This window comes from Dipodomys merriami, unplaced genomic scaffold (assembly GCF_024711535.1).
Source record: "Dipodomys merriami isolate MVZ:Mamm:240054 unplaced genomic scaffold, mDipMer1.0.p SCAF_7, whole genome shotgun sequence".
NCBI classification, from domain to species: Eukaryota; Metazoa; Chordata; class Mammalia; order Rodentia; family Heteromyidae; genus Dipodomys; species Dipodomys merriami.
In genome coordinates this window covers 70,959,430-71,030,967 of record NW_027206290.1, presented here as the reverse complement: position 1 = coordinate 71,030,967, position 71,538 = coordinate 70,959,430, and the positions used below count along the sequence as shown (strand labels likewise).

The window sequence follows — 71,538 nt, the reverse complement described above, 5'->3', positions numbered from 1 at the left end:
GCCTGGGCGCTGTCCCTCAGCTCTTCAGCTCAAAGCTAGCACCATACCACTTGAGCCACAGCACCACTTCTGGTTTTCTGAATGGTTTATTGGAGATCAGAGTCTCACGGACTTTCCTGCCCTGACTGGCTTTGAATAGTGATCCTCAGATCTCAGCCTCCTGAGTAGCTAGGATTACTGGTGTGAGCCACCAGCACCCAGCTCTGTTAAAGGTTTTAAACCTTCTCATATAATGAGTAATTTATCATGGAAGCAGCATCTTGGCAGCTATGCTAGGTAAAGAGAAAAAAGTATTAGCATCTTTCTTTCAACTGGTCATTTTTTTTCTCTCTTTTCAGCCTAAGCAGGCTAGAGCCAGTATCCATAATTAATAAATGCATGTTTTATTGAATGTATAAAGACCAAAGATTTGTAATTTTAATAATCTAGATTCTTATTTTAAATTCTCCAACATTATTATTTATTGATTGGCTTGAGGTTGTTCTCTGGCAATTGCCAAGCTGTCAGTTCCTGGAGAGGAAAATGGAAGTGGTGAATTAGAGAAATGAACAAAGACAGCAACTTCCTTCCCCCAGACTATACTGTGAAACTTCCACAAAATAAATACTCTTGGCTGGGAAGGTGGCTCAGTGGTAGAGCGCTTGCCTTGCATGCATGAGGCCCTGGGTTCGATTCCTCAGCACCACATAAGCAGAAAAAAAAGGAAGTGGCGCTGTGGCTCAAGTGGTAGAGCGCTAGCCTTGAGCTGAAGAGCTGAGGGACAGGGCCCAGGCCCAGAGCTGAAGCCCCATGACTGACAAAAAAAAAAAAAAAGAAGAAGAAGCTGGAGCTTCCCAGGCCCTGAGTTGCCCCAGTACTGGTACCAAACAATTAAAAAAAAAAAAATCCAAGGCTTGGTCCCCAAGTTGTCACTATTGGAAAGTGATGAAGCCCTTTAAGAGGTAGCATCTTGTGGGAGATTTTGGATCAGTGGGGGCATGTTCTTAAAAGGAATAATGAGGCTCAGCCTCTTCCTCTTATTCACTTAGGAGATAGGTGAATGGGCCTCCTCTCAAACATACTTCTACCTGCTGCCCCAGGCCCAAAGCCAAAGGGCCAACTCAATGATTGAAGCTTCCAAAATGTAACCAAAATAAACCATGCCTTTTTGTAATTGGTTTATCTCAGGCATTTGCTATAATAAACAGAAAGCTGACTAAGGCAAGGACTTCAAAGCTTTTCTCTGGAATTAAGAAGATTTAAGTCTCAGGTCACAACTTAGTAGCCATGTATAATAGTTTGAATGTGAAATGCCTCCTCCATTTATGGTTAGAATGCTTTATCCCTGGCTTGTAGCACTTCTTTGGGAGATTCTGTAAGCTTCAGAAGATGAAAGCTAGGTGGAGAGATATTCTTTCTCCCTATCTGCCTCTCTTTCTCCCTTTATCTCCTTCTTCCTTCCTATCTCTGTCTCTGTCTGTCTGTCTGTCTGTCTGTCTGTCTGTCTGTCTGTCTGTCTCTCTCTCTCTCTCTCTCTCTCTCTCTTTCTCTCTCTCACTCTCTCTCTCTCTCTCTCTGCTTCCTGGCTGCCATAACATGAACTGCTCTTCTCAGCTCCCACCCCACCTTCCTTGACGAACTGACACCTCTGAAACCAAAATAATTCTTCTCTTAAGCTGTTTGGCAGGTATTTGATCACAGTGATGAGAAAGTCTAACAAATGCACTGGGCGCTCAGGGACAGCCTACATTCCCTCTCTAAGCCTCAGTTTCTCATCTGTAAAATGGGATAGTCAAGGTTGTCATGAAAATTACCACAGATATTGGTGCACACGGCCTCTGCAGCAGGTCTTGCCTGGCCTTAGGGGCTAAGGGGCTCTGCAAGTTGTGGGGGAGGGTGTTGACTCAGGGCTCCTTGGGAACATTCAATGCCTGGGTCTGATCTGAGACAAAAGTATAGCCCAGCTCCCTCCCATCTGCCCTGTGCCCTGATTTTCTCTAGAGCTGGGAGAAAATGACCCTTTGGGGGACAACCCTAATCATTCCCAGCTTTCACACTCAACCTGGACGAAGCAGCCCCAGTTTCCTGTCCTCCATCCCCAGTCTTCCAGAGACGACCCAAGGGATATGTGATGTAAGATCATCAGAAAAGGCACTCAACCTCCCTCGCCCAGGAACTGGGAATTAGAGCAAACAAGAGAGTCTCTGGAGGACTCTTCAGAGGGGATGAGTGTGGTCAGACACCTTCCTAATCAAACTCATCCCTGCTCCACTTGCAATTTGAATGCACTTGAGTACTCTCTCAAACTAAATTATTACTTGTTTTTTGTACAAACTATGACAATATTAGACTCACAAATATATTGGCATTTTTTAAAAAAAGGGATGTCATTCTATCAAACTAGATGCACAACTAGTAATCACTTTTTTAAAGTTTCAATCTGAGTCTGGGAATGTGGCTTAGTGGTAGAGTGCTTGGCCTAGCATGCATAAAACCCTGGTTTCAATTCCTCTATATCACATACACAGAAAAAGCCACAAGTGGCACTGTGGCTAAAGTGTAGAGTGCTAGCCTTTAGCAAAAGAAGCTCAGGAACAGTCCTAGGCCCTGAGTTCAAGTGCCACAACAACAACAACAAAAAGTTCAAGAATTACTGCTACATACAAGGATGGATTTCATTGTCATAGTAGATAAAAGAAGAAGCCATGCTGGGTGCCAGTGGCACCTGTAATTCTAGATACTCAGGAGGCTGAGATCTAAGAATTGCAGTTCAAAGCCAGCCTGGGCAGGAAAAGTCTAAGAGAGACTTATTTCCAATTAACCACAAAAAGCTGGATATGGAGTGGTGGCTCAAGTGGAAGAGTGCTAGCCTTGAGCAAAAGATCTCAAGAAAAGTGCCCAGGCTCCAAGTTCAAGCTACAGAATCAGCATGAGAGAGAAGGAAGGGAGGAGAGAGAGAGAGGGAGAGGGAGAGGGAGAGGGAGGCCAGACTCCAAAACCTAGATGTTAGGTGATTCCATCTACATAAAGCTCAAGAAAAGACAAAAACAATCTACAGTGATAGAAGTCAGGAAAATGGCATCTTTGAAGGGTATTGATGGAGGGAAACTTTTAGGGGGCTGGAAATGTCCAGTGTCTTGAATTGGGTGGATGTCTCATGGGTATAGAAAAGCCAAGATTCTCTGGGCCATACATTTATAGTTTATACACTTTATTGTCTGCAACTTATACTCTGCAATTATTTTAAAAGTTGGATTATAGCCAGGCACTGGTGGCTTCATACCTGTAATCCTAGCTACTCAAGAGATTGAGATATGATGATTATTGTATGATTCAAAATCAGTCTAGGCAGGAAAGGTTGTGAGTCTCTTACCTCCAATTAGCCACCACACACACACACACACATACACACACACACACACACACACACACACACACACACACACACACACACACACAGAAAACCAGAAGTGGCAATATGGCTCTGGTGGTAGAACACCAGCCTTGAGCAAAAAAGTGAAGATACAACACCTCAGTTCAAGTCCCAGAAAGAGATGAATTATTAAAGCTGGGATTGGTGGTACATACATCTATAAATAGTCCCAGCTGAGGGAGGAAGATTGCTTGAGCCTACGAGTTAGAGACCAGCTTGGGCAACACAGCAAATGTCTGTCCCATAAAAATGTGTTTTGGTTTTTTTTTTGAATTTTTTTTTTTTTTGGTTCCGGTCGTGGGGCTTGAACTCTGGGCCTGGGCGCTGTCCCTCAGCTCTTCAGCTCAAGGCTAGCACTCTACCACTTGAGCCACAGCGCCACTTCCGGCTTTTTTCTTTTTGCTTATGTGGTGCTGAGGAATCGAACCCAGGGCCTCAGGCATGCAAGGCAAGCGCTCTACCACTGAGCCACCTTCCCAGCCCAAAAATGTTTTTTTTTTTTAAGTGTTTTGGATTATTGGTTCTTTGTGGTCATCCTTGGCTCTTACTACAATTTATAGTGTAACACGGCACTTGACAAGTGGCTCTATCATAAGCCATTCATGTGGGGCAAGCAGCAGATGCAAAGGAAGCTTAAGCCCTTGTTTTCTGCTTGCAAGGAGCTGGCTCTGACTCTGGACCTAAAACAAGGCTTGTAGTTCTGAGGGCTCTACTCCTTCCCCAAAGGAGAGACAAGCCTCCAAAGAGAAATTGACAGCACCGTTCTTTCCCAAGCAGCTCTGCTCTGCATCCTAGCAAGACTGAAAGCGCCTCATACTGTCTACAGTAACAGGTCCAATTTTTCTCCTTGCAATTCTGGGAGAGCTGACAAATGTTTGGGAGCTCAGGATGCAAACGACAAGATAGAGCACTAAGAACTTGGGGCCTTAAAACAGTTTTAAGGCACCCAAGTAATGAGGGCTCTGCTCCTTCCCCAAAGGAGAGACAAGCCTGGAAAGAGAAGAGACTTCCAAGGTCAACTGTTCTTGATGCCCTTGAGATCCCACATCCACCCCCCCCCCATCCTCCCCCAAGAGAGACAAGGCCAGTTGTGGGCCATGGGACACCTAGACCAATTGGAAGAAAGCCAAAGGGTAAGAAGGGGCTGGGAACAGGCAAAGCCTTGGTTAAGAGCCTCCCTGGGCATGGGGCCCTGTGGGATCTGAAATGGGAGTGGGGCAGCTCCACAGGCCAGAGTCAGATGGAAGGAGAGTTAGAAGTTCATCTGCCGAGATTGGACAGCAGGGAGGCTGAGAGAACACAGGATGCTCCCTCCCATCAGAACCACACGCCAGGCGGTGAGGAGCACCACCACAGATGGAAGATGTACAGCCAGCCCAGGTGGACAGCAGACATTCAGTACCCGCCCAAGATTACACAGCAAGTCCGCTACTCAGCAAGACCAAGACCGCACACCATCCTGTGATACTCCAGTTCCTCATAGCCCCAATTTTCAACTTAAAAAAAACCAAAAGCTTAATTCTGGTATCTTAGGACAATGTGTGAATCATTTTGAAAGTGGGAGAAAAGCTCCATCCCCTACCACCCTCTTTTCAAACAGATTTTTGGCTGGTTGGGAAACAACAACAACAACAAAGATGATCATTAGTTTTCAATTCAGGAGAGGGTTATGGAACGTGAACCGTTTGGGTAATCGACTCTGGTACCATGAAGTAGCAATTAATTTGGTTTTTCCTTAAAATGCTTTACTTAATTAAGGGAGGTGTTGATTTATATATGCTCATCCCTTAGGGATAGTTTGTAACACAGAAGAAAATTTTAGCTGTCTCCCTCATGTGTTTTTTTTTTTTTTTTGGTGGAATAATTTCATTACATGTAGATACACTTTTGCAACAGTGATTGTGTCAGATCCCAAAGTTATGAGCTCATAAACACCGGGCAAGGTGGGGAGGGGTGGTAGATGCATGATAATGGGAAATGTTCTCATAATCAAAAGGATATTTCAAGCTGTGGCAATGCAGGCCAAGAGGGAGAGGGAAACCAGTTTGTTCTAAGAATCAGAGGATGCTGAAATTAACCAGCACCTGCACACCGAAATCCTTCCTAGTCCCCTGGTTCTTGGGTCTCAGCAGTCAGAGGGCAGAAGGCAGGAGAACCTGGATGTTTATCACAGCTCATTTTGAACTGATAGAAGCTTCAGCAAGCTTTTTGGTATCTTCACTGATTAGTTATGGTGGTTCTGGGGACCACCAGGACCCTTGCCTGGCACATGCTGCAGTACAGTGCTACATCCCCAGCCCAACAAACATCTAATATCTACAATGTATCAGACACCGTGCAATGAACCCATTGGAAGTATAACAGGCTCTTTTCCTCCCTGGACACAGGTGGCCTACACCTATAATCTTAGCTACTTAGGAGGCTGAGATCAGAGGATTGCTATTCAAAGCTAGCCCACCAAGAAAGTTTGTGAGACTCTGATCTCCACTTAACTACCGAAGAATTTGGAAGTGGAGCTGTGGCTCAAGTAGTAGAGCGCTAGCCTTGAGCAAGAAAACATTACTCAGGTCCTGAGTTCAAGCCTTAGGACAGGCACACACACACAAAAGAGTATATAATCTAGTGAGAGAAAAATACCATCAACAAAAATAACTTATTAATAAATGTGTGCCATGTGTGATTTAGCAATTCCATTCCCAAGCATAGAATGATTGGACACAGATGGCCCGCAGCTCATTTCCCTGCTGCAGGTATCTTGTGGGAAGAGGGCTCACACCAATGACAGGAGAACAGGCTCTTCATTCTTCCAGAAAAGTCAGATATGTTGGCGGATGAGAACCCGTGCCCACAGGGACCCACAGGGGAAGCTGTCATTTATATTGAAATTATCTCCAGCCCTTTGGGATGACGGTTTTGAGATTACAGTTCCTCTGATATCTATAAAATGCTAACGATCGTAAATGTTTTAGGCTTAATGTGATCTTTTGGGCAAAATAAAGCCCCCGCAGCTCTGCTTTGGAACATTAAATGCAGGACTAGGGAAGTGGGCAGGATTGTGAGTGCAGAGCTGGGTGTCACAGTGAGATGAAATGTCAGTTTGTCTGCTTCACCCCTGGCCTCTGGAGAGGGGCGTCCTGGGACCCATGACACCTCTCACAGCCACTGCTAAAGTTGATTGGACCAGAGATGGCCACTTGACTAAAGCCAGCAAATTCATTGGTTCATTAACAACCAATAAGATACTGCTAGGGGTTTTTGTTAAGGCCCTAAGTGTTTGGAGTGGCTCACACCTATAATCCTAGCTACTCAGGAGGCTGAGATCTGAGGATCAAAGCCATCCTGGGCAGGAAAGTTGGTGAGACTTTTTCACCAATTAGCCACCGGAAAACACAGGAAGTGGCTTTGTGGCTCAAAGTAGAAGAGTGGGAGCTTGAGAGAAAAAGTTCAGGGACAGTGCCCAGGCCCTGCATTCAAGCCCCATGACTAACCAAAATGAATGAATGAATAAATAAATCCTAGATAGTCACAATACTAAGTCTATATTCACTGCATTTTCTCAGGGACTCTGAGATCCTGTGAATGACTGAACCACAAAGGAGCAAGCACATCGATTTCCAGGGCCCTTCACAAAGGCAGAGCTGGCATTTGTCCCCAAACCCCAATGAGTTGTGTTCCAAAACCTCACAGACACTTTAGGACACCCTTCTTTTTTTTTTTTTTTTTTTTTTTTTTTTTTTTTTTTGGTCCAGTCGTGGGGCCTGAACTCTGGGCCTGGGCGCTGTCCCTCAGCTCTTCAGCTCAAGGCTAGCGCTCCACCACTTGAGCCACAGCGCCACTTCCGGCTTTTTTCTTTTTGCTTATGTGGTGCTGAGGAATTGAACCCAGGGCCTCAGGCATGCAAGGCAAGCGCTCTACCACTGAGCCACCTTCCCAGCCCCAGGACACCCTTCTTGGTTAGAAATCTGTCCCATTCGGCAAGAAAGCAAAACAAAGAACACAATCAAATTCATCCCAAAGGAAACCAGATGTGAAGATGGTTTGAATATCCAAAATGTTTCCAGTAAAAATTTTAGATTTTGCCAATTTACAAAAACCTGATTTAATGGGGCTGGGAAGGTGGCTCAGTGGTAGAGCGCTTTCCTTGCATGCATGAGGCCCTGGATTCCATTCCTCAGCACCACAAAAGCAGAAAAAGCTGAAGGGCGCTGTGACTCAAGTGGTAGAGCGCTAGCCTTGAGCTGAAGAGCTGAGGGACAGTGCCCAGGCCCAGAGTTCAGGCCCCACGACTGACAAAACACACACACACACACACACACACACACACACACACACAAACAGATTTACAAACTGACATTTAACCTTTCCTGACCCCAAATTCAGTCTGATGATCTAACTGGCTGGGTATTGGAAACATCACAATACAAGGCAGGCCAGGTGCCAGGGGCTTGTGCCTGTAATCCTAGCAACTCAGGAGGCTGAGAGCTGAGGATGCTGATTCTGAAGCCAGTCTGGGCAGGAGAGCCCCCATGAAACTCTTACCTTCAATTAACCACCAAAAGTAAGTGGAAGTGTGGCTCAAATGGTAGAGTGCTAGAAGGACAGTACCCAGGGCCTGAATTCAAGCCCAAGTACTGACACCAAAAAAGTACTGGCACCTGTAAAGGGAATAGGTGTCATTTCGTTGAAATCAATTCTAAATTCTAAAGCCCAAGGATAGAGCAGCCAAACATTCTGGGTTCTAATTCTGAGTCAAACTGGCTGTGTGTCTTCAAGCAAAGTTAGTTTGCCTCTTTGAGTCTCAGTTTCCTCTTCTATAAAATGATGATGATGATGATGGATCACATTCTCAGGATTGCTATGAAACATGTGTAAAAGAATCTAGCATAGGGCTAGGAATATGGCTTAATAGTAGAGGGCTTGCCTAACATGCATGAAGCTCTGGGTCTGATTCCTCAGTACCACGTAAAAAGAAAAAGCCAGAAGTGGCACTGTGGCTCAAGTGGTAGAGCGCTATCCTTGAGCAAAAGCAGCTCAGGGACAGTGCCCAGGCCCTGAGTTCAAGTTCCAGAACTGGCCAAAAAAAAAGAATCTAGCATACATTGGGCATGGTGATGCACATCTGTAGTCAGGAGACAGGAGTATGGAAAGTTTAAGGCCAGTCTGGCCTAGGCAGTGAGAACCTCTCAGAAAGAAAAGAGAAAAGGAGAAAAGAAAGGAGGGAAAGGAAGACAGAGAAAGACAGAAAGAGAAAAGGTAGAAAAAGAGAGAGGGGGGGAGGGAAGGAGGAAGATGGGGGAGGGAAGAAAAGAAAGAGAACCTAGCATAGGCTTTCTTTTTTCTTTTTGGGGGGGTCTGGTCATAGGGCCTGAACTCGGGGCCTGGGCGCTGTCCCTCAGCTCTTCAGCTCAAGGCTAGCACTCTACGACTTGAGCCACAGCGCCACTTCCGGCTTTTTTCTTTTTTTTTTGCTTATGTGGTGCTGAGGAATCGAACCCAGGGCCTCATGCATGCAAGGCAAGCGTTCTACCACTGAGCCACCTTCCCAGCCCATAGCTTTCAATTTTTTAAATCCTTTGTTCCTGTTCTAGTCCCGGACTTCCTAGGGATGTGAACTAGTGCAGTCTGTTCCATGGTGATGAGGCAGGAGGGAGTCCCTCATACTATTTCAAATCATTTTACATGTAATTGGCTTACTATTTTGGTAAAGGAACAAAAAGACCCACTGCATTTTCCCCTCAAAATATACAAAAATAAACTCCAAATGGAATGTAGTTAAACATAGCAGACACTTAAAGCTTGGAAGAAAATGGAAACAAATATTCACCAAGTGAGGAATTCCCTGACTCAGTAGCATCAGAGCAGCTCACGCCCGTAAATCTAGCTACTCAGGAGGCTAAAATATGAGGATCATGGTTCAAAGTTAGCCCAGTCAGGAAAGTCCTTGTGTGACTCATCTCCAATAAACTGTCCAAAAGTCATGAGCTGGGAAGGTGGCTCAATGGTAGAGTGCTTGCCTTGCATGCATGAGGTCCTGGGTTCAATTCCTCTGTACCACATAAGCAGAAAAAGCCACAAGTGGCGCTGTGGCTCAAGTGGTAGAGCACTAGCCTTGAGCTGAAGAGCTGAGGAACAATACCCAGGCCCAGTGTTCAGGCCCCATGATCAGCCGAAAAAAAAAAGTCAGACATGGAGTGTGGATCAAGTGGTAGAGCACCAGCTGTGAGCAGAAAAAGCTGAAGCACAAGCTCAAGCCCTAGCACACACACACACACACAAAAGAAAGTCAGGGAGGGGTTTTTTGTAAAGGGAACACAGAGGTCAACTAATTGAAACCAGCTTTGAGCAAAAACGCTTAGGGACAATGCCCAGGCCCTGAGTTCAAGCACGCATACACAAACACACACATACACACACACACACACACACACACACACACACACACACACACACACACACACACACACACACACACACACACACACACACACACACACACACACACACAACTTTATAGAGGATGTGTGGAGAGATGACCAAATGATTTGTGACTGGTTCCAGGATTTCCTCCAAGACCCTAAGGTTTTTCTCCCAGCTCACAAAAATAGCTGGCTCCATAAGATATCTGCTCTCTGCCAACAACTAATTAATGATCACTTACTACGCTTGATGGCTGCTGTCCCTGGTGGGGACAGTGGGCCTGCAGAGCAATGCAAGTGTTTGCGTTTCCCTGTTTCTAAGGGGATGGGGATGTGGTAGGCTGGTTGATATGCCAAGGCATAAACAAGCCCAGCGGCATACACCTGGCCTCCACCCTGCCCCAGCTGAATTGAAGAAATTCCCTTTATTTTTCTAGAGAGGCAATACACATCTCTGAGTATCTGTTATTATTGATCTCCCTGGGTTTCTTTATGGCCAGAAATAAGGAATCCGATTTGATTAGAGCTTGATTTGGCCTCTAAGGCAAGACCCATCAATACAACAACTAAGAGTCAGGCAGGCTCCAATTTGGTTAGAGTTGATCTGGCACACTCAGGATGGCAGCAAGGCCCACCCTCACCTCTCAGCTGCCTCTGTCCTTTCTCTGCTGACTCCCTGACTCTGATGGGAGGCAATAAACAAACCCAAGGCTCTCTCTGCCAAGCTGTGTACATCTCTCACGTGATGGTCCCATGAGTCTGCCTCTCAGGCAGTGTTTGTTGGTCCAACCAATTTGAATTCAAATCTTAACTCTAACCTGCTGTGGGGCCTTGGGCAAATCATTGAAGGCCCAGAGCCTCTGTTTCTTTTCTGTAAATGAGTGAATTGAGATCTCTTCAAATTGTAATGGAAGAAACCCTGCTTCAAGAGCTCCTCAAAGCCTACCCCTTCCAACAGCCTCTCCAGGGACCTTCAGGGGGCTTCATTTCTTGCCCAGGGACCTTCCTGCCCACGAAGGAGCTTTCCTGCCTTTGTCTTCACCAAGCAAATCTCAGATTAGGAACCACTTCCTCCAGGAGCTTTTCTATTTTCTTCCTCCCTCCCTTCCTTCCTTTTACCCCACCCCCCAGACAGGCTCTCACTAGTGTGAGAAATGGCTCCTGGATGTTGGGATGTCACATAGAAGACGCCAGCTTGAAAGAAACTCAGCAAGTCAAAGTTTACTTCTGAAGATGGCAAGCCACCAGCCAAAAATCTGGCAAGCAAGCACACAGGGCGGGCCCTCCGCTCCCTTTTTAATCCCTAGAGCAGCAGGCCCCGCCCCTCTGCTCTGATGGGAGGAGCTCAGCTTCCGGAAGGTTGAAGAGGGTAGGATGTATTTACATAAAGTGACCATTAAACCACTTTGAGACAAGATTAAGTCTTAATTAGTCACATCCTCCTCTACTTTCTTGAATAATTGGAGTTGTCTTAATTACTCACACCCTTTGCTGTTTTCTCACAGAGTGGGATAATCAACAAGAGCTAAGCCAGTAGGCTCAATATCATTCTCATGAGATTGACAGAAAGGAAGCCACCTACTTCAGTAGAAAAGGCAGCTTTTCTCACACTATTCAGTTCAAAAATCCTCCTGCCTCAGCCTCCGAATGCTGGAATTACAGGCACACACCATCATAGCCAGCCTCCTCTAAGCTGTCATGGTCCTGGCTCTGGACCCCTGTTCTGTCACAACCCTCATCTCTCTCTACTAGTCTCTCCCATGAAACAGGGAGCCTGGGCCGGATTACAAATCACTTCTGTCCTACATCCTCAGTGTCTACTATGGGACAAGGCCCGCCCGCTGTAGTGCTCAGTAAATAAATAGCCTGCAGTAATGAAGGGCTGTGTTGGTTTCTGTCCCTGCAGAACAAATCACCCCAAAACTGACCAGTGTCCAACAATTGCCCTGTTAGGCCTACAGATGTCATGGTTCAGCATTTTAGCCCAGACCCAGTGGCAGTGGCCAGCTTGGGCTCCTTGATGTCTGCAGCCTGGGCTGGAAAGACTTAGTGGCTGGGAAGTGGAGGTGTCTCCTGTTGACTGGCTTCGGGCTGAACCCTCAGCCAGGCAATTCAACCGGAGCACTTACAAGGGGCCTGGAGATCTCAGGGTCATTGCTTGTCTGTCTCTGACCTGATAGTTCAGAATCTACAGGGCTAAGTGCCTGGCTTAGTGTTAAAAGTGGTTAAGAGTGCCTGCCTAGCAAGCATAGGTCCTAAGTTCAAACCCTAGCTCCACTGTGGGAGGAGAGAACAATGGTTTTGAGTCTAGAATACTCCAGCCAGCCGCATGGATGTGGCCTCTGAAGTCAGGCACCTCACTTCCATTGTCCGCAAGGCATGCATGGATGTGATCTAAAGCAGGCCCAGTTTCCCTTGCAGCTTCATGTTTCAGACATAAAGCTGGATGGAGCACCCTGCCTACCTTTCATGAGAGAAGGTCAGATTACCTGCAACCTGGTGACTTTTCCCAGATCTGTCAGACAGCTGATATCAGGGCAGCCAAGCAGCCTGAGTGCTAAGGAAGAGCAGGTGCCTCTCAGGAGACATGGGCACGGGACTCGCACAATGGGGCAGACACCAGGTGCCACACAACTAATAAGAAATCAGCTCTCATTCTTAACAAATTGCTATAATTGCATGTGGGCTGGGAGGGGAGCCTGGATCCCTGGGAGCCCTGGGGACTTTGTTTCTCCTCACAGGTCTGATGATACAGGCTGCACTGGGCAAGCGAATGGTCAGGGAAAACCTATCTCATGTTGCTGGCCCAGGAAGGAAGAGGGCAGCAGCCACTGTGGAAAGGATCATGTCTACAATTAGCTACATGCATGTGAAAAGATGGAGCTTGCTTACATCCGCCTCACCTCTGGATGGATACATGAAGAAGAAATGGGCTGGGGATGTATCTTAGTGGTAGAGTGCTTGCTTAGCATGCATGAAGCCCTGGGTTTGATTCCTTAGTATCACATAAACAGAAAAAGCCAGAAGTGGTGCTGTGGCTCACAGTAGTAGAGTGCTAGCCTTGAGCAAAAAGCAGCTCAGGGACAGTGCCCAGGCCCTGAGTTCAAGCTCCAGGACTGGCAAATTAAAAAAAGAAAAAAAAAAGTTAAGAAACACAGTAGGTGATGGGACCTGGGTAGATAAGATATGGCATCACTTTGTGCCTTTTGATTTTGAGGTTTTGTTGCTGATTACTTTTTGAAGTGCTGAGGACTGAACTTGGGGCCTTGCACTTGCTCGGCAAGCACTCTACCCCTGAGCCAGAATACTGTCTCGGAAGACTATGGGGCACCTACCACATGTGGCTATGAGAACCATGACAGCCAGGAAACCCGGCAAGAGTCTCACAGGGATGACACTCTATCACTTAGTGGCATGATGCAACCGGCCTGGGGATTTCTAGGTGACCAGATGTCACTTTCATAAATCTTAAAATAGGTGAGCCCTGATAAGAATAGCTTCAACCCCCTTTATGAAAGAAACCAAGGCTAACGGACCCAGACTGAATGCAGGTGTATAAGATTGGGGTCAGGAGTTCTCCAGCTCTGACTGGCCCTCCAGGTCAGTCAATCATCAGGCCCCATGGCCATCTGGCCCATCCCATTAGCAGCTGGATCCCTTAAAGAAACATCACCTAAAAAACAACTTGGGGGCCGGGGGGCTGGGAAGATGACTCAGTGGTAGAGCGCTTGCCTTGCAATAATGAGGCCCCTGGGTTCAATTCCTCAGCACCACATAAACAGAAAAAGCCGGAAGTGGCGCTGTGGCTCAAGTGGTAGAGCGCTAGCCTTGAGCTGAAGAGCTGAGGGACAGTACCAGGCCCAGAGTTCAAGCCCCATGACCAGAAAAAACAAACAAACAAAAAAACAACAAAAAAACTTGGGCATCAGACATGCTCTACAACTCATCACTGACCTGACTATTACCAAAGAGAGAGGTAACACCTGTAATCTCCAACAGGAAAGCTGCTTGGTTTTGTGGTAGTGAGGTTTGAACCTGGGGCCTTGAACCTGATAGGTAAGCATTCTATCACTGGGAGTCATGCTTCCAGTCTTTTTTTTTTTTTTTTTTTTGCCAGTCCTGGGGCATGAACTCTGGACCTGGGCGCTGTCCCTGAGCTTCTTTTGCTCAAGGCTGGCACTCTACTACTTGAGCCACAGCGCCACTTCTGGTCTTTTGTTTGTGTGTACTGAGGAATTGAATACAGGGCTTCAACATACTAGGCAAGCGCTCTACTACTAGGTCACATTCCTAGCCCTTCCCATTCTTTTTTTTTTTTTTTTTTTTTTTGGGGGGTGTCTACCACTTGAACCACAGCGCCACTTCTGGCTTTTTTCTTTTTGCTTATGTGGTGCCAAGGAATCGAACCCAGGGCCTCATGCATGCAAGGCAAGCGCTCTACCACTGAGCCACCTTCCCAGCCCTTCCCATTCTTTTTTTTTTTTTTTTTTTTAAATTGTATTTTATTTTATTTGAGAACATACTGTACAAAGGGGCTACAATTACATGGGCAGGATAATGGATACATTTCTTACCAAGCATTGCAGCCTCCTCCTTTGTTTACCCTTCACTTCCCTTCCCCGCCTCCCCCCTCCCCCCACCTTCCCATTCTTTTTATTAATAATGATACTAGAGTCTGTTCTGGGCCTTGCTCTGGCTAGGCAGGCACTCCTCCACTGAGCCACACCACCAGCTCTTGTTTTTTTATTTTTCTTTTTGTTTTTTGTTTTTGTCAGTCATGGGGCTTGAACTCTGGGCCCGAGCGCTCTCCCTCAGCTCTTCAGCTCAAAGCTAGCGCTCTACCACTTGAGCTACAGCGCCACTTCCAGTTTTTCTGGTGGTTTATTGGAGATAAGAGTGTCATAGTTTTTCCTGCCTGGGCTGGCTTTGAACCACAATCCTCAGATCTCAGCTTCCTGAGTAGCTAGGATTATAGGCATTAGCCACTGGCACTCGCCTCCAGCTCTTGTATTGTGCAGGGTTTTTTAGGTCAGAGTCTCACTTCCTGCCCAAGCTTGTGCCTGGACCTCAGTCTACCTACTTTTCAGTTCCCATCTTTAGCTGAGAGGACAAATATGTGCCACTTTACCCACCTCTTCCCTTGTGATAGAGTCTCACAGCCTGACCTGAGACGGCCATCCTCCTGATCTCAGCCTCCGATGTAGGTAGGATGATCAGTACCCAGCTGTATTTCTTTTTTCTTTTCTTTCTTTTTTTTTTTTGGTCATTCATGGGGCTTGAACTCTGGGCCTGAGCTCTTCAGCTCAAGGAGATCCCTCTACCACTTGAGCCACAGCACCACTCCCAGTTTTCTGGTGGTTTATTGGAAAGTAGAGTCTCATGGGCTTTCCTGCTCTGGCTGGCTTTGAACCTCAATCCTCAGATCTCAGCCTCCTGAGTAGCTAGGATTACAGGTGTGAGCTACCAGCTCCCGGCAGTATTTTGTTTTTAAAAACACATTCTCACTTACTTTGCCTCAGCTGGAACTGGGCTCTCAACCTTCTTGCCCTTGACTTCTGAGTAGCTGGGATTACAGGTGAAAACTACAACACCTGGCTAGAACCGTTTATTATGTGGGCAGTAGGGAGCCATGGGACAATCTAGAAGTAAGTGGCAGGATGAGATTTGTGAGTAGGCAAATGTGACCATCCTATAAAGTGCTTAGCCACTGACTGGGGCTGACACAATGGCTGGGTGAGGGCTGGGGAAGTCTGGAGAATGGAAACAATCAGAGGGCAGAGCTGAATGAGTGGTGACAGGAACAGCCACATCAGCCAGTTCCTTTATCCTCAGCAGAGATGGGGTGGGTGGCATTGAGCCCTGGCCCAGCCAGGCTGACCCCTGAGCAGCCCTGTTCCTCTCCCATGACCAGTCATTCACCCTTCCACATGCAGCCCTCTAATTACCAGGAGAGAAAATGTCGCAGGCCGCCCTCTTGCCCTGCTGACAAAGACCTGTCTGAGCAAGAGTAGCAGGAGCGGGACAGAGAGGTCCTGTTCGGCTTTCCTGGCCTTGCCACTGCTGTGGGCTTTGGGAAGCCAGCCAAGCCCTGGGCATGCTGAGGCTTCCTGGCCAATCCGTCACCTAAGGCCACTGCACTATGACAAGAGCAAACCCAGCAGATGAGAAGCAGGCCAGGGTCCCCAAGTCAGTCCTCATGTCGAAACAGGTTGAGCAGAAAGGCTCAGGAGAAAACATGGGGCTTGGTGCAGCTGAACCTGGGCTTCGGGCTCTCTCATACCTGGGAAGAGTGTTCCTGATGGATGAGGTCCATCTGTATTGCCAAGAATGCCTGACTTCACCTGAAGTCAGCTGACTGTGGACATTAACATCAGCTGCACAATACCTCCCTGCAGCCCCTGCACTAGTGTTGGGTGAAGCTGCGGTGCCAGCCCCAGTAGACCAGCACCCCACAGCCCCTCTCCCCTTTCACAGGAAGGTCCTTGCAGGGTTGCTTCTCCTAGGCAGGTAAGTTGCAACCAGCTTTCCCCTGCGTGCATGCCTCCCCAACACTGCTACTTGGGATCCCAGCACCACCCACCTCTCCACCACTCACCTTCCTCATTTCATAGATCCTTGTGGCTACCCTGGACCAAGGAGATACCCCTCCTTTAATCAACAGCCCCGCAGGGTTACTCAGGAGGCTGAGGGATAGGGAGGGGAAAGGATTTACTCAAAGTCTGTCAGGTAAGCTGAGGATTTGTGATTCTAATTCAAGTCTATGTGATGCCAAAGGTCAAGGCAGAAACTTTTTCTTTTTCTCTGTGTGTGTGTGCGCGCGCACGCGCGCGCCACGCAAGAGAGAGAGAGAGAATGTGTCATGGGACTTGGACTCAGGGACTGGGTTCTATCCCTGAGCTTTCCCCCCCCCCTCCCCCTCAAGGCTAGCACTATACCACTAGAGCCACAGCTCCACTTTTAGCCTTTGTTGGGATAAGAGTCTATGGTGGGGGGTGGGGGGTGGAGTATAGTTGTGGAGGTGGGAGGGAAGGGATGATAAAGGAAAAACAAAAGAGGAGGCAACAATGCTTGATAAGAAATGTACTCATTACTTGCTCATGCAACTGTAACTCCTCTGTACAGTATTTTCACGATAAAGACTTATTTAAAAATGAAAGGAAATAAAGATATTAAACAGAAAAAAAAGAGTCTTAGGGACTTTCTTGACTGGGTTGGCTTCAAACTGTGATCCTCAGATCTCAGCCTCCTGAGTAACTAGGATTACAAACATTAGCTACTGGCACCTGGCTCAATAGAAACTTCTTGAAGCCCCCATATCTCTCACAAACAGTTTTTCTAGAAAGTAAATGAGATTTGGGGTTTGTTATGAGTTAGGCCAGGCTCCAGCACTCTGCTGTTCAGAAAGGTCAGGCCTGGTGTCATCAGAAAGTCAGAACCTAGACCTTACCCTTTGTCCTGAAAGAGAAGAGTTCAGTCAGGCTCTGGTGGCTCACCCTTGAAATCCTAGCTCCTCAGGAGGCTGAGATTTTTTTTTTTTTTTTTTAATTGTGGGGCTTGAACTCTGGGCCTGGGCGCTGTCCCTGAGCTCTTCAGTTCAAGGCGAGCGCTCACCACTTGAGCCACAGCACCACTTCCGGTTTCCTGGTGGTTAATTGGAGATATGAGTCTCATGGACTTTCCTGCCTGAGCTGGCTTTGAACTATTTGTCCTCAGATCTCAGCTCCTGAGTAGCTAAGATTACAGGTGTTAGCCACCAGCAACTGTCTAGGAGGCTGAGATTTGAGGATTGCAGTTAGGCAAGAAAGTCCCTAAGACTCTTATCTCCAATTAACCACCAAAAAAGCCAGAAGTAGAGCTGTGGCTCTTCTACTAGAGTGCTAGCTAGCCTTAAGCAAAATCTCAGGGACAGCGCCCAGGTCCTGAGTTCAAGCCCCAGGAGCAGCACACACACATAATATAGTCTCTTATCTCCAATTAATCACCATAAAAATGGAAGTAGAGAAGTGACTCAAGTGGGCTGAGTGTCAGCCTTGAGCAGGGAGGCTAAGTAAGAGCATGAGTCCCTAAATTCAAGCCCAAGGGGGCTGAGAAGGTAGCTCAGTGGTAGAGCGCTTGCCTTGCATGCCTGAGGCCCTGGGTTCGATTCCTCAGTACCACATAAGCAAAAAGAAAAAAGCCAGAAGTGGCGCTGTGGCTCAAGTGGTAGAGCGCTAGCCTTGAGCTCTGAGGGACAGCGCCCAGTCCCAGAGTTCAGGCCCCACGACTGGAACCTCCCCCCCCCCAAAAAAAAGCCCCTAAATTCAAGCCCAAGGACTGGCACCAAAAAAAAAGAAAAGAAAAATTCAGTTGAAAGTGGTGTACGGTACTTCAGTAGGCTGAAAGCTCATTATTTCCAAGGTGAGAATGACAATGACTTATACAGTTTTAATGAAGTATATAAGGGGTTTAGAGCAGGAAGTCCCTGCCCAGGGCCAATCTATGGGGCAGAGTCACTGACTGAATTACATTTCATCTCTAGGTAGGTTTTCTGGACTGGATAGGTAAGATCTGTTGGTTTAGGAACGGTTGACCCAGGTTAGGCTGGAACAAAGCCTATCATTAACCCTTTAGGGTTGGGGTACTCACAAAGCCATCTGTGACATTTCATGATCTCAGTAGGCCACCAAGGCTAGTTGGAAAGCTTGATGATGTTTTCCCTCAAGTCCAAGTTAGGTTTGTTTCATTATTTGGCTCCTAGCAAGATGCTGTCTAGGCGTGGCTATGGGAAGTAAAGTGACACTTCCTGTCTTTCCTCCACAGCTTCCGGGACCCCCAGCTAGCTGCCTGCCACAGCTCTGAGGTGAGAGCCGCCCCATCATCTATCTAATGAAAAAAGAAAGAAAACCAAAAGAAGGGAAACTTTCTTTTATTAGGCCTCTCTAATGGTGGAAAATAGTTGCAGGCATAAAAAGACATTCAGCTAGCAACTTCCCAGGCGTCAAAAATTAACAGCCACTACATTTTATTCCAAGGAATTAATGGCAATTTTTACATGGTGGTGTAAAATGCAGGGGACAGAATGAAGGACATGATTCTTCTGGCACCTGCTCTGAGTAGCAGTCACAGCTCACAAGAGCCAAAAGTGGTATGGGGGTCTGGAGGAGAGTGATGGGGGCAGGGAGGGGAAGATTAGGATGAGTTCCAAAGCCTCCACTGGACACAACAGGTCCCTGAGCTGACACTTTTCTCTGTCCCTCCTGCCCCTTCCCATGGTGATAACTACTTCTACTGATTCGGCCTCAGTTTTCCCATCTGTAACATGGCCACAGAGCCCTGGGATTGCCCTGTTAGGAGAGTCCCATAGGTAAAGAGAGAGAGAAATTAAAAGTAGCAAAGTGCCGGGCACCAATGGCTCACACCTGGAATCCTAGCTACTCAGGAGGCTGAGATCTGAGGATCACAGTTCAAAGACAGCCCAAGCAAGAAAGGCCTTGAGCTCTCCTATAGAAAGTTTGGATTCTGAGTAGATGGAAATGTTGGAAGGCATTACTGCAGAGTCTGTCCTCATTATTGGTACAGTTTAAAAAACATTCCTGGGGCTGGGAAGGTGGCTCAGTGGTAGAGTGCTTGCCTTGCATGCATGCAGCCCTGGGTTTGATTCCTCAGCCCCATATAAGCAGAAAAAGCCAGAAGTGGCACTGTGGCTCAAGTGGTAGAGCACCAGCCTTGAGCTGAAGAGCTAAAGAACGGTGCCCAGACCCAGAGTTCAAAAGTAAAGTTAGCTGAGTGGGTGGGGCACAGGTGCTCACACCTGTAATCCTGGCTACTCAGGAGGCTGAGATCTGAGAATCGCAGTTTGAAGCCAGCCAAGGCAGGAAAGTCAGTGAGACTCTTATGTCTAATAAACTACTGAGTAAAAGCCAGATGTGGCCCTGTGCCTCAAGTGATAGAATGCTAGCTTTGAGCAAACCAAGCTCAGGGACAGTGCCTAGGTACTGAGTTCAGGCCCCAGTACTAGCACAGGAAAAAAAAAAAAAAAGTAACAAAAGGGCCAGATGCCAGACTCAGGCATTAGAACCAAAGAAGTAACAATTGAAAAATCAGCTTTCCTCCCCCATCCCAACAATGTCTTTTCAGACAGTGCCCTTCTAAGGAGCCTTGGACTCTGCAAGTGGTCCCTCTGCAGATCACCCCCACTCCTCTCCCATAGGATAGGATGATCATAACAAACCAAGGGTAATGACTTAGAACTCAGAAATTCCGTCTCTTGTTGGTTTTCTGCTTATGGAGACAGAAGCAGGGATATGGAGCCTGCAGGATGGTAGGGATACTAGAACTTGCTGGCCTGCCTTCTATAAGCCCTGAAGGGTTTGTCTGGCCCCAGCTTTAACCCTACTCTTTTGAATGTGGGGTACTTGGTGCCTGGCCTCAGTCACCATTTCTGGGACTTCAGGATAGTTTATTCTATGTCTTGTCCTACTATATGAACAAAAATGTCCAGAAGCAACTCTAGTGCCCAACAGTAGGAGGTTAGAAACCCCACAAGAAGCTGGGCGTGGTGGGTCACGATAGTAATCTGCACTCAGGAGGCTGAGGCAGGAGAAAGATTTTTGTCTCAAAGGGAGGAGAGGAAAGGACAGGAGAGAAGGGGAGTGCAGAGGCTCCCGGAGAGCAAGACTGCATCTGCCTTGCTCATTATTATATCCCCAGTGCCTGTGGCAATGTCTGGCACACAATAGGTGCGCAGGAAACATCTGTGGAAGAAAGGGAGCGATAAGGGGAGGGAGAAAAAGAAAAAACAACTTGGGCTGGGAAGGTGGCTCAGTGGTAGAGCGCTTGCCTTGCATGCCTGAGGACCTGGGTTCAATTCCTCAGCACCACATAAGCAAAAAGAAAAAAGCTGGAAGTGGCGCTGTGGCTCAAGTGGTAGAGCGCTAGCCTTGAGCTGAAGAGCTGAGGGACAGCGCCCAGGCCCAGAGTTCAGACCCCACGACCAGACCCCCCCCCCAAAAAAAGAAAAAACAACTTTGAAAGTTTGCTCCAGAATCCCAAAAAGCAAACCTTCCTTCCCTTTAGCTGAGCTGGAGAAGATACACTTTGGAAGCAGGAGCTGTTACTGTTCATTTTTAAAACTTTCATCAAATGACTCCAAAATTCAATTCCACCCTGAATGTTTTTTTTATTTCATTTTCATTTTCCACCACCCTTTTAACACTGTCTGTTGAATTTCCCGTTTGGAGAGGCTGATTGAATCATGGCTCCCAGGACTTGCCACCATCACGTCAGATACTTAAGAGTTCCAATCACGCGGTGCCACCCAGATCTTGGAACTAGAGAAACCATCTCTTATGAGAGCAGATTACATCTTTACAGCCCAGATCGTTACTCTCTAAAACATGGACTGTAAAAATCAGAATTCTCTAGGAGTAATGTAAATCTTGGAGATAATATTAAAATGCCTTAAAGTGCCTATTTAATGGGCAAAGGCTAATTAGAAAATTCCAGGCAAAGCCAGGCGCTGGTGGCTCATGCTTGTAATCCTATCTACTCAGGAGGCTGAGCTCTGAGGATCTTTGGTTCAAAGCCAGCCCAGGCAGCTAAGTCCATGCAATTCTTATTTCCAATTAACCACCAGAAAACCAGAAGTGGCGCTGTAGCTCAAGTGGGTAGAGCACTAGCCTTGAGCTGAAGAGCTGAGGGACAGCATTCAGGCTCAGAGTTCAAGCCCCATGACCAACAAAAAAAAAAAAAAAAAAAGAGAGAGAGAAAGAAAAGAGAGAAGAAAGAAAGAAGGAAAGAAAGAGGAATGAAGGAAGGACAGACCGATGAAAGAGAAAGTTACAATCTTGCCATCAAAACAGAGAGGGCTAAGCCGGGCGTTGGTGGCTCATGCCTGTAATCCTAGTTACTCAGGAGGCTGAGATCTGAAGATCACAGTTCAAAGCCAGCCCAGGCAGGAAAGGCCTTGAGACTCTTCAATTACCACCAGAAAACCAGAAGTGGTGCTGTGGCTTAAGTGGTAGAGCACTGGCCTTGAGCCGAATAGCTCAGGGACAGTGCTCAGGCCCAGAATTCAAGCCCCAAGACCAACCAAAAAAAAAAAAAAAGAGTCTCACAGACTTTCCTGCCTGGGCTGGTTTTGAACCATGATCCTTAGAGCTCAGCCTCCTGAGTAGCTAGGATTGTAGGTGTGCTATGCTTTCACGGAGTCCTTTGAACAACCCAGTTGGGTAGATTTATTTTCATCCTTTTGCAGAGAACTTTCTGTGGGAGTCTCAAAAGATGAAGCAGAGTTAGACAGGGGAAGTGGAGGGCTCTGGAAGAGCATTCCATGACAGAGGAACAGCATGTGCAAAGTCACAAAATGAGACACAAATAAAAAGTCTGGTATTGCTGCGGCTTCAGATGCCCAAACGGAGAAATGAAGAACTAGCTCAGAGGTATGCAGAAGTCAAGTCACAAAAGTTTGTGAACCTTGGCCCAAACCTGAAGGCAGGACAGGTAAGAGTAGCTGACAGTCATGGGGAAGAGAAGATAGAGACCGAAAAAATGTGTCCTAGGGACAAAGTTAGCAGGATTGGGTGGCCAATGTGATGCCCATGGAGGCTGAGGGGAAGAAGCCGCAAGGATGGTATCACGGGTCCAGTCTGCATGGCCCAGGGGAAGGCCGAGGGAGGCAAGCTGCTGGTGTATCTAGGAAGCTGTGGATGGGAGGCCCTGGGTATCCTTTCACTGACAGGTTCATGTGACCTGCACAGTGTTTCATAAATCTTCCAACCAATGGTTAAAAATTTTGCGCAAAACGGGGCACTGGTGATCCTAGCTACTCAGGAGACTGAGATCTGAGGATCAAGGTTCACAGCCAGCCGGGGCAGGAAAGTGGGAGACTCTTATCTCCAATAAACCAGCAGAAAACCGGAAGTGGCACTGTGGCTCAAGTGGTAGAGCGCTTGCCTTGAGCTGAAAAGCTGAGGGACAGCGCCCAGGCCCAGAGTTCAAGCCCCATGACCGACAAAAATAACTAAATGAATAAATAAAATAAATAAATAAATAAATATCCTACACAATCACTTAATAATACAGACTTCTGGTGTGGAAAATCAGAAGATCTGATGACTAAATCCTAAGGACAACCATCACTGAAGAGGTTGATCTCAGACAGGCCATGTGCTCTGCTACTCACCATAGTCCACACACCCCCTCCCCTCCCCCCACTGCCCAATCACCTCCCAGAAGCCAAGAGCAAAGTCCTGGGTCAGTGACCACTGAACTTGCCATGACATGGGACATGGGACATGTAGGGTGGCCTGAGGAACGTGAAGTTGCATGTTTCAAGCAAAATGCAGAAAGCATAAATCTTCACAGAGGCCAAGACAAGTCCTTTGCCTTTAACATGCAAAATAAATCTGGTCAAAAGCCTGGGCCAGGACTGGCCCTCTTCTGTGAGTCACAGAACGTGCTGGCTACTCTGGTCTAAAAAGAGATGAGAGTGGGACACGCAGGGATGAGATTGGAGAAGGAAAGTGACATGGAAAGCTGCCAGGGACTTTACAGAGAGATTTGATACAGCCAGGACGTTACATCGGGTGAGAGAACAGGGCTTGTGATATGCAAGTACACTTTAGACCACCTATATCCTCGCACATTCACACACATGCACAGAACACATGTGCAAGCCAGTGCCGGTGCCTCACACCTATAATCTAGCTACTCAGGAGGCTGAGATCTGAGGACAGAGGTTCAAAGTCAGCCTAGACAGAAAAGTCTGTGAGACTCATCTCCAGCTAAGCACCAAAAAGCCAGAAGTGGAACTGTAGTTTAAGTAGTAGAGTGCTAACCTCCAGCAAAAAAAGTTTAGGAACAGTACCCAGGCCCTGAGCTCAAGCCCCAGAGCAATACAATCAATCAATCAATCAATCAATCAAGTATATGTATGTATGCAGGCCCAATTATGCTCCTGTGCAAGCGTTTGCACATACAGATATGTAAACGCATGCACTCCATTGCTGAGCCATAAGACATACAGGTGTGAGAGACCCTGATGTGTGTGTGTGTGTGTGTGTGTGTGTGTGTGTGTGTGTGTGTGTGTAAGTGCGCACACACGCGCACATCCTCCCAGGAATCCCACTCACCAAGGTCTGCCGGTTCCAACCCAGCAACTCGTAACTAAATAAATATTATAAACAGCCCCTCCAGATGGCTCTGTGCACACCCGCACTCCTCATGCTCCGAGAGCTGGCACATTCTATGCCAATAAATCCTTCTGTTTGAAAACATTTGCCTTCTTAATTGGCCCGTTTATGGGTAAAATATGTTTCTGGGGAGTGCTCTGCCGGAGAGGATGCTGAGTACAGGCTGTGGTGTGTGCTGTGTCCTCTGCTCAGGGAGCCAAACCTGAGCCATGGCCACAGCCAAAGTCTCAGCAGGAGTGCCCTGCAGTGCCAGGGGAAGACGCCCTAGGGCTCTTCTTCCCTGTGTGTCTGTTTCTCACTGGGGGCTCATTTACTGGGCTGACTGTGTGCGGCACTGTCTCAGGTCCTGGAAGGTTCCTTTAGCCCTCACATTCATGTCTCTGAGAGGCATGAATGACTGTGACACTTCTGGAGTGGGTTGAAGGGTGCCCCTCCCCCCCAAAAATACATAGCCACCTGTCTGGACCTGTGAATGTGCTATTCCTAGGAAAGGTTCTTTGCAGACAGACCTGAAGGTTTCAGGATGACATCATCCTGGATTGCCCAATAGGCCCCAACAAGCATCCTTATAAAAGACTAGAGAAGCCTGGCACTGGTGGCTCATGCTTGTAATCTTAGCTACTCAGAAGGCTAAGATCTAGAGGATTGAGGTTCAAAGCTAGCCCAGGCAGAAATTCCAGGAGACAAGCTGGGCGCTGGTGGCTTATACCTATAATCCTAGCTACTCAGGAGGCTGAGATCTGAGGATCGCGGTTCAAAGCCAGCCCGGGCAGGAAAGACCGTTGAGACTCCTATCTCCAATAAACCACTAGAAAACAGGAAGTGTAGCTCAAGTAGTAGAGCCTTCGCCCTGAGCTGAAGAGCTGAGGGACAGCACCCAGGCCCAGAGGTCAAGCCCCATGACTGACAAGAAAGAAAGAAAGAAAGAAAGAAAGAAAGAAAGAAAGAGAAAGAGAGAGAGAGAAAGGAAGGAAGGAAGAAAAGAAAGAGAGAAAGAAAGAAAGAAAAAGAAAGAAAGAAAGAAAGAAAGAAAGAAAGAAAGAAAGAAAGAAAGAAAGAAAAGAAAAGAGAGAAAGAAAGAAAGAGAGAAAGAAAGAAAGAAATTCCAGGAGACTCTTCTATACAATTAACCAGCAAAAAAGCCAGAAGTAGAGGTGTGGCTCAAATGACAGAATACCAGCTTTGAGAGGGAGAGAGAAAAAAAAAAGCCAAAATTAGAGTGTGAAGCCTGAGTTTAAGCCCCAGTACCAGCACAAAAATAAAAATAATCAGAGGGGTTGTGTGGGGACTGATGGAAGTACAGCCAGAAAGCCCTGTGCAGCATGCTGGGCACCAAGTAAGTGTTTAATAAATGCTGGCTGGGGTTAACAAGCCCTTAGAGGCCAATGGCTGGGGAGCACAGAGCCTCTGGTCACGAAAGTCACTTGGCTAAAGTGAGGTCAGGATGATGACAGAGTGGGGGCCAGGCGGGCTGTGCTGACAAGGCAGGTGCAGTAGGACCTCAAATCCCCTGCCCTGACGCAGCTCAAACACGGTTGTTGGCCAGCAGTGGCCAAGGGGGATCTGAACGCACAGGGAGGAGGGGAGGAGAACACCAACTGGACTCACTGGTTTCAAGTTTGGTTGGCATGAACACAAACTGTATCTAATGTTAGCCAGGAGTGGTGGCTAAGGTTAAATGGAGGTAGAACCAGGAAAGGGGCCATGGTGTCACCACACTTTTCCATTTTATGTTGAGTGTGTATGGTACTGGGTATTAAACTCGAGATCGCAAGGCAAGCATTCTACACTTGAGTCAAGTCCCCAGTCCTTTTGCTTTTTTAAAGTTTGTTTTCAAGATGAGGGTTGGCCCTGAACCATGATCTCTGTCTTTACCTCCTAAATAGCTGGGATTTCTGGTGCCAGTCACCATACCTGGCTCTGAAAACTTTCCCAGTTCTACGGAGGCACTGACTCCGTAGGGGGCAGGGGCCAAGGCTCTTGTTTCCCACCCCCACCCTCATCCTGCCCCCCAGCCTTTGACAGGCAAAGCAGCTACACCTGCTTATGTCCTGGGCTTTCCTGTAGTAAGATTTCATCTAACCCAAAAATGTCTGAAGATCTCTCTCTTGGTCTGATTGTCCTTTCCATTAATTAACTTGTTTTCTTCTCACAATGCTACCAAGCCCAAGAACACACAATGGCTGCTGTTCTCCTGTAACTTATGGTCTGCCGGGAGAGACACGTCTTTCAGAAAAGGTAAGTTTTAGCCTGGCATTGGTGGTTCATGCCTGTAATTCTAGCTACTCAGGAGGCTGAGAGCTGAGGATCGTGGTTCAAAGCCAGCCTGGGCAGGAAAAATCCATGAGACTCTTACTGCTAATTAACTATCAAAAAGCCAGAAATGTAGTTGTGGCTCCTGATAGAGAATGAGCCTTGAGCAAAAAAGCTAAGGGTTGCAATTGTTTCTAACATATTTATAAGATGATTTCTATGTTGCTTTGTATGTCCCTCTCCCACAGTATAACCCCTACTTTCACTGTATTTGATGTTGGTATAACTTGTGGAGGGGAAGGGCAAACACAAATCGTTTAACTAGGGATACAGGTGGACCCATTGCAACGAGATGTACAAGTCGTTATGTCGAAAAACGAACTTTACAACTTTGGGGGGGGAGGATGGGGGGAGGGAAGGGGGGGAGATGGGAAGGGACGGGAAGGGGAAACAAAGAGGAGGCTACAATGCTTGGTAAGAAATGTACTCGTTATCTTGCTCATGTAATTGTAACTCCTCTGTATGGTATTTTCACAATTAAAAAAAAAAAGCGAAGGGTCAGCACCTAGGCCCTGACTTCAAGCCCCAGTACAGGCGTGCTACACACACACACACACACACACACACACACACACACACACGTTGTTTGGCTGCTGCACACACACACACACACACACACACACATACACACACACGTTGTTTGGCTGCTGAAAATGACTTGTAAGAATCAGGGACACAGCTAGGGAACAGGTCATGACAATCATGACCAGCAAGTGAAGCTAGATATGCAACAGCACAGGATACTCATGCAAGACTCAGACTTGGTTTAAGACCCTGGGGTCCTTGTCTTAGGATTCTCTTTTGTGCTGATCCTGGGGCTTGAACTCAGAGCCTGGGTGCTGTTCATGAGCTAGCACTCTACCACTTTGAACCACAGCTCCACTACTAGTTTTAAGTAGTTAATTGGAGATAAGAGGTCTTACAGGTTTTCCTGCCCAGGCTGGCTTTAAACCGTTATCCTCAGATCTCAGCCTCGTGAGTTGTTAGGATTACAGGCGTGAACCACCAGTGCCAGGCTTTGAAAGTCTTAATAATGTTTGAACCAAGGGGCCTTGTTTTCATTTTGCACTGGATCTTTCAAGTGAGGTGGCTTCAGACTATGAATGACGACCCTAACCAAAGCAGAGGGGTCTCATTTCAACCAAGTTGCAAACAGACCTTTTCCACTCCCTGACCTAATACTCCATATTGGCTGTTTATCTGGGCACCCTGTCCAGGCCTGCTGAGTTTCCCTGTCGGATGCAGGCAGGCAGGGAGGGGCCCAACCCTGGGCCCACAGACATTCCAAGAGAAAATGGTTTTGTAGGTTTGGCAAAGAACCACTTTGCCTCAGATATGGAAAACAGGGTGCAGCAGTTTGGGGCCTATACCCTTGGGGTCCCAGCCCCAAGGCAGAGCCTCAATCCTGTCAGGAGGTAGGACAGTATACCTCCCTCCACTCTTAGGGGCATTGTGGGTGAATAGGCAGAGGTAAGGGTAGAGAGGGACAGGGAGGAGGAATCCTAAATAAATACCCTCCAGGTGGTCCAGTCCCAAGCAGGTAGAAGGAGCCCCCCTTCTACCCTCCCCAACTTGGCACAGCAAGGGCCCACTGCCTAGGAGATGGCGCCATCTTCGGGACCCCTGGAGTACTACAGCCTTGGCTGCTCAACACCTGGCCTTCCCTTGCTGGACCACACACACACCAGTCACTGTCTGCCTCTTAGCTCCTTGGTTTGGGAAATGCCAGGCTTGAGTTAACCCCTCAGTTCTCTGAACCCAAATCTCAGCATCCTGAGTAGTTAGGATTATAAACTTGACTTACCCGTGCTTATCCAAGCATTGGCATTTTCTTTTCTTTTTTAAAAATTAGGTTTTTTGTTTTCCCTTTGGTTGTGGGGTTTGAAATCTGCGCCTGGTCCCTCAGCTCTTCAGCTCAAGGTGAGCACTCTACCACTTGAGCCATAGCACCATTTACAGTTTTTCTGGTGGTTAATTGGAGACTTTCCTGCCCTGGCTTTCCCGCGATTCTGATCTCAGCCTCCTGAGTAGCTAGGATTATAAGTGTGAGCCACCAGTGCCCAGCTTATCTTAGTTTATAAGCACAATGCATCTGATCGATGTCACCCCTTTAATTATTCTCCCCCATTCCTCCCAGCCCAACTTCCCTTTCAATTTTCCTACTTCTGTAGGTTGGCATCTTCTAAAAGGGAAACTGTTGTGCTTCTGTGAACCTGCCTCTCTCCCCACCATGGTGGAAGGGAAGCACTGAACAGGGGAGGCTGGATTCTTATGGCTCTCCTACTCACAATTCTGTAACCTTGGCAAATCACCATATCCTGCTGAGCCTGACTTGCTCAGCTGCAAACTGGGGCAATGATAGTTCTGTCCTGAAGTAGGTCATGGGTATGTTAAATCAAATGCCTGTTCTTAGGAAATGCTCCCTTCTTGCTCGCTGAACTTTGCTGTTGTTGTTGGTCGTGGGGCTTGAACTCTGGGCCTGGGCGCTGTCCCTCAGCTCTTCAGCTCAAGGCCACTTGAGCACACAGTACCACTTCCGGTTTTCTGGTGGTTTATTGGAGATAAGAGTCTCATTGGGGCTGGGAAGGTGGCTCAGTGGTAGAGTGCTTGCCTTGCATGCATGAGGCCCTGGGTTCGGTTCTTTAGCACCATATAAGCAGAAAAAAACATAAAGTCTCTTGGACATTCCTGTCCAGGCTGGCTTTGAACTGTGATCCTCAGATCTCAGCCTCTTGAGTAGCTAGGATTACAGGTGAACCACTGGCACCTGGCATGGCTAAACTTGGGGTTTGGAGGTTTTTTTTTTTTTTTTTTTTTTTAACCAGTCCTGGGGCTTGAACTCAGGGCCTGAGACCTGTCCCTGAGATTCTTCAGCTCAAGGCTAGCATTCTACCACTTGAGCCACAGCACCACTTCTGCCTTTTTCTGTTTATGCAGTACTGAGGAATTGAACCCAGGGCTTCATGCATGCTAGGCACATACTCTACCACTGAGCCACCTTCCCAGCCCTCACTGAACTTTTTTTTTTTTTTTTTGTTCAGTCGTGGGGCTTGAACTCTGGGCTTCGGCACTGTTGCTGCGCTCGTCAGCTAAAGTGAACACTCTACACTGTGGCTTGAGCCACAGCTCCACTTCTGGTTTTTTAGTGGTTTATTGGAGATAAGAGTCTCATGGACTTTCGTGCCCAGGCTGGCTTTGAACTGCGATCCCCAGATCTCAGCCTCCTAAGTAGATAGGATTACAGGTGTGAGCCACCAGTGCCCAGCTCCTCGCTGAACTTTTAAAGCTCTTATTCTTACTAAAAAACGAGTTGGGAGACCACTGGGGTGCCAGCAAGGCCAGGACATAGCATAAAAAAGTTGTTTCTATGAAGTGGGCACTGAAGACAAGAAGAAGCCTGGACAAGAAGACAGGAACTGCTGACAGTGGCTATCAGCTGGAAGCATACCAGTGCCTCCACTTCTTCAGCTGCAATTCAGTTCATAAACACACGTGGTGTATACTAGCTCTGACATTGTTCAACACAGGCCCAGAAACCAGCCCAGGGGTGCCCCAGGCCTTTGCATGTCTTATGAGTGAGATCTTCCTATCTTTCCCTCTTCTCTTGAGTCCTCATTACCCCTCTCCCAGGGCTCCTTTCTACCAGTCTTCCTGAGCAATCTTCTTTCCAATGGCTTTCACCACACTTGACTACTCATCCCATAACAGAGATAAGAGGAGCTGCCTCTGGGCCTGCCAAAACTGATGGGTGGGTTCCCTCAATAGGTTCAAGGTGAGAAGTCAAAGCAGCAGATAAGAGGACTCTAGGTCTCCCTGGATCTCATGCACCAAAGAATGCCTGGGCACCCATGCCACCACAGGCAGAGAAGGTAGAGGCCGGCATCAAGCACTGGCACTGGATCTAAGTTGGAAAGAACGGAGATTAACTAGGCCCAATCTCTACTCAAGTCATGAATTTTCAGATCATTGTCATTGAGTCCCAATCCTGAGTGCAACAGCCTGGGGAAGAACCACAGGGGTGAGAAACGGGCCATGAGTTGCTCTACATGGACAGGACCCCTGAAGCCTTCTAGCTTCATAAATGGGAAAATAAGACCTTTCCTGCCCCAGATATCCAGCAACGACAGCGTCCCATTGTAAACTCGGATAGGGTTTAATCTTGAGGTTCTGGGAGGAACTGCAGATGACATACATGGCTGTCTTCTCAATACTTTGTGTTTGCAGGTACAATCAGGGATGAACATATGGAGATCTACTTGGCTGAAGGACAGGGTCCAAGACACCCCTCAGGCTATCCAGGGGACAAGAGTAAAGTGGAAAGACAAAAGGGCTTGTCAGTCACATGGTGACTCAGGAAATGAGAAACAAGTACTCGTGTCCTTGTTCTTAGGCACTGCCTTAAACCTCCTCCCTGTGCTGGGCCTGGGACCTGTCCAGTGGTAGTACCATGATTTCTGACAGTGGCATGGGCACTGACAAAAAGGAAGGGAAGACCCTGGACAGCACAACAATCAACTCACCTGAACTGGACCTAGAAGGCAGTATCCCCAAGCAAGATCTACAGTACAGAGGTTTCCAGTAAGGCAGACTCTGTTCTTCGTTGAGACTGTCCGTGTATGTCATGTAAGTCTTCCATGTATCCCCAGACACCACCAGACCCTGCTGGCCTGGACAGCGCCAGCCTCCAAGTCAAATGACAGATTGATAAACACAACGGCAAAGTATGAAAATTAATCGAGATATTTAATAGACAGTGCAAACCATAATTTCATCTGAATATAAATGTATGCACATGTTTCCAATGAGTTATCTATTAGTTATCACAAACAGCAACAAGGACCTTAGAGCTATGTTAGAAAACTGTATAGCTGGAATTTCATTCTAACAATCTCACTTGCTCTCTAGAGAACACATTCAAATCAGTGTCACAAACGCCAAAAGACGAGGTGGGGGGTGGTTGAGGAGGGCCAGAGTGGAAGACACAGAGGGCCAGTACACAGATGACAGAAACACAGCTCTGGAGGAAACCAAGACGCATTGTTACAGCTAAGGACAAGGAAAAGCCTATGGCTTTTAAAAAACGACTTTTCTGCCAGTACCATACAAGTCTTACAAAGAGATGTGCGACAAGTCAGCTGACTTAAAGGACAGAGGTTACATCTTCAGACCAGCTCTACTGCCAACGGTCAACCCTTTCCATTGAGGAGTCAGCAGTGGAGTTAGCATAGTCCAGAAGCTCAATGTTGGATTTGCAAATACGGTTTATTTTACAGAAATTCAACATTATAAACAGCAGGCACCTCCCACCCGCCCCCCCGCCCCTCCCCCCGCCCACCCCGCTGGGCGCAGACCATGCTATGCGAGTGAGCGGTGATGCTGCCTACTGCTTTGGAGTGAGAGTGGAGTGATGGAGGCTGCTTGCCCCTTGCAGCGTCCTGCCTGCCCTGAGCACGCACACGCACACGCACACGCACACGACTGCCCACCACGCAGGCCACCAGAGTCTGTCTGGGCCCAGCCTGTGCTGACCCGGTTACATGGATCCGGCCCAGTTCTCTAATTCCTTCATGTCGTCGTCTTCCTCTTCCTTCTTCTTGGCTGTGTGAAGACAGAAAAGGCAACTGAGGCGGGTGGGCTGGGGGGTTACGGGGAATTGTGCCAGGACGATGCTCAAGGTGTGGACAGAGCCCTCTCCACAGCCAGCCTCAGCCTATCAGTAGGCTGGCTCCTCCGGGGCCTAAAAGACACACACAGACACACACAGACACACACACACAGACACACACGTTCTCTCTCTCTCTGGGGCCTAAAAGCCACACACACACACACACACACACACGCGCGCGCGCGCGCGCGCACGTGCAACTCCTCCTCCGGGGCCTAAACGACACACAGACACACAGACACACACACACGCCTCAAATCCTCCTCCGGGGGCCTAAACGACACAAAGACACACAGACACACACACACACAGACACACACACACAGACACACACACAGACACACACACACAGACACACACACACAGACACACATGTTCTCTCTCTCTCTCTCTCTGGGGCCTAAAAGCCACACACACACACACACACACACACACACACACACACACACAAACACACACGTCCTGCAGCTCTAAAAGCCACACACACACACACACACACACACACACACACACACACGCAGCTCCTCCTCCGGGGCCTAAACGACACACAGACACACACACACAAACACACACACACACACACACACACACCCCTCAACTCCTCCTCCGGGGGCCTAAACGACACACAGACACACACAGACACACACACAGACAGACAGACACACACACAGACACACACACACACACACAGACACACACACACCCTCGCAGCTCCTCCTCCGGGGCCTAGAGAGAGACACACACACACACACATCCCGCAGCTCCTCTTCCCTCCTCCTCCCGGCAGGTGGGGACAAATCAGGGTTCCCATTCAGCCTCAACCCCACAGCACTCAAGGTAGAGGAAAAAGGAAAGAACCAAGCCCCCAGCTCTGCTTCATGTGACTGGAATGGCCTTTGTACATGCCAGGCCGCTTGCTGGTAGCCGGGGCCCTCTGCTGCTCCAGGCAGCTGACCAAGTCTGGGCCCTCATTACACCTGGGCGAGGGAGCGGACTACAACCCTGCCACCCACAACTCCCTGGGCTCCCTCACCACACCAAATCAGCTGCTTATTATCATTCTCCTTTCCTAGAAGTGCTACATAGAATACTTTTACCAGGAGAGGGGGAGGGAATGATGGTTTTATGAAAACAATTTCTAGGAGAGCCACAGCTGCTTCCTCCCCTGCCTCCCACCCCAAGGCCGTTCTATTGCCTAGGGTTTGCAGGTATGCACAGCACAAGTTACCAGATAGGGCCAGAGCTAGCTTAGACCCAAATCTTCATACCTTTCAAAATACCTGGAGGGAAACACATCACACACACACACACACACACACACACACACACACACACACACACACACACACACACACACACACACACACACACACACACACACACACACACACACACACACACACACACACACACACACACACACACACACACACACACACACACACACACACACACACACACGGACATTTGGCAGTGACACGTTTGGTTCTCAAAACTCAAGGAGGTTGGTTATTGTGGGTACCTAGTGGGGAGAGGCCAGGGCTGCTGCTAAGCCCCACAGTACACAGGGCAGCCCTCCAGCATCATCTGTCCATATCAATAGTGCTGAGGTTATGACACTTTGTTCCAGAGAAAACTAGGAAAGGACAGATGACATTGTCACTGTGGCTATCCCAAACATCCCACATGTTTGCAGCCCCATACAAGCTCAGGACCAAAGGCAGAATTAGCCCTGGGTGTATGCCAGGTGAACAAAGTTTGAAGGGAGTACTCACCAGGTTTGGACGGTAGGGCTATAGAGGGAACATTTGGTAGTGGGACTGTTTCGGGTCCACTGATATCCAGCAAATTCTTGTCTAGCTCCTCCTGTTCTAGTTCTTCTAATTCTGCCATGAGTTCATCCTGTAAATAGAAGTAGTGAGAAGTCTGTCTTGGGAGTCCTGGCCCTTCCGACATGATGCTCAGTGAACCCCAGTTTGGAGATGGTCAAAAGGAAGTGAACTCTAGGTTTCATACTCTTCAAAACACATTTCAGACCCATTTCTTTACCTCAGTGCTGGATAGCTGAGGGAATGCTTGGGAATTCTCGATGAACTGAAGTTAGCGTGATTAATCCATCTAACTTGCCAGAAACCATGAAAAGCATAGAGCTGGGAGCTGGGAGTAAGGGTGCATGCTGATTTGCAGCTGCCTGATGGGCGCCAGAGCACAGAACGCGGTTCAGTGGCGTGGAGCTGGCCTTCAGGGGCTCACATCGAACGTTTGCTAACAAGCACTTTCACTAGGGGCTGCTCTTGTATTTCAAAAACCCAAGAGGCTCAAGGTCTCAAATCACTACAGTGGCAACTGGTAGTGGCCAAGCCCTGGAAGGATCCCTCAGAGCTGTGCTGTAAGTACTCCTTCCTTGGCTTCTCCTTTACCTCACAAAGAGCTTCTGCAGGAAAATCATGCAAATGTCTCCAGGACATGGCCACCTCTGCTGCCCCAACTCTGGGCCCAAGGCCCACCATGGGAAGGCATGGGGCCACTGCTTATTGACCTGAAGGCTCCTTTTACTTGACCTGCCCTACTGTGACAGCAGCCTTCAAAATCTAGAACTTAGGGAGGTGAAGGCCACATCCTGTCTATATCCAAGTCTGGAGGGGTAAGAATGGATGACATTGTCTTCCCACCTGAGAGCCTTTAGTTACATATCAAGAGACAGTCTGGTTGCCACCAGTAAGGCCTATGCCATCTGTATGTATGAAGCCACTCACCTCATCAAACTCCTCTCCAAAGCCTACAGGTTTGGAAATAGCCGTGGAAATCTCTTCTGCAAGTTCCTGCTGGTCAGCAATGTCCTGCATTAATTCATCAACTTTATCGATGTCCCTTGAAATGAAACAAATAGACTGTCATATCAGTTGATTGGTCTGGGTAACAGGGCCTTCCAGGAGGTGGCAGCCCCACTCCATACAATCAGCTTCCTAGTCCCACCCCTACTGTAATTCCCTCTGTGACTAATCAATTGTCATTACTATTTTATCCTCCCCTTAAAAACAAAGAATCGTAGAATCAAGTAGATGGAAGTGTCCAGAGATTATCCAGTTCAATACTCTGAGGAAATAAAACTTAGGCACCTGGTCAAAGTCCCACAAAAAAATAGGTAAATGTCAGATTAGACTGTAGGATTTGTACTGTCCAAATGTAATTCTGTACAGGCATGTAAAAATCACAAAACACAGGAAAGTCACCTGAAATGCTCTTCTCCTCTGCTCAATCCACTATGGCTTCTAGGAAGCCCCAAAGGAAAGGCAAATAGATAAACTTTTTAGTACAGTGTCAATCATACAATTTGGGGGCTGGGAATGTGGCTTAGTGGTAGAGTACTTGCCTAGTATATATGAAGCCCTGGGTTCGATTCCTCAGTACCACATAAACAGAAAAAGGCAGAAGTGGTGCTGTGACTCAAGTGGTAGAGTGCTAGCCTTAAGCAACAGAATCTCAGGGACAGTACCCAGGCCTTGAGTTCAAGCCCCAGGCCTGGCAAAAAAAACCCACAAAAAACAGAATTTGTTCACCATAATCTACACACCATGCATAATCTGCAAACCACGCATGGGATTTACTGTGCTCTGTGCTAGGGGTCTGGGAAGAGACATAAATGAAGCAGATGCATCCCTTGTCCACACAGCTCAGCCCAATGAATATCCACCCTCAGACAAGACCTCCCTATGTGAAGTCGCTCTTCCTGCAACCTCAATTTTCTACAGCAGGAAGCAACTTTTCTGTAATTATTTTAGAGTCTGTTATAAATACTCAACCCTGCTTTGCAGCACAAAAGTAGCTACAGACAATGGTAACTTAAGGGCATGACTGTGGAAGGCCCACAGGCTGCATTTTTGCCAACCCCTGTTCTATAGCACAGCCTTGGTAACTAAAAAAGAAGCAAGATGGGCTCTAGGCACCCCTAAATACAGGTTACTAATTTAAGAACTAAGCCAAACAAAAAATTTGTTTGTGGGAAAGTGCTCCTTTACAGCTCAGTTACTTGGCCATGAATTCCCATCGTAACCAGTATTGTTATGTAGCTCTAAAGCCACTAACATAAGAAGTAGCCACATAGAGGAAGGAGAAGGCTAAGGGCAAAGGCATAGCCAATAGGACAGCCACAACCAGAGAGCAAAGACAGTGGCAGAAACTTCCATCAAAAACAAATACAAGGGCTGGGAAGGTGGCTCAGTGGTAGAGCGCTTGCCTTGCATGCCTGAGGCCCTGGGTTCGATTCCTCAGCACCACTTAAGCAAAAAGAAAAAAGCCAGAACTGGCGCTGTGGCTCAAGTGGTAGAGCGCTAGCCTTGAGCTGAAGAGCTGAGGGACAGTGCCCAGGCCCAGAGTTCAGACCCCTCGACCGGACCCAAAAAAAAACAAAACAAAACAAAATACAAAGCTGGGTACTAGTAGCTCATACCTATAATCCTAGCTTCTCAGGAGGCTGAGATCTGAGGATCACAGTTCAAAGCCAGCCCAGATGAAAGTCCATGAGACTCTGATCTCCAATAAACCGGAAGTGGCACTGTGTGCTCAAGTGGTAGAGCACTAGCCTTGAGCTGAAGAGCTCAGAGACAGTGCCCAGACCTAGAGTTCAAGCTCCAACAACTGACAAAAATAAAAATAAAAATACAACGGGCTGGGAATGTGGCTTTGTGGTAGAGTACTTGCCTAGCATGCATGAAGCCCTGGGTGGATTTGATTCCTCAGTATCACATAAACAGAAAAGGCCAGAAATGGTGCTGTGACTCAAGTGGTAGAGTACTAGCTGTGAGCACAGACAGGTTCAGGCAGAGCCCAGGCCTTGATTTCAAGCCCCAAGACCAGCAATAAATAAATAAATAAATAAATAAATAAATAAATCAAGAACAGAGTGAACAGGACACTGGTAGCTGTATCCCAGTACTCAGGAGGCTGAGGCAGGAGGACTGTGATTTCAAGGCCAGCCTGAGCTCTCTATATATAGTAAGACCCAGTGTCAAAAACCAAAACTTGCTGGGCACTGGTGGCTCATGCCTGTAATCCTAGCTATTTAGGAGGCTGAAATCTGAGGATCTCAGTTCAAAGCCAGACTCTGAGCCTCTTGTCTCCAACTAACCACCAGAAAACCGAAGTGGCATTGTGGCTCAAAGTGATAAGAGTGCTAAGCCTTGAGCAAAAGGGCTCAGAGACGGTGCCTAGGCCCTGAGTTCAAGCCCTATGGCCAAAAAAAAAACCTTTAAAAAAAAAAAGCTCCAGAGCCCTAGGATACAGTGTACACACTGGGGCCCTGGCAGCATCAGGAAAGTTGAGACCATAGATTATATAAACCTAGTCCTACCCTCACTCACAGTAAGCCAAGGACAATCAGCTCCTCTCTCTGGAACACAGGTGTCTATTACCAGAGGCCTGAGTGAGAAGATACTGACTTTCCCAACTTGAAACTATGCCCCTCACAATAACCTGGAATCAGGCAAAGGGTATTTTTCATCCCTGAAATCTGCTTGGAAACAAAGGCAGCAGGTACATTATCCAATTTAAACAGAGTTCCAAGAAAGAAGATAAATTAGAAGAAAGGTACAAAGGAGCTGCCCAGGCCACGCTGAGCACGCCTTGCCCTTCCGTGCCAGCAATAATACATACATGTTGTCATGGGCGGCCTTCATGGCCTTAGCAGCGTAGCCCATGTTCTTGAGCACCTCGGTGTTGGTGTTGGCATTTTCCAGGGCCTCACGCTGGAACTCAATGGTTGAAAGGGTGCCATCAATCTGCGCCAGCTGTTTCTCATACCTCTTCTTGCGCTTCAGCGCCTGAAGGGCAGCTGTGGAGGAACAAAAGAGTTTCAGCAAGCCCAGACACAGGGCAATGTCCTAGCAGTCACTGAACCCCTGGGCCTTCCCCCCCCTCCCCCCTCCAGCCCCATACCCATGTTGCTTCCACTACCATAGGAAGTTAATGATCTTCTACACAATAATACACTCCATTTTCTAAGATATACAAAATTTGCATATCTCAAAATGTAGCCAGGAAGCAAGTACACAATTTGACTCTGGTAACCAACCCCGCCCCCTTCAAATTAAAGCAGGAGTCACCCAGAGAAAGAATGTACTCTGAGGTCCAACTATAGCTCATAGACATAGGATAGCTACTTAAGATTCCCAGACAGGTTCATTGTAAGAAAGGAATGAGATAATGTACAGAAACACGTGGCACACTAAGCAAAATAGACACCCAAAGCACCAGGGAAGCTCTAAGTACTACACTGCATCATTAAAGTGCCATTTATTGTAGAGTAAATAGGGAGAAGCAGTTGCCCAGGTCATCTGCTGGTAAGTGTTCTAGTCTGTATAACCTCAGCCTCTCCTTTTCCCACAAGAGGCTCAGAATGACATTACATGACCCCAGGATAGTTCTCCAGGAACACTGAGATGACAGACTGGACTTGCTCTTGAGTATCCTGAGTGCAATTTTCTTATTAAATGGATTTTATACAGTCAACAACATGCTAATTTTTAAAATTAAAGTTCCCTAATACTGCTTCTTTTTCTCTAATACATCTTCAGTTGGCAGCCACTCCTTGTATGCCAATCCAAAGTTTTTCTGATGTCTATCTCTATCTCTAAATTCCCTAAGCAAGAAATTATCTGGAACTAGGTATGTACTAGAGCTGGGCATAAGAGGCTTACACCTATACTCCTAGCTACTCAGGAGGCTTGAGACTCTTATCTTCAATTAGCCAGCAAAAAAAAAGCCTGAAGTGGAGCCGTGGCTCAAGTGGTAGAGCGCCAGCTTTGAGTGAAAAAGCCAAATGAAAGCACAAGACCCTAAGTTTAAGAGCCTCAGGGAGGGGGAGGGAGATGGGGAGGAGGAGGAAGAGGAGGAGGACAAGGAGAAGAAAGAGGAGGGGAGGAGGAGGCACACAACAATAAAAAAAAAAAGTTATCTGGAAGCAAATACTCAGATACCTCAAGGAGGTAGCAAGAGACCCATAAATGAAATAATAATTACATTATTCATCTTTCCAGATCAACATGCAGTACAATTATGGGTACAAAATAGCAATGCTTTAAGTTGAATTCCTAACTCCATAGTTTTTGGTTCTTTTTTCTTTTCTTTTTTTTGGGTGCCAGCCCTAGACTTGAACTCAGGCCCTAGGTGCTGTCCCTGAACATTTTTGCTCCAGTCTAGTGCCCTACCACTTGAGCCATAGCTCCAATTCTGGCTTTTCTGGTGGCGAATTGGAGATAAGAGTCTCACTCACTTATCTGCCAGGGCTGGCTTTGAACTGCGATCCTCAGATCTCAGCCGATTCATAGCTAGGATTTCAGGCATGAGTTACTGGCTCCAACTTCAACTATATGGTTGACAACTGACTGCTTCTTTATGTAGCCAAAGTCTAAAGGGCCAAACCCAATATTTACATAAATGCATACTGGTTTATAATGTTTTACCTATTTTCCCCCAAAATTCCTGTTTGTATTACAAAATTGGCTGAGTTAACGACAGCTAATCCAAATATCCAAAGAGGCACCTGAAATAAATACCTTTCCTGCCAAGGAACTCCCAGTGTCATTTGTAAACACAACAGCTTTAATAATGGAACTCTAACCCAGGCTGGCAAAAGTTTAAGAGGTTGCTTTTGGATGGGAAAAAACAGGCTTTGGAATCTCCATATTTAATTATGCCTTTGCCAGTTCCAAGAGAGTAATTACAGCAGCAATTACAGAATCTAATAACCAGCTTTATTGGCTCTGAAAGCTGAAGCAAAAACAACACCAACCATGTTGAAACAAACATTGCTCTCCAGACAGTTGCTTCATTAGACCCTCCCACAGCTTCTGGGAAGAAAGCTACGGACGAGCTACCCGAAGAAGCGGAGACCACAGGGAAGATACTCAGGTTTGGAGACCCCTTTAGCAAGGCACCTACTAGTGAGAACAGAAACCATCTTCACAGAACATGCCACTTTAACACAACACAGAGGAGGCGCCTTTGTCCTAGACAGAAGTCAACCGGACTTCCCCCTGAGGAGGTACTGGGGATGAAGGCAAGTCTGTCTGCCTTCCTGAAATCTGTTCCATATTCAGTACGGGTGAAGACCAGCTCAGAGCTACACAACAGATGCTAAGTAGTGACTGTACACTCCCTACTAAACAAAGAGAGATGGTGTGGCAAGAAGGGCCCTGAACCTGCTCTCACTAATGGGAATGCTGCCTGCAGTCCTTTCAAAAACCAAGACCCATACTTGGTCACCACCTGGCAGAAGGCTCAGATCTGAGGGGAAGCAACAAGCACTTGCTTCACATCTCAGCTTGAATGACACAGTGAGCAAGGACACACTAAAGAGGACACTTCCACACAAGTGCAACCCTGGGCCTCCAGCCAAAGTGAGAATCTGAGGGACCCCAATTCACCTCCCACCATGGCTCAGATGCTCCCGACTCATCCTGCCCATGAATCAACCTCAGATGTTTAGGAAGCCCATATCCAGGAGAACCATATCTGGCTTTCCTGACACCAGCCACTTTGCCGAAAGTGTGCTGGGGGGCAGGGGTCATCTGTCCTCTGCCCTGTGCATGCAAACAAGAGGCCTACAGCCAAAATTCACAAAATTTACCAATGTCAAAGAAGCTCATCGTGCCGGGCGCTGGTGGCTCACGCCTGTAATCCTAGCTACTCAGGAGGCTGAGATCTGAGGATCTCGGTTCAAAGCCAGCCCGGGCAAGAAAGACCATGAGACTCCTATCTCCAATAAACCACCAGAAAACCGGAAGTGGCGCTGTAGCTCAAGTGGTAGAGCACTCGCCTTGAGCTGAAGAGCTGAGGGACAGCGCCCAGGCCCAGAGTTCAAGCCCCACGACCGACCAAAAAAAAAAAAAAGAAGAAGCTCATCGTTCTGTAGGGACAGTAGCAACCATTCTTGCACCATGTAGCATCAGTGATCTCACCAAACCGTAACCAGTTAAAAGTTAAAGCTGGTCGCTAGTGGCTCAAGCCTGTAATCACAGGTACTCAGGAGACTGATATCTGAGGATTCCAGTTCAAAGCCAGCCCCGGCAGAAAAGTCCATGAGACTCTTATCTCCAATAAACTACTCAGAAAAAGCTGGAAGTAGCACTGTGGCTCAAGTGGTAGAGTGGGTTGGCCTTGAGTAAAAGCTCAGGGACAGCACCCAGGCCTTATTTCAAGCTCAGGACATCTGATCATACAAAATTATATTTATTGAAATGAACTTCAGGAAATGAAACAAAAGGTTTTTTTCCTTTTTTGCTATTTTTGTTTTCTTTTTGTTCTGTTTGTTCACAGAAGAACACAGAAGAACAAAGGGAACAAATGCAGCGATGGTACTCACAGGACACTATGTTGAAAATGTTATACAGGGGCTAGGCAGGTGGCTCAGTGGTAGAGTGCTTGTCTTGCATGCACGAGGCCCTGCATTCGATTCCTTAGTACCACATAAAAACAGAAAAAGGTGGAAGTGGCTCAAGCGGTAGAGTGCTAGCCTTGAGCTGAAGAGCTGAGGGACAGAGCCCAGGCCCAGAGTTCAGGCCCCATGACTGACAAAAAGGAAGGAAGGAAGGAAGGAAGGAAGGAAGGAAGAAAGGAAGGAAGGAAGGAAGGGAGGGAGGGAGGGAGGGAGGGAGGGAGGGAGGGAGGGAGGGAGGGAGGGAGGAAGGAAGGAAGGAAGGAAGGAAGGGAAGAAGGAGAGAAAAAAAATGAACTATACAACTTGTGGGTGAGGATGGGAGGGGAAAACTAGGAGAAAGCAGGGAAGGGGTAACATTGTCCAAAAAGAAAAGTACTTTTTATCTGACTCATGTAATTGTAACCCCTTTGTATATCACCTTTATAATAACAATTTTTTTTAAAAAGTTTTAAGTTAAAATCTAGCTGGGTGCCAGTGGCTCTGATCCTAGATACTCAGGAGGCTGAGATCTGAGGATTACAGTTGAGCCTATACAACTTTTTATTTCCAAAGAACCACAAAAAAAGCCAGAAGTAGAGGTGTGGCTCAACTGGTAGAAAGCTAGCCTTGAGGAAAAAAGCTTAGGGACAGGGTCCAGACCCCTGAGTTTAAACCAGAACTGGCACGAAAATTTTTAAAAAAACAAAAAGTTTAAATCTTGCTGGTTCATGCCTGCCATATTTCAGCTGCAAAGGAGGCTGAGGGCGGGAGATCTTGGTTTCAGGCCCGTATGGAAAAAAGAGTTGGTAAAATCCCATCTGGACAGGAAAAAGAAAAGAAAAAACAAAACAAAACTGGGCATGGAGGGTGCCTAGTAGGTATGCCTGTCATCCCAGCTACTGAAGGAAGTATAAAATAGGAGGATGGAGGTCTAGGCTTGCGAGGACAAAAAGTGAAATTCTATCTCATAAATAGCTAGAGCAAAAAGGGCTAGAAGGATAGTTCAAACAGTAAAGCTCCTTAACAAGCTCAAAGCCCTGAGTTTAAACCTCAAAACAGAAAGAAAAAAAAAGGAAAGAGAAAAAGACAGGAAGGAGGAAGGACAGACAGATGAGTTATAATCTTGACATCAAAACAGAGAGGGCTGAGCCCAGAGCTGATGGCTCACACCTGTAATCCTAGCTACTCAGGAGGCTGAGATCTGAGGATCATGGTTCAAAGCCAGCCGGAGCAGGAAAGTCTGTGAGACTCTTATCTCCAATAAACCACCAGAAAACTGGAAGTGGTGCTATGGCTCAAGTAGTAGAGTGTTCCCTTTGAAGAGTTCAGCCCCACAACCAACAACAAACAAACAAACAAAAACAGAAGGCTGGAAGGCTCTTGGAAGTATTACATCCAACTCAGGTTGGTCATTAGTGGATCACTAAGAAAAATGATGCCCATAGAAGGGGCCATAGATTCCTGTCCGGGGGGGACCTTCCTGGAATGGAGAATCTCTCGCCACTTTCTTTCATAGCTTTTTCTCACTTTCAAATAAACTTATTAGGAGGAGGGGAAAAAGAAAAATGGGAGAAGGAAGAGGGGCCATGGGCTACCAAGACCCTGCCTACAGTGAATCAGAGGAAGAATCAAGACTTTTAAAGCACAGGTCTCCAGTCCAGTGCTTTTCCAGCAGCTGGACTGAGTTACCATTAAGGTTGCTAGAAACATATCATGGCTCCCCCTGCTGTAGGAAAAACTGTTTGCCTAATGCTTTCTCACCTATTTTCCAACTCTGCCCTTGGCAACCTTCAATAGCTCAGGTTGCACATGAACTGGAAAGCGGTATGACTTTCTCTCCTAAGCCCCAGTTAGAAGAAAAAGAATGAAGATTGGAAAGAGGTGCTTGTGGGCCTGGATCAAAACTATTTTCTCCAAATGGATGCTGCTAATCCTGCCTTGAAGTTTCAGAAGATGGGGATAGGTTGGAGCTGTCATTTCTCTACCCTGTATGAAGGTTGCAGGAACAACATGGGTCCTCAGAAACCTCCAAACTTCATTTCCCATACTGAGGCTGTTTTGTGTATCAGGCTCACCTGGAGAACAGAAGGCCTTATTCTTGCAATGCTGTCCCTGACACTGCTGTATTTATTCCCACACATCCAGGCTGCTCAGGCTAGAAGCGCAAACACCTTTCTCAGAGAACCCTCCTCCTCTGTGATATGTCTCCCTGTTCCCCTAATTTGCTCTCCACTGCCTGGAGCTAATGCCCTCCATTTAGAGAAGGCAAAATAAGTACTTGTTTTTTAACAGGAAACTGGAGTCTGAAACCTTGCTTACTTCATCAGCAAACACACAGGGAGTATAGTACTCACTGCAAAAAAAATTCCTAGAAAGGAAGAAAGACGACCCTTATCTGTTTAACAGGGACAAAAATGAAAGAAGCCCCACAATTAACCAGAACAGTCCCAGAAACATTTCAGAAGCACATACAGAGCATGCTCTGTACAAAGCCTCATGTGATGAACACCTGCGTGGCCAAGCAAACTTGGAAAATGCTGGCTCACCTTATGTTACCAAGGTGATCTAGGGTGTCCAGCTGTCCAGCTTCAACTTACAGCTCCACAATCAAGTCACCCTATGCCACTTACTTCTTCACTTTACTAGTGCCCATGATAATAACCCCCATGTCATCAGGGTTCTGTGCAGACTGGAATGAGTTATGTGTGTGTTATGTGTAGCACATTGTCTACCATGTAGTAAGTGCTCAGAAAAAGTCTGTTACTGATAGTTGAGCATGGTGGTATACATCTGCAAATCCCAGCTACCAGGGAGGTGGAGGCAGCTGGATTAGACAAAGGTAGCAAGACCTGTCCCCAAAACAAACTTTTGTCTAGGGGCATAGCTCAAGTGGTACAGTGCTTGCTTGCCTGGCATGGGGCAAGCCTCCTGTCAACCCTCAGTGCCGGAAAAGAAAAAATAAATAAGTCTATGGCTACTGCAGGTAACTGCAGGACTGACTTGTTTTCCTCTGGGCCTTGGCTTAAGTCTACCAGCACTGGGATGCAGAGAAAGGAGCATGAGTCTTGGTGTCAGGAAACTGGGTCAGAATCTTGGCTCCAAAGCTGGGTATGTGTCAGGTAAGTAACCTTGCCTCTCTGAATGTGGTTCAGCAGGTGCAAATGGGAGTGACAGCAGTAGCCCCTGAGAGATGAGGAAGATAACCTGTGAAAATACATAGTGAATGTGGTTTTTCTTTATCTGGCCTCTCGTGTCCAACATGATTTGGCTATCTGAGGATCTCCACTTTCTTGTCCCTGTCTTGCCCTCTCCCCGTGTGTTGCCCCAAGCAAACAGGAGTGGCAGGCAGTACAGTGGGGGGAAAAAGTTGCCGGGAAGATGTTCCAAGATCCCCAGTGAACTCCAGACACCTCAAACAGGACCTGGGATAAAGTTCAACTTACAAATTAGGCACAGCAAAAGACTGAGAATAATAAAGCAGAACAATTATAACATATAAGTTATTTAAAATTTATGAATTACTTCTTTCTGGAATTTTCCACTTATCATTTTCATGCAGGCCACAGATGATCCCACGGGTAATTAACAGTACAAAAGTGAGACGACAGATAAAGCGAGCCTCTTGTATGTGACAGCAGCTAACACTGATGAGGGCCTTTGGGGTACCAGGAACCATGACTGACACTTTACTTGCTCCATCTCAATGCTGCCATCGGTAGACACTGTTATCATCCTACTTGACAGATCAGGATCTTAGAAGAGTTTATCACCTGCTCAACTCCTAGTTAGACAATGGCAGCCTGGGATTAAAGCCCAGGCTGCCTGTCTGCAAAGGGCACATGTTTTCTCTGAGGACGAACATCATCCTGCCTAAGCAAACAGATGGCCTCCTTCTGCCTAAGCCTGGCCCCCTGATGGCCTCCCCCCACACCCCAGTTTCTACAAGCCAGCAGGCTGGCTCCAAGGGCACCCAGACATTGCTCAATCTGTCTAGAAACTCTAACTGACATTGCATGAGGGCTAGTGTTGTAAAAGCCTCTGACTGGACAAAAATTTTCTTCCCAGTAGATTTACATTTGGTAAAAATCCAACCATGTGACCATCTTCTGCAGCTAGGTTGATGAATACAAAGCTGAGGAGGCCACAGTGAGGTTCATTCTCCTTCCCTGAGCCGATCTCATGTCTCCCCACACCGGAGCTCTTCAAGGACAGAGCCACCTCTGTGTGTCACTAATGGCACTCAACACAGCACAGGAGAAGGGCAGGTACCTCAGAGCACCCAGTTATGTCTGCATCTGTAAGTACCCTCCATCCTCTCACCCCAAAATGGACTCCAGATCTTTGCTCAGGATCTAAAATGGCCTTTTTTTATATTCTAGAAAAGCTAAGGCCCTTGGGTAAGAAGATGGTAAGGTTTTTCAAACTTCTGTCACGTGCCCACATTTCTTTGTGTGTCAACCCTCCGTGGGATTGGGGGGGGGGGCTTTTATCAGGTACAGTAAGCTCAGGACCTCCTCTGTAACTACAGCTGGAGGTAGGTGACAGATGGAGAATACGCAGTGGACTGTTCAGACTACCCAGCAGGAGAGGTACAGCTCATAGAAAGCCGAGAAAAGTCCTTTAAGGGCAGTCAGGCTCAACAAAGGGAACCATGCATGGGCCAAGGTGGCTGCTTCTTCCTGCTCCCAAAAGGGCAGCTAATGGCTTCCTCCTGTGGCAGTGGGACAGCAGGGTTCCAGGGCAGGAAGTGGGAGGTGGGGTCTTCTGTGGTTGTCTTCTCCAGGCTGAAGATGGAGCCCAGGCCTCAGGCATGCCAGGCAAGCTCCCCAGAGCCAAATCCCCAGCCCTAACAGGAAGTTTACTTCCCCAACCCAACAGGCAGTGAGGAAGCAGCTCTTAGTGACAAGGATAACTCATAGTGGCATGGGGAACTAGGATCCAGGGAAGAAAGTGACATGTTCCTGGTGATGGAGGGCCACAGTTGGAGAGCCTGTGTTCTGAAATCCAAGGCTGAGGTCCATTTCTGTGCACCAGCCAGGCTGTATCCATCTAAACTGCTTTCAGAAAATAGTATATAGCCCATAGATGTCTTAACATGTATACTGGAATGTTTTGTATTCCACACACAAGTCCAGATTTCAAGATTCTTCTGCAAATGCAACGCAATGTACCTGGCAACAATCACTGGAGCTGAGTAGCAGTCATCCCTTTATGGCTATATAACCCAGGCTACCCTTGAATTCACAATCCTCCTGCCCCAGCCTCCCAAAAGCTGGGATTACAAATACCCTTAGTCCCTTTAGAAGGGGTGCATACTTTCTAACCCATCTCAGAGCCCATGGATGCTATGTGACCAGGCCCTATAACTAGCATTAGTCTCATCTTTCTAGTAACTAATTGCCTCTAGGCAGTTAAGGTTATGTCCAGCTGAAATTGAGGAAACTAAAGCCCCAGTTTCAACAACCTGATCAAGGTCACAGAAGTACTGAAATGAATGCAGAAGAATTCAAGCCACATATCCTCCCACTACTCCTGAGGACCTGTGTCTAGACACATCTCAACGTAAGTTCCTATCATACTGTATTGGAATTGTATCCCCTCCTGACATTTTTCTAATAACAAAAATGGTATGTACAGTCCTAAAGCAGAAGCAGTTGACAGGACAGGAGTTGGGAAAAGCAAACACAGGACACTACAGGAAGAAGGAAACCCTACCTATGGAGTTGTCCCATGGCTAAGAATGAAACACTAGTAGTTCATGCCTATAATTCTAACTACTTAGGAAGCTGAAACCTGAAAGATCAAGGTCAGCCTTGTGCCAGCCTGGGCTCAAAAGTCTATGAGACTCTATCTCCAGTGAATGAGCAAAATGCCAGACCGAGGGCATGGCTCAAGTGGTAGAGCACCAACTGTGAGCAAAAAAGCTGAGCAAGAGTACAAGGCCCTGAGTTCAAGTCTTGGTACCTTTTCCACACACAAAAAGAATGGTTAAGAAATGGCTTGGTGCAGGGCACACAGGGTTCATGCCCTGTAATCCTTGTGATTCAGGAGGCTTAGATCTGAGGATTGCAGTGCAGAGCCAGCTTGGACAGGAAAGTCCACAAGCCTCTACCAAAAAGATATAGCTCAGCGACAGCACCCAGTCTCCAAGTTCAAGCCCCAGGACAGGCACAAAAAATAAAAGAAAGAAAGAAAAGAAATGGCTTGGAGGGCCATATGTGAGGCAGGAAGGGCAAAGATAAAACCAAGAAGAGAAACTCAAGAACAGACTTGCATGTTTTGTTAAGTATCTGCTGGACTTTATCCCAGGGCTAGTGGGAAGATATGGCAAGATTCAAAACAGAACAAAAACATGAGCAGACTTATAGTCAGAAGGTGCTTCTTGGATGGCCAGAGCCTTAACTGAGGGCAGGGAAGAATGGCTGGCCAGGAGAGAGCGAACTTAAAGGCACAGAGAGTGAAGCCTCTGTGGGCAAATGTGCAAGGTGAGGAAATAGAGGGGGAGTAAGGATTGACTTTCGAGTTCTAACTGGGAAGAGCCAAGTAGCACAGATATTTCTGAAAGAGACTTGTGACTCAGGTTAGAGAAGTTGAGGCTGGGAGGGAGAAATCATTTTCCAGACATTTTTGTGGGCTGTGAGCTTCATAATTCAAATTAACATCTGAAATCTGAATTTATTTTTTGTGTGTAACTTTTTAATGAAATCTGAATGTATATTCTCTCCCTCCCTCACTCCCTCTCTCTCTGTGACTCCCCCCCTTCCTCCCCCGCCTCCCTCCAGTTTTTGGCTTGAACTCTGGGCCTGGGCTCTCTTCCTAAACTTTTTTTTTTTTTAATCTTGATTTTATTGTCAAGGTGGTATACAGAGGGGTTACAGTCACATAAGTAGCAGGTACATTTCTTGTCTAACTTATAACCCCCTCCCTCATTTTTCTACCTCTTCCCATTCCTAAACTTCTTTTGCTCAAGGCTAGCACTCTACCACTTGAGCCATAGTGTCACTCCTGGCTTTTTCTGAGTAGTTTATTGGAGATAAGAATCTCACAGACTTTCCTGCCCAGGCTGGCTTCGAACTGTGATCCTCACATTTCAGCCTCCTGAATAGCTAGGATTATAGGTGCAAGCCTGTAGTTACAGGCAACTATATTAAAGCCATAACCAACCAGGTGCCTCACCACCAGCTCACACCTGCACCTGTAATCTCCTAGCTACTCAGAAGGCTGAGATCTGAGGATCCCAGTCAGACAGAGCTGGGAGACTCTCACCTCCAATTAACCACCAGAAAACTGGAAGTGGTGCTGAGGCTCCAAGTGGTAAAGCACTAGTCTTGAGCAAAAAAGCTCAGGGACAGCACACAGGCCCTGAGTTTAACCCCCCCCCCAAAAAAATAATAAAACATAGCCTCCTAACAATGATATTAGATGTGTGGACTGAATCTACCCAGCAAGAGTAAAGACAGTGACTGGTCCCTTCCCCCACCCACCAGGACTCGGGCCGGATGCTCTTAGCCTAGGTGACCAGCTTCTTGGCTGGGATAAGGGAAAACGCTTGCCCTTGGCTTCCGTTCCCAGGCTGGGATGCACTGTTTCTTTTCCTACTGGCTTTTTTTCCTCTGCTTCCAGCTGAATCCACGCCAACAAGGGCCCCCTTCTGCCTGAGCAAGCATCAGAGTGCCTTGGCAACTGAGATGACAACCGAGGACTAGGGGCTGGGAAAGTCTGTATAGAAGCTGGGAGAGAGAGGAATGTCAGCAGAAATGTACTTCCAGAACAAGCAGAACAAGAGGGAGACAAAACCACCTTGCTCTCCTTTCAGAATAAGATATGATGAAGGAGAGGGCTACAGAGGCCCAACATCCTCCTTGCCCGAATAGAAACACCAGAAAAAGGACAAGAAGACATAGGAAATGATTCTTTATCTCAGCTTCCTGAGTTGCTAGATTATAGGCGTGAGACACTGGCACCTGGCTAGAAACTGATTCTAGTCTACAAGAAGGTGTAGTGGCTCAAGACTGTAACTGAGGTACTTGGAAGGCAGAGATGAAGGGACGGTGGTTTGAGGCCAGCCCAGGCATAAAAGTTCACAAGATTCCATCTTAATCAATTGCCAGGGGCTGTGGCATACGCCTGTTTTCCCAGCAACAAATGGAAGCACAAATAGGAAGATTAAAGTCCAGGCTGGCCTGGGCATAAAGCAAGAAAACAACCAATGCATAAAAGGACTGGCAGAGTGGTTCAAGTGGTAGCAGTACCTGCTTAGCAAGTACAAAGCTTTTGAGTTAAAACCTCAGTACCCTAAAAAATTAATTAAAGGATGGGCACAGAGCTTCCAAATCATGGAACCCTGCTACTTATCTCCTTTTTACTCTCCATGCAATTTAACTTGAATGTGTGCCCATGGAGGGCAGGCACAATGTCATCTCCAAATCCTCAGCACACAGGAGGTGCTCCTTGACACTCCTAGAGAGGAAATGCAACTCTGTGTAGAGAGGTCAATGAAGACTCAGGGGTAAGTGCTCAGCAAACCTTGCTAAAGGAAAGCCTAGTAGAGAGGTAGACCTAGGAACTAGAACCCGGGTCTTCTGCCTTCCTCACAAGGCCTGCTAGGGCTGGGAAAGAATACTCCAGCAGCATGCTCTCTTAGGGAGGAAGAGAAACACCATGAAGCAATTGTTTTCCTAAGGCCCAACTCCCTCAAGCCCAAGCCCCAGCCTACAGCACCTCTCTGACCACAAGATGGCTTTCAATGCTAGAAGAGCCACAGAACTCTGACTGAATTATAGCGATTGGCCAGTCATGAACACATGACCCTAACAGCCAATCACAATTCCCCTCTGTGAGGGAGTTATTCCCAGAAATCAAAACTTACTGTAAGCCAGGATTGGAGGTGTGATAGCTGTGAGCAAACAAGCTAAAGGAGTAGATGCCTCAGCGTTTAACCCAATACCAGGAAGAAAAAAAAAAAAAAACTCTGTAAGCTACTGGCCTAAAGCCTTGACAAGATTTGGAAGGAAGTCAGTAAAACTGTAGTCAACTGGCAGAAAGAGATCCAGCCCCACCCTACCCTTTCCCACAGTCATGTAAGTTAATAAATGCCCTTTCCACTAACAGACTGCACTTAACAAGTGGTGGTGCCTGATTCAAGCTCAGTTTGTCTCATTCCTTGGCCTTTAACACTACTATATTTCCATTTTACAGTTGAAGACACAGGCTCTGAGAGATAAAATAGCTAATCTCTTCGTATATGTGCACAAAACAAACAGCTTATCTTTTATTGGCTTATGTTATGGGGGGTTACATATTCACAATGGATTCCAATTAATCTCACCCTCTATCACTACACCTTTCCTTCTTCCCCATTTTCCAAAACACTTTCAACAGGTTTCATTGTTTATTTTGGGGTTGTTGTTTTGTGCCAATACTGAGGCTTGAATTCAGGGCCTTTAGATTTCACTCAGGCCAGCGTTCTACCCTGTGAGCCACTACTTGAGTGAAACCTCCAGTTCCAGCATTTTGCTGGTTACCTGGAGATACCAGTGTCTCATATTTGCCTGCCTGAGCTGGCTCTGAACCTCCTACCTCAGACCTCAGCCTCCTAAGTAGCTAAAATTATAGGTGTGAGCTACTGGTGCCCAGCTCTCATTGTTCTATTTTTATAGATGCAAACAATCTATTTTGACCATATTCTTCCTTGTATCCAACCTCTCAACCCCTCCACACACAGCTAGAGCCTATTTCTCTTTCCATCCATCCCACTGCAAACAGCTAATCTAGTGGGCTAGTAGCTTTCTGACTAAAAACAGGCCAGTACAACAATGAAAACATATTCACAGAACTGTACGTCTACAAATAGTTAAAATGGCCAATTTAATGGGGTTTTTTGTTGTTTGTTTTTTGCAGGTCCTAGAGCTTGAACTCAGGATCTGGGTGCTGTCCATGAACTTCTTTTACTCAAGACAGCATTCTACCATTGAACCACAATGCCACTTCTGGCTTTTTCTGACTAGCTTATTGGAGATGAGTCTCATGGACTTCTCTGCTGGCTTCAAACCACAATCCTCAGTTCTCAGTTTCCTGAGTAGGTGTGAGCCACCAGTGCCCATATAAGTTTATTTAACAAAACAAGTGAAAAACAAAGATGGTGTGGGGTATAATTCAATAGTAGAATGTAGAACAAGTACTTAGCCTACACAAAACTCTAGGTTTAATCCCCAGCACAAGAAACAAAAATGGGGGGGGCTGGGAAGGTGGCTCAGTGGTAGAGCGCTTGCCTTGCATGCATGAGGCCCTGGGTTCGATTCCCCAGCACCACATAAACAAAAAGAAAAAAGCCAGAAGTGGCCCTGTGGCTCAAGTGGTAGAGCGCTAGCCTTAAGCTGAAGAGCTGAGGGACAGTACCCAGGCCCAAAGTTCAGGCCCCAGGACTGGACCCCCCCCCAAAAAAAAAGAAACAAAAATGGCTTAGTATGAGTTAGCTATCTGGTCTTCCATACTGAACACTGTAGTTTATAATTACATGTGAAAATAATGAAACTGGAGGACAAGCCACAAACTGCAGAATTAACAGAAACTGAAACAATGGGTAAAAATAACCCCTTGAACAAGTCACAACTCACATTGCTGTTAGATAGATTATAATCAACTGAGTAGAAAAGAATGCAAAGAAAGAAATGGTAGGACCCAGATCCCAGGGGCTCACATCTGCAATCCTACCTACTCAGGAGGCTGAGATCTGAAGATCATGGTTTGAAGTCAGCCTGGGTAGGAAAGTTCTGTGAGACTCTTTATTTCCAATTAATCCAAAAAAACAAAAAAACAAAAAACCCTGGAAGTGGAGCAGTGGCTAGCATACTAGCCTTGAACAAAAACTCAGGGATAGCACCCAGGAGCTGAGTTCAAGCCCCTAAAACTGGCACAAAAAATAAATAAGCAGGAGCTAGGAAGTTGGCTCAATGGTAAAGTGCTTGCCTTTGCATCCATGAGGCCCTGGGATCAATTCCTCAGCACTGCATAAGCAGAAAAAAGCTGGAAGTATCACTGTGGCTCAAGTGGTAGGGCACTAGCCTTCAGCTGAAGAGCTGAGGGACAGCGCCCAGGCCCAGAGTTCAGCCCCCACGACCGACTAAATAAATAAATAAATAAATAAATAAATAAATAAATGCTAAGGAACAGGACCCAGGCAGCCCATGCATTGGCACACGTATGCGCATGTACACACGCACACATATGCGCGCGCGCACACACACCCACACATATCAGAAAGTAGGCTTCCTCAGGAAAGATTAGTAGTTTTATAAAATGAGAACTCTTCTCTTTGCCTACTACCCTGTACATGTGGGCACTGGCCAAACAAAAGGCATTTGAGGACAGAGCAAAAGGTGGCCATTTGCAAGTCAAGAAGAAAGCCCTCAGAAAAACCTAATCACCCACCTTTATCCTGGACTTCTAGTCTCTAGATCTATGAGAAAGTAATTTTCTGCTAGGTCTCCAGGTCTAGGTATTTTGTTAAGGCAGTCTGAGCTAACTTAAGACAAAGACCGAGAGCACTGAAAATTCTCCAACCATTCAGAATCCTTATTCCTGCCCAGTCTCTATGGGCTCCTAGGCCCCTCACTCGGATGATGGGCAGCCTCAGTGTCTTTCCATCTCCCCTTCTTCTTTAGCAACTTTCTATTCCTGGCTTCAAATGCTGAGGGAGTGGCAGGAAATGCTCTGGTGACTCTATTTACGTTCCTGCCTTCAGGAGGTAAATGCTCTACCAGCCATGAAACTTGGTTTGGCCCCAGTTCTGGCCAAGTTTTAAGTTCCCTCATCTGGGGTGAGGGAATGAACCCAGGTGATCTCTGGTCCCTTGTATTGCCAAGACCCAGGAGCTTATCAGCACCCAAAGATACAGCCAGGCTGAGCCACCATCCTTTTTCCTTCCTTATCTACCATCTACACGTCAAGATGGGGCTCTGTAATATTCAGATATCATAGGGTGTTGTCTCTTCACACAGACTACCTTACACATTTAGAAGGCTTTCTTTTTAAAAATTAAACATTACAAAAGGGATCCCCAAGCACATACTTTGACATGGTCTTCTTCATTCCTACAAACCACAGAACCGTATACCTTTATTAGGAATTAAAACAATATACTAAAAGGAACAGAAAAGCCCTTCTTGGGTGTGTCTGTGTGTGTGTGTGTATATATATATATATATATATATATATATATATATATGTTTTTTAAATTAATTAATTAATTAATTATTTTTGTCGGTTGTGGGGCCTGAACTCGGCCTGGGTGTTATCCCTCAGCTCTTCAGCTCAAGGCTAGCATCATACGACTTGAGCTAGGGCCTCATGCATGCGAGGCAAGTACTCTACCACTGAGCCAACTTTCCAGCCCAAGTCTGTACATATTTAAGAAAAAGAAAATTAGGCCAGGCACTGGTGGCTCACTACTGTAATCCTAGCTACACAGGAGGCCTGATACCTGAAGAATCAAGGTTTAAAGCCAGCCTGGGCAGAAAAGTCACTGAGACTCCATCTCCATTTAACCAGCAAAAAAGTTGGACTGGAGGTGTGGTACAGCACCAGCTGAGAGCAGAAAAAGCTGAAGGAAAGCCCTAGGCTCTGTGTTCAAGCCCTGATCCCAGCACAAAACAAACAAACAAAAAAGCTATTTGCCCAAAGAGGGTAGAGAAATTCAAGCTAAAATTATCTCACAAGATTTGTACTCTCACAGTCTGAAGTCTCAAGACAGAGAGGAGTCAGTTCCTTGTCAGGGCCTAAAGAAGGGGAGAGAAAGAGCTCTTGTTTTTGCTTTCTACTATGCTGCCCCAGTGCTGCCTGCTTCCCAGGGGAGATGGCATGGCTGAGAAATACAAGCGCAAATCTTCAGCTAGCCGTTAGCTGGGCTTGTACCTCTCCAATACCAATCTAATCATCAAAGAATGGGCTGGATGAGGGTGAGGTTCCTGTGTGTTTACAATGTTGAAAAGAATGCAGAAATGTACACATCCTCTTTTCCCAGCAAGAGGCAGCTCTTTCTACTAGAAGCTTCCTCTTCTAATGCATCTGGCCTTCTGCTTTGGATTCTAGTCAGAACCCTGCTGGGCTAGAAGCCTGGGACAGAAGCAGAACATTTTTGGTTTCTGGGCTCACAGAAATATCTAGCAAGTGCCTTTAACTATAAGATGTTTAGGAAACACATGGAATGAATAACAGAAGGCCTCTGTGATTCTTAAAGGGACCAAAATAAATAAATACTGCTCTCTTCCCAAGTCCTAAACTGCTATAAAATCATTGGGAGGGGACTAGGAATGTGGCTTAGTAGTAGAGTGCTTGCCCAGCATGCATGAAGCCCTGGGTTCGATTCCTCAGTACCACATAAACAGAAAAAGCCAGAAGTGCCACTGAGGTTCAATTGGTAGAGTACTAGCCTTGAGCAAAAGAAGCTCAGGAACAGTGCCCAGGCCCTGAGTTCAAGCTCCAGGACTGGCAAAAAAAAAAAAAAAAAAAAATCATTGGGATTTCTAGCGCCTGTCTTGGGGAGCAGTTATGCAAGCGTACAATTTTTTTGGGGGGGGGGGGCGGGTCCGATTGTGGGGCCTGAACTCTGGGCCTGGGCGGTGTCCCTCAGCTCTTCAGCTCAAGGCTAGCGCTCTACCACTTGAGCCACAGCGCCACTTCCGGCTTTTTTCTTTTTGCTTATGTGGTGCTGAGGAATCGAACCCAGGGCCTCATGCATGCAAGGCAAGCACTCTACCGCTGAGCCACCTTCCCAGCCCCTAAGTGTACAATTTTTAAAAAGAAAAAAGTATCAAAATTTGCTATTTATGTATTACTAACTCTTCCCCAAGTCTCTAGAGAGTCCCTAATCCTCTCTAGTCTTCCAGAACAAGCTTGAGAGGTAGAATTAGTTTGGCCCATTGCAGGAGAGGAAGCTGTGACACAGGAAAATATGGTGCTTTGTCAGTCTTATCATACAGAGTCAAAACGACCCTAAGGTTTGTGATCTTCCACCTAAACTGTGCCAGCTTGCCAAACCCCTGACAGCCAGTTACAACTCCAAAGAAAACAACTCCCAAAAATAGCAACTGTTTGCTCCACCTCTCCTGTCAGCTGGCTTTGTGCGTGGCAACTTCAACTTCATTTTCAAAAGCAGGCTGAGAACACACTACAGCAGCACCAGAGTCAGACACTTGAAAGGGCTACAGAAGCCACTGCAATCCAGAAATGGGAACCAGCTTCTTCTTTTAGCTGATCACCTAATGTTTTGGGACCATTTCCCTGTGTATGGGCAAGTTAATAAAAGGGAAAGAGCTATTTAGTGAGTACCAGTATGGACCTGACTGAGGTTTTACAAGGTCTTAATTTAGAATCAGGTGGGTAAATATTTTCCATATTCCTAAGAGGCTTAATGGAGTGACGTTACAGTAAACACACAGGCATCTGCACAGGCTGCTGTTATCCAGACATCCCAGCAGCATCTCTGGAGATGGATGATGCTCCAGTCACACCCTACATCACAGTAGATTTCATTAAAAGGACTCAAGTAGGGTCTTTTCTCCACTGTCCTCACGAAGGAGCCAAATCCTCTCCATCAAGTGGTCCCCTGGGTGGAAGTCCTTCCTGTCCAAGGTTGAACCTCTAGTATGATTGTTCACTGCTGAGTTTTTGTCCAGCAGGGCTTTAGGCTGCTCAGCCCCCAAAGAGATCTGTGCCTGATTGACCAAAGGGCAGCCATAATGTCAGAAGTATGCCATAGTCCAAACAAGGCTCAGTAATTAGGAAGGATACTCTCAGGCACCTATGCTGCTCACCTAGACGAAAGCTGAGGGGAACATCTAAAAACCACTTACAAGCTAAGGCCTCAGAAAAATGTCCATACCTTTCACATAACAGTCTATGTCTGCCCTCAACTTCTACTATGAGAAGAGATATACTGAGCTATTAACACACAAAATGAATACTAGGCTAGTCTATCTTGTGGGTGTATGCACACCAGGCTTTAACTCTGAGCCTGTTATCCCTGACCTTTTTGCTCAAGGCTAGAGCTCTAACACTTGAACCAAGCTCCATTTCTGACTTTTTGGTGTTTATGTGAATATAAGAGTCTCACAGACTTTCCTGTCCAGGCTGGCTTAGAACTGTTATCTCCAAATCTCAGCCTCCCGAGTAACTAGGATTACTGGTATGAGTCATAGGCACCTATCTCTGAGCTTTCTTTGGCTCAAGGCTAGTGCTCTACCACTTGAGCCATTAGCCCAAGTTACAGAGGTAAAGTCTTAGGGAGCTGGGCACTGACTGCCCATGCCTGTAATCCTAGCTACCTAGGAGGCTGAGATCTGAGGATCACAGATCAAAGCCAGCCTGCGTAGAAAAAATCTATGAGTCTCTTATCTCCAATTAACCACCAGAAAACCAGAAGTAGAGCTGTGGCTCAAAGTGGTAGAACGCTAGCCTTGAGCACAGAAGCTAAGGAACAGTGCCTAAGCCCTGACCGAGTTCAAGCCCCATCACACACACACACACACACACACACACACACACACACACACACACACACACACACACACACACACACACACACACACACACACACACACACACACACACACACACACACACACACACACACACACACACACACACACTTTTCTCCTTCTATGCAGCAAAACTGCTTAGATCAACACCTGGCTCCTGGGAGGGTTACTGTAATATAATACTGTTGACTCAGAGAATGGGTAAGGCAGGAAAGGAGTTTCAGGGCAATGCTCAACCATCCTGGTAGGGAGCACTAAGAAACAGGAACACTCATAGGAGGCTGGGAATTCGGGGGGGGGGGGGGGGGGAGAAGGGAGGTAAAAGAAGGCCAGGCAAGAATTGTTTTCAGGTTTTGTGAATGAGATAAACAAGCAGAAAAGAAAGTCTGGGCTGAACTTGAAATGTATGACCTCATAAACAGAGGTCATTGTTATAAAAGAGAGCTAGCTAGCTGTTTTAGATCAAAAATAAGCCGAAAGGGAAGACTAAATAACTGTGAAGATCACAAGTAATTGAGTGAATCAGCCAGGCAGCTGGGAGTATAGCACACAAAAGGAGCCCAGCAAGGGCCTGCTTCCTGAGGCTGCTTCAGCAGCCATTTGGCTGCTTACCTATAAGAGTAGAGAAAACCTGCTGCCTCTGCTTCTACCCACCTGAGCAGAAGGAGAATCAGGGACAAGTCTTAAGAGAAAGGACTGTGACCCATGGGACTACCCCCCTTAAGCCCTCATTTCCCCAAGCAGTAATGGTAGAAACCCTAATGGAGTGATGCAAGGAGCTGGATACTGATCCCACACACTGCTCTCTAGGTACAGAAATTGTCCCTTCTATGGGGCTGGGAAGGTGGCCCAGTGGTAGAGCACTTGCCTTGCATGCCTGAGACCCTGGGTTCGATTCCTCAGCACCACATAAGCAAAAAGAAAAAAAAAAGCTGGAAGTGGTGCTGTGGCTCAAGTGGTAGAGCACTAGCCTTGAGCTGAAGAGCTGAGGGACAGCGCCCTGGCCCAGAGTTCAGGCCCCACGACCGGACCCAAAAAAAAAGAAATTGTCCCTTCTAGATCCAACCTGACACCATTCTTCACCTTGGCCCCTAGGGCCTCCTCCACAGGCACAGCCAACCTATCCAGGCTCTAACTCGACTAACCGGAGTCTCCCCCAACCTGTACCCCATTACATTCAGCATACACTGACCTCTGCACTCAGCTCCCATAACTCCTCTTCATCTGTCAAGTCCCAACTCAGATTCCTCCCTTCCCTGGCTGCATCATGCCAGAGTCTACCATTTACAGTTCATTTCTCCTTTTTGCTGTCTCCTGCCATACTTTGACAGAATACCAATGACAGTGTGCCTTATTTTAGAGATATCTGTGTGTTCTTTTTTTCTCCCAAGTACTCACCAGACTGAGGTTGCTGAAGAGTAAGAACTGTGTCCCAGCTGGCTCCCCATGTGTAGTTTCACAGTGAATGCTCCAGATGTTTGCCAAACTGGGTAGAACTTAATCCCCCAACCTTTTTCTTTTTGCCATCACCTTCTGAGAGAAACAAAACAGCCCATACTGGGAAGGCAACCAAGAGTCCTAGCTCCCAAACCTGGAAGTAGCTAGTTGTTTTTCAGGGACCATTTGTGTGGCCTGGCCTCCTTGCTTCTTACCTCTGAAATAAGAACAATGTTCTCTGCAGAGAAGCTGAGTGCTTTGGGATACGAAGATCTGGAAACAGATTCTCAATTTCAAGGACATTATTTTAAACTCCCTTTAGACCCATGTACCATTTGCCAACTAATACTAGAAACTTAAGCTTGTTTCCAGCCAAATGCTCCTGTTTGATCACAAATGCCCTAGTGTGTAACTGTTGAGAGTGCTGCTCTGAGGACTCTGGGTAGCCTGTTGGCTTACTATTTCCAGAGTGCGGAGATTTCCACCTCAAGTGTGAAGATAGTTCACAGTTTCAGGGAAAGCCCAGAGTTTCAAGCCTGATGTTCACTCCATCCAATGCTATAATGCATCCAATAGTCAGTTCCCAACCTATGGGTTGTAAGCCCATGGGGTTATCGCTCCAGTGCTCTGTTGCTTGACCCACAGCACAGACAAAATATTAAATCACACAAAAATACAAGCTTCTACCTCTGACTACTTCCTACCACTTACATCTGACAGTCAGACATAGTTGTAGGACACAGAAAGAATCATGGGTACTTAGTGAATACTGGCTGAAAGGAATTGCGTATCTGTATTTTCTCATTAATGGATACTAAAAGCAAAACTGCATCAGGAAACTCTCCTCCAAACTGAAAAGACAGAGGACCTTGGGCTTGATGACAAAGCCCTGGGTAGAAGGAACTCAGGTCTGAACTCCAGCCCCAGCTAGACTCCCAGAAAGCAAAGCCATGTGACCCTGCGCTAAGGCTCTCCACATTGGTTTCCTCAGCAGAACAAAGAATAGGAGTAAAAGGTACCCCCCCCCCCGAGTTCTGCTCTCTCCTGTGGCCGGCTTCTGATGTTCTAGAACTATCTCTGCTAAGGCCTGATGAGTCCTACAGCAATGGTACTACATTGAGGAGCTTTGGCGCCCTCTCACCCCCACCCCAAGGGCCATTCAGTTATGTCTGGAAGCATTTTGGATGGCACAACTAGAGGGGATGCTGTGGACCCCTAATGGCTAGAAACCAAAGATTCTGCTAAATAACCTACAATGCACAGGACAGGCCTCCACAACAAGAAGTGTCCAGTCCAGGCTAAGAAACACTGCCTTACAGGAGTTTATGGTGGGAAAACATAGAAATGTGTATCACAGATATTGTAGCAGACAGTGGAGGGATGGACGGATGAATGGATGGATGGTGCAGTGAATAAAAGTTCTCAGGGGCTGGGGAAGGTGGCTCAGTGGTAGAGTGCTTGTCTTGCATGCATGAGGCACTGGGTTTGATTCCTTAGCACCACATAAGCCGAAAAAGACGGAAGTGGCGCTATGGCTCAAGTGGTAGCACTAACCTTGAGCTGAAGAGCTGAGGGACAGCGCCCAGGCCCGAGTTCAAGCCCCACGACCAACAAACACCAAAACAAACAAACAAAACAAAAGTTCTCAAACTTTACCAGACACATATCCTTTTCCAGTCACAACATACTTCCCTGCCCCAACTCTCCTACCTGACCCACACCCACCCTACCTACAGAGGGTTAGCAGGGAAATCTGAGATAAGAGCATTTAATAGGAAGGAGCCAAAGAAACCTGGCAGGAAAATACTAGATTTAGAACCTAGAGAAGGCTCGAATTTTGGCTTTGCCCTTAGGGAAACCACTAGTCACTAATCCTCTTCTGTAAAATAGAACTAAAAATCATTATCTGAGGGCTGTGGACATAACTTAATGATACAACACTTGCCTGGCATGTGCTGGGCCCAATACTGGGAGTTGAACTAAAGGCCTGATGCTCTCAAATGGATTTTCCATTCAGTTGGGATTCTACCATTTAGACTACACTTCTACTTCTGGCTTTTTGCTACTTAATTGGAGATAAAAGTCTCTGGGATTTGTCTGCCAGGGCTAAGTTAGAATGATGATTCTCAGATCTCAGTTTCCTGGGTAGCTAGGATTATAGGCATAAGCCATCAGTGCCTGGAAAAGTCTTGTAGGACCCAATTGTCTTTTGTTGCTGTTGTTGTTAATAGTATTGGGGCTTTATGCTTGTTAGGCAGGTAATCTACCACTTGAGTGACACCACCAGTCCTCCTCAAACTTTTTTTTTTCAGGCAGAAAAAGAGTTTATTGGGGAGAGAGCACACTGCGGGCCCACAAGAGTTGTAGGCATGAGGAGACAGACAGGAAACAAGAAGAGAAAAAGAGGGAAAGGGGGACTCCTGTTGAGCTGGAAAAGATAAGGAAGAGGAAGAGAAGATGGCTGGGAGGCAGAGGTGAAGGGCTTAGCAAGACAGAGGACAGGCACAGAAAACCTGAACGTATGGAAACTCTGACCATTTACCATTGCCTTGGGCATACCCAGCAAAGGCAAGAAGTCTAAGGTAGGGTTCAACTGGCTTCCAACAGTTACCAGATGTAAGGCTTGCTTGAAAGGAAACCACCACATGGTTCAGGCAGAAAAACAGTTTGTTGGGGTAAGAGCAAACTGCAAGCCCGCAAGAGATGGAGGCATGCGAAGACAGAGGGAAAGGAAGAAGAGAAAAAGAGGGAAAGACCTCCTCAAAATTTAATGAGCATAAAAACAAGGTTCTACTCTGAGGATGCGGCCTCCGACTCTACAGATCCATTTCTAGCAGATCTTTCCACAGATCTGAATACTGTGCAGTAAATGCTGCATTCTGTTTTTGCAATTGAAGACATTGATGTTCAGGGAAATGAGGAAACTTGCCCAGGATCACAGAACTGCAAAGTAGCAGAGATAAAATATAAACTCAGGTCTTCTGGCCCTAATCCCAGCATTTTTTCCACTATATCATACCAGCAACTTTTTTTTTTTTTGGGGGGGGGGTCCGGTTGTGGGACCTGAACTCTGGGCCTGGACGCTGTCCCTCAGCTCTTCAGCTCAAGGCTAGCGCTCTACCACTTGAGCCACAGTGCCACTTCCGGCTTTTTTCTTTTTGCTTATGTGGTGCTGAGGAATCAAACCCAGGGCCTCAGGCTTGCAAGGCAAGCACTCTACCACTGAGCCGCCTCCCTAGCCCCCATACCAGTAACTTCTTTACTGAAGAGCCATAACCAAACAGATGTACCATTTTCCTTCCTCCCTCAAATAAGCCCTCTTAAATAGCTTTGCCCTTTAAGGAGAAGAGTGAAATTGCTCACATTACCTTCAGTCATTCAATTCTTCAGCTAAGACTTTTTATTTTTTTGCCAGTCCGGGGGTTTAAATGCAGGGTCTGGGCACTGCCCCTGAGCTTCTTTTTGCTCAAGGCTAGCACTCTACCACTTGAGCCTCAGTGCCACTTCTGGCTTTTTCTGTTTATATGGTATTGAGGAATCAAACCCAGGGCTTCATGCATGCTAGGCAAGCACTCTACCACTAAGCCACATTTCCAGCCTATTTCTAGCTTTTTTGCATAGTTTATTGGAGAAAAGAGTCTCACAGGCTTTTCCTGCAGGAACTGGCTTCAACCATGATCCTCAGATCTCAGCCTCCTGAGTAGCTAGGACTATAGGCATGATCCATCGGCACCTAGCTTAGCTAAAGCTTCTGAAGAAGAACCATATAAAATGTTGCTAATTGAAATGAACTCCAAGATATGCAAACAAACAAACAAAAAAAGCTTCTGAAGAAGAGCTGAATTAAGGGGATGAGGTATAACTTAGTGGTCAGGGCACAAATTCAGCATAGAGGCCCTGGGTTTGATCCCAAGCACCGGAGGTGGGAGAAGCTAAAGTTTTTGGGGTTCACTTACTAAAGGCCACAGAAAAGTATGACTACCTCTTGGAGGGAATGGGATCTGTCTCAGTGATGTGGGAATTACCAGGCCCAAAGAGCACACAGAACCAAACTAATTCCTAAACAAATGATATAGCCCTGCGTGTTCTGCTGCTTACACTTTGGCTAGAATATTTGGAGTACTCAATTCTGTCCATTAACCATCCAGAAGAAGGTAACTAGGAAAGAGCAGCCTAGAGAAGTGGAGGCTTGAAACTGAAGCCTCATCATTCTCCAGCAGTCATGGCAAAGGTCAGTCCTGTGCTATGTGGTCCAGGACACAGAATTGACAGTTTGCTTTCCAGTCTATAATTGTCTAAGAGTGAGAGCTGGAGTCTGCCTCCAAGCTTTTTGTATTCCATATTCTTTTTTTGGGGATCCAGTAGTGGGGCCTGAACTCTGGGCCTGGGCGCTGTCCCTCAGCTCTTCAGCTCAAGGCTAGCGTTCTACCACTTGAGCCACAGTGCCACTTCCGGCTTTTTTCTTTTTGCTTATGTGGTGCTGAGGAATCAAACCCTGGGTCTCAGGCATGCAAGGCAAGCGCTCTACCACTGAGCCATCTTCCCAGCCCCTGTATTCCATATTCTTTCCACCTGCCCAGACTGCTCTCCTAAACAACTCCTACCCAATCCATATCTGAAGTAGGCCCTGTCAAAAAGACAGCTCTCAATTCCAAATAAGGAAAGTGATCTTTGCAGTTCAAAGCCAGCCCGGGCAGGAGAGTCTGTGAGACTCTTATCTCTAATAAATCACCAGAAAACTAGAAGTGGTGCTGTGGCTCAAATAGTAGAACTTGAGCTGAAGAGCTGAAAGACAGCGCCCAGGCCCATAGTTCAAGCCTCACAACCAACAAAAAGAAAAGAAAAAGAAAAAGAAAGAAAGAAAATAAGAACGAAAGAAAAGAAAGAAAGAAAACTGATCTTACCATCACGGCTGTCCAAAGATCAAGTGGGCTATGGCACAGGAGAACAGAACACCTAGCAGAAATCCATTAGCAAAGGCATTCATCTGAAGGTTAATCGTTTAGCAGGCACACTGCAAAGGGAATCTGGACACTGGCTGGGTAGCTCAGTGAACACACCAAAGCAAAGAAATAATCTCTTCCTGGTGTGTCTTCTGCTAACAGTGCATTTGTATGCTTGTTACAGTTTGCCTTTTATCATAATTATTTGGACCTGTGTGTCTTCCTTGCTGAGTTATGATATACTTAACTGTGCTGAAGATTACACAAGAAAAATGGAAATGCTCATACTCTGCTAGGCACTTCATAGACTTATTCCATACCATCTCAAGAATCCCACAAAGTAGTAGTATTTGCACTTCCAGATGGGAAAATGGAACTCAGAAGGGTAAAAACCAGCAGGCCCTGCTAGGGAGTGGAAATAGTACACACAAACTCGGGGTCTTTGGCCTACACCATCATACTGCCTTCCACCCAGAAGTATAGTAAATATCTGCTGACTTTAGCCCAACACCTTAGAAGCAGGTCAGTGTTATATCCGATTAAGTCTGCTGTTTCCTGTTGCTGTGCTCAAATTTTCCTTCCACATATAATCATCCATCCTCAAAATAACTAACCTCAAGTTGTTTTTGAATACCATTTCCTCCACCTTCCTCAGTCTGCTTTTTTTTTGGGGGGGGGTCAGTCTTGAGGCTTGAATTCTGGGCCCTTGGGATCCCTTTGCTCAAATTAACACTCTATCCCTTGAGCTACAGGGCCACTTCTGGATTTTTCTGTTATTAAATGAAGATAACAGTCTCACAGACTTTCCTGCCCAGGCTGGCTTCAAACCCCAATTCTCAGCTCTTAGCCTCCTGAGTAGCTAGGATTAAAAATGTGAACAACTGGGGCTGGGAAGTTGGCTCAGTGGTAGAGCACTTGCCTTGCATGCCTGAGGCCCTGGGTTCGATTCCTCAGCACCCCATAAGCAAAAAGAAAAAAGCTGGAAGTGGTGCTGTGGCTCAAGTGGTAGAGTGCTAGCCTTGAGCTGAAGAGCTGAGGGACAGTGCCCAGGCCGAGTTCAGGTCCCACGACCGGACCCCCCCCCCAAAAAATGTGAACAACCAGCACCCAGCCCTTAACCTTAACCTTTTTATAAAGCTGGGTCTCCTTAACCCAGGTTAGGCTTAAATTCTTTTTTTTTTGGGGGGGGGGTCTGTTCATGGGGTCTGAACTCTGGGCCTAGGCGCTGTCCCTCAGCTCTTCAGCTCAAGGCTAGCGCTCTACCACTTGAGCCACAGCACCACTTCTGGTCTTTTCTTTTTGCTTATGTGGTGCTGAGGAATCAAACCCAGGGCCTCATGCATGCAAGGCAAGCGCTCTACCACTGAGCCACCTTCCCAGCCCCAGGCTTAAATTCTTTATCCTCCTGTTTTCTCTCTTCTCGGTGCTAAGATTACAGGAGTGCACCACCAAGCCTAGCCCCCTTTCACACACACTTTTAAAAAGACAAGGCACAGCACAAAACAATCTGGAGCAAAACAAACAAACAAACAAACAAGTTTTCATAGACCTTTCTTCTTCCCAGTGAGCTCTGGATCCACATCAGGGTTATGGACCACTGAAAACAAATCAGATTCTAGTTTTCTGTCTGGACAGGCTACACTCAAAAACCTGGCTCCCCACAATTCCAATCCTAAAAAACTCAAGATATCTTCCAGTACAATAGGCCAGCTCAAAAGCCCACACATTTAGTTCAACTTCCACATAAAACCTATCTGCGCACACTTATAATCCTACCTACCCAGGAGGCTGAGATCTGAGGATCACAGTTCATCCAATAAACCACCAGAAAACCAGAAGTGGTGCTGTGGCTCAAGTGGTAGAGTGCTAACGTTGAGCTGAAGAGCTTAGGGACAGTGCCCAGGCCCATAGTTCAAGCCCCACAACCGACAAAAAAAAACACAAAACAAAAAACACTGTAGTTTTCAACCGAGTATCTTGATATTCCAGATCACCAAAAGGCCAGACTCAATATAAATTTAACTTATTAAGATATCTTCCTACATGGTAAGTTTCAGAATGATTTTATTAAATATGAGAATCCCACCCTTGATCCAGCAGTGAGCAGAACTTAATGAAGACGTATTTCCCAAGAGCTCCTGGCCTCTGTATCCATCCAACATCCTGAACCAAAATTAATCCGTAAATTTGCATAAATCCACAGAAATCCATCAGTGTAGGGTGTCTGGGATGTGCAGTCCTAATCTCATGCAATTTTCTTGCTAAACTAAAATATAGTCTTTTCTGTTTATTAAAAGCAGAAAGAAAGAAAAAAGCAGAATCTAAATCACCAAGGGACACTATTTCCTTAACTAGCTGCCATACTACAAAAAAAAGTCTTTGATCTGCAATCATCTTTCTTAGGGAGAAAAGCAACACTGTCTACAAAAGTATGAAAAATACCTAAGTTTGGGTGATCCTGGTTTCCATCCAGATCTCAGTGAAAGACTGTTACCTTTTTTTTTTTTTTTCTGGTTCTGGGACTTGAACTTGGGGCTTGGGTATTGTTCCTGAGTTTTGGGTTTTGTTGTTGTTGTTGGTTTGCTTAAGGCTAGTGCTCTAGCACTTGAGCCACAGCTCCATTTCCAGCTTTTTTGGAACTTTCCTGGCCAGCTAGCTTCGAATCACAATCCTTACATCTCAGCCTCCTGAGTAACTGGGATTACAGGTGGGAGCCACTAATGCCCAGCTGACTTTTATCATTTTGACACTAAACCATAGAGGTCTGCTTAAAGCAAACTTTCTAGAAACAGAAAGAAAAGCATATACTTACTTAGTCTCCACAAGGTACTACATTTTTACACATTATCTTAGCTAATCCTCACTTTGGCATCCATTAAGCATAGAGAAGACTCAGAACCTACCACATGCCTAAGGATCAGTATATGAATAAAAGAAAGGCAAAGAAAATTGGGAGATGGGCTGGGAAGTTGGCTCAGTGGTAGAGCACTTGCCTTGCATGCATGAGGCTCTGGGTTCGATTCCTCAGCACCACATAAGCAAAAAGAAAAAAGCCGGAAGTGGCGCTGTGGCTCAAGTGGTAGAGCGCTAGCCTTGAGCTGAAGAGCTGAGGGACAGCGCTCAGGTCCAGAGTTCAGGCCCCACGACCGGACCCAAAAAAAAAAAAAAGAAAATTGGGAAGAAAAAAACATACAATCCAAATTTTGTCCTAGACTTCTAAATGAAACCACTTTTGTAGAACACATTGCAAATAATCTAATCAAGCTTCTGGCGTTTGTTTCAGTGGGTTGTTTTGGGTTTTTTTGGTTAGTCATAGGGCTTGAACTCTGGGCTTGGGCGCTGTCCCTGAACTCTTCAGCTCAAGGCAAGTGCTCTACTGCTTAAGCTACAGCGCCACTTCCGGTTTTCTAGTGGTTTATTGGAAATAAGAGTCTCATGGACTTTCCTGCCCAGGCTGGCTTTGAACCGTGATCCTCAGATCTCAGCCTCCTAAGTAGCTAGGATTACAGGTGTAATTATAGGATTACAGCAGCACCCGCCGGTCTTTCCTATGTTTACACCATCAAGAGAGCATCCACATGTGGCTACATACACTGAAGGACAGGACTTCATCCTGACTCGCCACTCCTTGCACAGGTGGGGTGCTTAATGAGCTCAACAATGAACAAGGTCATAATGATGCCTGAGGATTGTGGGACTAAGTAGAGCACAAGTCACCCATTGCCACCGGATGAACTGGTGGCTGGGTTGAGTTACAACCCTTCTTATGTGTCAGCCTCATCTTTCTCCCTGTACAATGGGAATAATAGAACATGCCTCCAAAATTGTTTTATTCATTTTATAAATAGTCATCCATACATCAAACCTACTGAGCATTAGCATTCACTGGCCACTGTGCTGGAAGCAACACAGAATAAACGTGGCTGTATAGTGCTGGCTCATGGAGTCACAGTGGAACTGTAAGACTAGAAGAAGGAGTTTTACAAACTTCAAAGGACTATACTGCTATGAAGTATGACTCCTCCCATGTCCTAGCTTTGTCAATAGCACCACCATCCACCACTTGCCAAAGCTGTAAACTTGGGAATGGTCCTCCACCAAGTCTCTTCTGATTCTCCCCTAGTCTCTAGAAACTATCAGTTTTGCAGGGTGATGGGGGAAGGGGTCATTGTATCTTCTCTTCCATCCCAGAGGGCAGTTCTCCATGGTCTCCTAGTCTAGGGTTTGCTAAGATTTTGCAGTTTAGAGGTGACTGAATTGCCTTTCAGGAGCCTTGGAGAGAAGTGCTGGCACACTGTGGAGGGCCAATCTGTTTTATTAACAGTTCAGAGTAGTCTGTCTTCTTGAGTTTGCCTGTGAGGACAGAGCTGCTGTAAGCTGCCCTTGTTATTGCCCTCCAGTTTTCCATGCTTCCATAGTAGGTCCCTTTGCTCCTACCCAAATAACTGCAATCCTCCTGTAATATTGATAATGGAGAGCCAAGCAGTTATTGATCTCTCACCATATGGCAGGCATGGTGCTAAGAGCTTTGTGTGCATAGCATACTTTAATCCTGTAAAGCTAATTCTAGGACCCTGATTCACACAGGAGGAACTGGAGGTGCACAATAACCTGCCCCTGGCATATAGCTATGAAGCCACAGCTCCAACCAAGCCAAGAAAGACTCTATTCTTTACTGGATTCCTGCCTTGTCCTCTCCTTCATCAGCTACAAACCTTTGTTTATGCTGTTGTTGGAATGTTCTTTCAAACTCCCAAATAAAAAGGCAACCAACAACAACTCACGTTCAAGGGCCAGGTCTAAAAGCTAAAAGCCACCCTCTAGCGCTATCTGTTCTGCATCAGACTGCCAACTAGGAAACACTTTCACTACTTTTCCAAACACACAAAACTCTGCTAACCCACCTCTCCCCTCCTCCTTCTGCAGAGCCACCTTCCTCCTTTCCCCTCCCCTCTGCAAACTCAGCCCTGGACACACACCCTACTGCTATAATTATTCCTCCCCTCCCACACCCACCCTTCCACTCATGACTTCCTGGAAAGCAGACCGACTGTTTTCTGATGCCCATAGTCTCAGTACAGTGGCAGGTTAAATAGAGTAAATGAATGGCACACAGGTGGTGTTAACAGCTCACAGCACCATCCTCAGAAGCAGGGAGGAGACTTTTCCCAAAGGACAATTACAAGGGCAGCTTACAGCAGCTCCTGTCCTCACAGACAAACTTAAGAAGACAGACTATTACAACTGAGATTGGCCCTCCACAGTGTGCCAGCACTTCTCTCCAAGGCTCCTGAAAGGCAATTCAATCACCTCTAAACTACAAAAGCTTAACAAGCCTAGACTAGGAGACCATGGAGAACTGCCCTCTGTGATGGAAGAGGAGATACAATGACCCCTTCCCCCACCACCCGGCAATGGGGCAAAGCTTCCCAAAATGCACACTGGAAAAATCAGGACTCTAATTACTCCCAGTGAGTAACAGAGGACCCTGAATGAGGGAGAGAAAAGCAGCAGACAAAATGACTACAGACCACAAAATACATCATGTTCCCTATCTACAAAGCTATAACTGGAGTCCAGCCCACAGATATGAATACCTGAAATTGATTGCTTGCTGACCTTCCTGCCTGCCCCCTGCCCACTTTCCAAAGAGCAGCCAGGAATGTTTTGGGGGTTTTGTTGTTGTTGTCAGTCATGGGGGCTGAACTCTGGACCTGGGCGCTGTCCCTCAACTCTTAAGCTTAAGGCTAACACTTTACCATTTGAGCCATGGCGCCACTTCCAGCTTTTTCTGCTTATATGGTGCTGAGGAATCCAACCCAGGGCAGCATGCATGCATGCATGCATGCACTGAGCCACTTTCCCAGCCTCAGGAATGTTTTTTAAATTGTACCAATAATTCGAACACACTCTGAAAGTAATGCTCTCCAAGCTTTCCATCTACTCAGAATCCAAACTTTCTATAGGAAAGCTCAAGGTCCAAACCACCCTCCTTACCTTCCTGACTTCACACTCTCCTTTCAATCTCTATATTCCAGACAAATCTTCTCAGTTTCTTAAATTACAGTCTTTTCCTACATGGTAAAGTTCTCTCTGCCTGCAAGACTCCTCCCCCAGATTTTTACAGAGTTGTTTCTTCTCAAAGCTCAGTTTAAACTTTACCTTTTAAAGAGGCACCGCCTACCCAGAACTTCCTATCAAGTCATCTTTTTTCTTGTTTAGTATTTATCAGCACCATCTCTAAAATGATTAACTTCTTCAAGTTCTTTCTGTTGGTTTCAGTCTACAAACACACATGAAGGTGGAGACTGTTCTGTTCAGGCTATGAATTTAGATGAATGCATTAAGCCTTCAGAAAATTTCCAACATGTCTGCTGCCTATTATCAGAGAAGTATCGTCAAGATAGGATATTTTGTTGTTCTTTTAAAATAAAGAAAATATCAAATAGAGATTTAGTAGGCTAGATAAGCCCCAACTATGTGTTGGGCAATGTAAATTAACTAGTTTTCTGAGTTGAACACTTGTTTGTTTGTGTAACTCCTAAATCCCTCCCTCCCTTGGTTGGCCCTTCTAGGGAAAGAACTGTCACTATGATTCAAGCTCACACTGGCCAAAACAAGGAAAATTATGCATTTATACAGTTGCTTTTCAGTCAACTAAAGCACTGTCCCATTCATCGCACTTGAGGGAAAAAAAACAAACAAGCACTTGTCCAGGAAAACTAAACAACAGGATGCAAAGTAAAGATGTCTCAAGGAGTAATTCGGAGACTGGGAGTTGGGGAGTCCCAAGCTTGGAGACTTGAAGTCCATATTTCTAGTTCAAGAGAGATGAGGGAAGCGTTGAGTCACAGGGTAAAATCTTGCAACGTGAGACACCCCAGGATATGAAGCAACCAAAAGTGAATCACAAGGCTGTGAGGACACCTTAGGCTTCGCAGAAGCTGAACACTAGCTTATTGGGTGGGAAAACTGAGACCTCAAAGGGAAAACTTGTTCAGGTGCGCACAGTGCGGGAATCGGGTGGCCTCTTTCTCCTCCCTACTCCTCGCTGCTTTCCATCAAGGAGGAGAACCCTGAGTCAAGAGGCAGGGGAGAGGCCAGGGGCGGCTCACAGATTCCAGGGGGTTGAGAGAGGGGAGGGGTGGGACTAGGAAGCACATAAACAAACGACAGGATGGAAGCAGAGGCAGAGAGGCTCGGAAGGCGCGTGAGGGCACAGGGAGGAGGAAAAGGCAGCCGAGAAAGGGACAGCACGGGGGAGGGGGAGCTCAGTGTGGTCCGAGTCTGAAGGGGCTTGGGAGGGTGAGGGGGCCCCAAGTGGAGAGGGGTGCGATGAATCAGGTGGTGGGAGACCTTACTGAAGGCCTCGGAGAGACACTGAGGGGGTCGGAGGTAGAGGAGACCTGGAAAGGCTTGGAAGGAAGTCTGACAGGGAAGAAGAGTTCGAGGGTCAGAGTAGACCCCGGGACTAGTTAGAGGAAGATGGAGTCTGGGCCCCAGGAGCCCGAGTGGCGCCCGTGGGGAGACTGACGGGGCCGGGCCGCCTCACCGCGCTTGTTTTTGGTGCCGTGCTTCTTGGCGGCCGTCAGCTCCTGGTCGATCTTCTTCTCCAGGAACTCCTGTTTTTTGCTCAGCATCTCCTCCGTGTCCCGCAGCCGCTGGATGGCCTCCTGGGGGGTCGGGCCGCCCTTGCCGGCCTTTCCCCCTCCGGCCCCAAACAGCTTCCCGAACACCGACATGGTTGCTGCTCGCCGCGCCGGCCTTCGCCGCCCGCTCCGGCTCGGCTCCGGAGCCCGCTCCCGGCCCCGCCGCTCCCAGCCGCCGCAGGCCTCTCCTCCGCCTCCGCCCCGCAGCTGGGCCCGGCCGCGCCACCTCCCTCAGGCCCCCACGCCCGGCCCGGCCGGCGTCAGGGCAACGCGCCGCTGACTACAACTCCCAATGTCCAACGCGCCGAACGCGCCTTGAGTCTAAGGAAAAGAGGTTCGCTGCATGCCGGGAGTCTATAGTCTTCCGGCTTCAGGCGCTCCACGGCGCACCTTTTTGGTCTCACTGAAGTCAAAGGGCAAGATGACATGCCGGGAAATGTAGTCTTTTTGAATTGTGCTCTGTAGGGGTGGAAGGAGAGGAAGAGTGAAATGTCAAAAAGATCAGTATTGGGAGGTGATTGTCAGTGTCAGAGCCCTGGGCAGTACCCAGTACCCAAAACAACAACAACAACAATGGTAAT

The 71,538-nt window shown here is 46.9% G+C and overlaps 1 protein-coding gene across 1 annotated transcript; it reads right to left on the bottom strand.

Moving 5' to 3' along the window:
- Positions 1-31,036: 31,036 nt before the first annotated feature.
- On the bottom strand, positions 31,037-71,173 carry Chmp4b (charged multivesicular body protein 4B). Its single transcript, XM_070007079.1, has 5 exons — positions 70,861-71,173; positions 37,630-37,807; positions 34,734-34,848; positions 33,753-33,879; positions 31,037-31,910 (listed from the first exon to the last, which is right to left on the bottom strand). The coding sequence occupies exons 1-5, from the start codon at positions 71,048-71,050 to the stop codon at positions 31,846-31,848; spliced, it is 675 nt and encodes a 224-aa protein (XP_069863180.1). The 5' UTR covers positions 71,051-71,173; the 3' UTR covers positions 31,037-31,845.
- Positions 71,174-71,538: the final 365 nt, after the last annotated feature.

Excerpts from the sequence above, each read along its gene's own strand:
- Chmp4b (XM_070007079.1), bottom strand. The coding sequence starts at position 71,050 with ATGTCGGTGTTCGGGAAGCTGTTTGGGGCCGGAGGGGGAAAGGCCGGC. Across the intron at positions 33,880-34,733 it reads TTGGAGAGGAGTTTGATGAG|GATGAACTCATGGCAGAATT; the intron begins GTGAGTGGCTTC and ends TTCTATTTACAG. Across the intron at positions 31,911-33,752 it reads AGCCCTACCGTCCAAACCTG|CCAAGAAGAAGGAAGAGGAA; the intron begins GTGAGTACTCCC and ends GTCTTCACACAG.